At 42.7% G+C, this 72,089-nt stretch overlaps 1 protein-coding gene across 1 annotated transcript; it reads right to left on the reverse strand.

The window, feature by feature from the left end:
• Positions 1-26,367: 26,367 nt before the first annotated feature.
• Positions 26,368-57,304, reverse strand: TRIM42 (tripartite motif containing 42). Its single transcript, XM_059921898.1, has 5 exons — positions 56,964-57,304; positions 51,231-51,928; positions 46,138-46,961; positions 42,852-43,076; positions 26,368-26,454 (listed from the first exon to the last, which is right to left on the reverse strand). The coding sequence occupies exons 1-5, from the start codon at positions 57,302-57,304 to the stop codon at positions 26,368-26,370; spliced, it is 2,175 nt and encodes a 724-aa protein (XP_059777881.1).
• Positions 57,305-72,089: the final 14,785 nt, after the last annotated feature.

Consider the following 72,089-nt stretch of genomic DNA (forward strand, 5'->3'; position numbering starts at 1 on the left):
TGTGGGCAGAAGGAAGGGCCTGGCTCATCCAGGGGCAGAGGTGGCACTGCCCATGCAGGGGGCTTTCACATGGGGAGGGGAGATGAGAGTTGCTACAGAACAACACCAGATGGGGGCAGCATGGTCCAGGCACCACTTCCTTTAATTGTCATAACAACCCTGTAAGGGGAGTATTATTATCTCTGTTTATGGTCAGGAAATTGAGGCTCAGAGATGTTAAGTGTTAAGATTCCCTTCATTCATTCATTCAGTCAGTCAGCAACTCTTTACCACCTCAGTGTGGGTTCCCCTGAAGCAGAGCCTGATGCAGGGGTTTGGGCCTGTGTGATGTCGTGAGGGATGCGCTCAGGAGAATCACAGCAGGAAGTGGGGGAAGCAGGTAGCCCGGGGAAAGGGCTGAACAAGGATGTGGTCTCAGGTGTAGTCTCGCCTTGGCCTGAACCACTGAGGGGGCTCTGGAGCATAAGTAGCGCCACAGAGTTGCCCCACATGAGACAAGGAGGCTGAGATCTTGAACCCTTGTGTCAGCTGGTCACTGCCCCCTGGGGGTGGTGGTGCCACCTCCCAGTGTCCCTGGGTGAGACAGCTCCTGTCATCCTAAGGCCATTCTCTGGGGACGGTCACATGTGCCAGCTCTTGTAGCAGGAGCTGGTATAACTGATGCTGTAGGTTGACCTACAGTGACTCATTTCACGCAAGAGGACCAGGGTCTGTGTAGGGTAACCTCGCTTTGCCCAGGAGTGAAAGGTTCCCAGGTTGCAGGATCTTCAGTGCTAAGACCTGGGCAGTCCTGATGTTTTGCTGAAGGACCTGCTTTCAGCTTCAGGTTCAGAGGATTCACTGGCAAAATAACACTCCACACTTCAATAAGCAAGAAATAAGGAAATTTATTATATTATTAGTAGGTTACAGTATAAGGACAAGCAATCTATCTATCTATCTATCTATCTATCTATCTATCTATCTATCTATATAGATACACATACACATACATCATCAATTTGGGAGCACTTACATCTCTATGCATGTTACTAGTTTGAGAGAACGTTCATCACCAAATTGAAAGAACAAGCAATATCATCAACCTGGGAGAATTTGCATCACCAGTTTGGGAGAACAAGCAATATATAAGGAGATAGAAGTGCATACATCACCAATTTGGGAGAACTTCATCCAGATCCAAGCAACGCTGGGAAGTCCCTGGAACAGCAATCTGGAGTCCCAGTTGGGAAGGTCCCGGGCAATGCATCCACCCCACGGGTGAGACTTCAGAGTGTCATCCCAAGGAGTCCTGCTTTTATCACCAAGCCACAAGCTGATGATCATCAGCTTACGTGCAAATGTGCAGCTCTGGCTATTATGTTAAATGCTTGTATTTCTAATCGTAAGTCTCAGAATGTTCTCTGATCCCCAGGAACTGGCCAGATTCCCAGGGCCTGGGAAGCTTTGCAATTTACTCCCTTTGCTGGTTCTCAAGACCGACTTTCGTGGCTTCTGCTGGTCGGCAGTTTGGCATGAAACTCTTTTCAGGGTCTCTGTTCAGTCAAAGGCTTATTATTGCCTCTGAAGCCTGAACAAGACTATTTTATTCACTTCCCTAACACCTGGGCAGCCTGGCACTAGTAGTGCCCCCTACCTGGCGGCAAAGGACTCTGAGTGGGGCGCCGACCATGTCTCCTGGATTGCCTGAGGGTCGTGACGTGTAAAAACTCTTCTTGGTAATGCGGAGGTAGCGGTCAGTGGTTAAAAAGACATGGTCCCTGCCCTCAGGAGCCCAGAGTCTGCTTGGGGAGACCCACAAAAAAGGACAACGGCTGCACTGAGTGGAAAGAAGCACGGGAGACTCAGGGAAGGAGGGGTGGGGTCTTTGGAGGGGGACAGATAAGGTTTCCCAGAGGTGATAGCCAGTACGAAGCTGAAAGACGGCTTAGCTGGGTGAAGAAGTTGGGCGAGCAAAGGAAAGGGGATATTCTAACAACGAAAATTTCAGATGTAAAGATAGAAACCCAGGGCTTCCCTGGTGGCGCAGTGGTTGGGAGTCTGCCTGCCAATGCAGGGGACACGGGTTCGAGCCCTGGTCTGGGAGGATCCTACATGCCGCGGAGCAGCTGGGCCCGTGAGCCACAACTACTGAGCCTGCGCGTCTAGAGCCTGTGCTCCACAGCGAGAGAGGCCACGGCAATGAGAGGCCCGCGCACCGCGATGAAGAGTGGCCCCTGCTCGCCGCAACTAGAGGAAGCCTGTGCACAGAAACAAAGACCCAACACAGCCAAAAATAAATTAAAAAAAAAAAAAAAAGATAGAAACCCAACTCAACTACAGAAAAAATATGGGATATCCAAGCATGGACTTAGAGATGCTTCATGTATTAGTTACCTAATGCTGAGAAACACATTTGCAACGCTTAGTGACTTGAAGCAACAAACATTTATTATCTTGCAGTTTCTGAGGGTCAGGATTTTGGTAGTGGCTTAGGTGGGTGGTCCTGGTTCCAGGTCTCCTATGGGATTGCAGACAAGATATTGGCTGGGGCATCCAAAGGCTCGACTAGGGCTGAAAGGTCCACTCACATGGCTGTGGGCAAGAGCTCTCTGGCTGTTGGCAGGAGACCTGGGCTCCTCACCTGGGTCTTTCTCTAGGGCTGCTTGAACATCCTCTGACATGGCAGCTGGCTTCTCCCAGATCAAGAGATTCAAAAGAAAAGAAGATGGAAGCCACAATGCCTTTAAGACCTACCTTCAAAAGTCTCACCTTGTAATTTCTATCACATTATATATATTAGAAGCCACTCACCAAATCCAGCCCACCCACAATTCCCCAATTAAGCTCCACCTGTTGAAGGGAGGAGTGCCAAATAATTTGTAGACATATTTTAAATTCATCGCACCAGGTTTGACTGGATTCAGGGATGAAAATGAGGTCTCTCTCTCTCTCTCTCATTCTTTCTCTCCTGCTTCCTTTTCACCAAAACACATGTTAGAAATGCCTTGGCTACTCCTGTTAAACCATTTCCCTCTGTTCCTCATTTACTCAATCAGTGTTTATAAGACACTTACACAAAGCAATGATTAAGCCAAAGGAATGTATTTCTAAAAATAAAATATCAGGCATTGTGGAAGGTTGGTAGGGGAGACATTTTGGGGTAAGAAGCATAACTATCTCCTTGTTCCAGGTAGAAAACTATTTCATTCCATAATAATTAAATGTAAGGGAACACCGCTTTTCATATCTTTTTTTTTCATTTCATCCTTACAGCACTTACTGGCTATGCCATCCTGCATGAGCACCAAGGTCCTGGCTATATGAGTGTGACCATCAATGCACAGGGTTCAACACCAGTTACAGGCTTGCAGAGCTGGGCCAAATAACCACCACCAATAGCAAGAATAGCAGTTTAAAAATTCCAGGCACTTGTCTAAGTGTTCTATCCATATTCTCTTGTGTGATTCTCACAACAGCTCCAAAAGGTAAGTACTGGTATTACTGTCATTTTGCAGCTGAGGAAACTGAGGCTCAAAGAAGTTAAGTCCGTTGTTCACAGTTACATCCTAAAATGTGGTGGTTTTGAACCCAGGTAACGTGATTCCAATTGCTCTGCTCTCTGCATTCTGCTGAACTGACTTTGGTTAACACACCACATTCTAGGTCAACGACATGACCCTCTGGGTGGAGACTCGCTTATGTGGGTCGCATGTGGCATCTCCATGTGTTCTATGGAAATGGCAGATGGATACTACTGTGAACTCCCCACGACCCCTGCGCCCCGCCCGGGAACATTTTGTTCTCCGTGAATCTCCAGGCAAGGTCAGGATTTCAACCACTGTCGCTCCCCTGGGAAATATCTTACAAGAAATAGCAAAGTAAAGCTTAGCAAAAAAAATGCAGCATATCAGAACAGGAGAATATAGCATAACCGCGTGCATTTTCTCTCTGCATCTTCATACAGGTGCACTGAGAAGGGGCTCTGAAAGCATGCTTGAGCAGCATCCTGGGAAAGGCCAACCCAAATGTGGTCATTAGGAATGCGGTTCTCTGATTTTCCTCTTTCTGGGGCATGGCAAGGTCAAAGCTGCACACACCTGCCCCTTTGAGGTCAGGTGTGGCCATGTGGCTTGCGTTGGCTGGTAGAATGTGAGTGCAGGTGACATGTCTCACTTCTGGGTGGAAGCCATGCTCCCTCCCTCTGCTGCAGGGCTGGCCAAGCTGCAGATGACGCATGTTCTGTCAGCCTGAGTCTCAGAGCGGCACAGCCCAGCGGGCAAGTGATAGGCATGCAGTGAGAGAGAGAGTTACACTTTTCTTAAGCCATTGATTTTGGAGTTGTTGGCTACTAGATCATGATCTGGTATGTCATGACTGATGCATCAAGTCTGTCTGTCCCCCTGCTGAAGGAATTACCCTAGGTCTCTAATTGATCTAAGGGACAGATCATGCTTTGGAGACTGCTGTAGCTGGATTTGGGATGGACCCATTGCTTACCTCAAAGTCACACTAACCAAAGTAGATTAAAAATGGAAAATTGAAATGAGGATCGTAATGGCCCTTGATAGATGCATGGACATTTAATTTTTCAAAGACTTTCTGCATTGATCATAATTTTTGCCCAGAATAACAACAAAAACTATATGTGACAGATTCTATTTTTCAATATCTACCATCCCATTTGCTCTTCTGCAATGTGACCTTGCCCTTCCTCCGTCAAGAGATGAGATTGATTTCCCAATCCTTGATTCTAGGCTGGACTTTGAGGACTTCGAGTACTTTGACTGATAGAATCAATCCAGTGGACTTTGTGCTTTGCCTGTTCTGGGAGTAGCTCTTAAATGACTGCATCTTGTCTGCTGTGTTTAAGCTCTGAGATGAGATACCATGTGGAGAGAGAAAGAGAGAGAGAGAGAGAACGAGAGAGGGAAAAGATATATTAAGAGGTACTATAGTGCCAGATATGTGAGTGAAGAAGCTTCGTGGAACTGGATTCTCCAGCCCCAGAGGCCCCAGCTGATGCCACGTAGGGCTAAGATGAACCACCCAGCTGGCTCCTTCCTCAGATGCGTGACCCATATAATCATGAGCAAAACAGATGGTTGTTTTTAGCCACTATGTTTTGTGGTGGTATGTTATGCAGAACTAGACGACCACAACATGAAAACCACAGTAAAACCTGGAGATAGCTAAGGCGTGACTTATTTTCTTCTTTTAAAGGTAAGGAAACTGATGCTAAATGACGCCAACTCCTTTGCTCGGGTAACAGTGCTCCTTGGTGCAGCAAAAAGGGCTAGAACACACATCTTCTGATTATCAGCCTTGTCCAGGGTTTTTCCACAACAAAAGACATCCTGGCACATAGGATGCTTGGAGCATATTTTGCAGAGGATCTACATGAGAGGAAAATGAAGCTCAGAGAGACTGAGGGCCTAGCTCAAGGTCACCTGGGGAGTCTGGGCCACTGACCAGACATAATCCCCCACCTTTTGACTCCAGGGTCCAGTTCTCTGCCCTACAATCTTCTGATTTCTCTATTATCCGAAAGAAGAAGAGCAAATTGCTTGAACAATTAAAATGTGTTTTGTTGCCTTTGTTTCTTGGTAACACCCTGTAAAAGCAAGATCATTCTTGGGGGGGGATGGTAAATAAAAAGCTATGAAAGTATCTCATTGCCACAGGCTGAACATTTGAAGGGAAATTTGCTGAGCTTGAGCCGTACTTGAAGCCAAGGGAAACGAGGAGAGAAGGCAGCAGTCTGTTCCCACAGCCGGAGACCCCAGCCTCGCTCAGACCCATCCTTGCCCATTTGTTTTCTCAAGATAGAAATAAAAATATAAATATCTTGACATGCTTCATATATAATATTTAATAATTATATATATATTATAATTTATAAATTATATAGTTTATATAATGGTGTAACCATTTTATCGAGTGGTTTAAAGCCCCGTTACTGTCTCCAATATGTTCTCTCACATCTTTCTCTCTCCATAATGTTACCTCTAGAAGATTTTATAGCTTTCTGGTCACTTCTTGGTCACAAGAACCCTGTTTTCAGGTGTTAAAAGGTCTAGTCAGATCTAAATAAAAACCTTAATCTCACGTCTCACTTCTCTTCTTCCAGGTTAGAATGAGCCAAACTGAGGGATCTACAGCGGGAAAGGAGGGTACAGTGACCTTGTCATGCTTCCTTGATGTCCTTCCATGGCCCTGCTGCTGGCTCCTGCTCCCACTACTTTTTCCCCCAAAGGTACACCCATAGCATCTTACTCCACCTGGCAGTCACTGCTTTTGAATAAGATTCCATCAGACTGCCTCAAGCCCACTAACTCCTGTGTCCACTGGACACATGGGAATCTCATACATCCTTGCCCCACCAAACGGTGGCAGTGCAGCCACCAACTCTGTCCCATCTCTCCTTGTTCTGACATTATGGGCAGCTATTGTCAGGCTCTGCCCTCATATTTCCAGGCATGAGTCTCTAGGCTCATGTATCACAAATCCCAGAGTAAATTTTCAAGGTGCATCAGTTAGCTAGTGGTGCAGTAATGCTATGTAACAAGCCACCACCAAACTCAGCAACATGTAGCAATAAGCATTTATTCTCACAATAGTGGGACTTCAGTTCAACTGATACAAGTTTTCCTTGTCTGGCAGCTCAGCTTCAAGTGATGGTTCTAGGTGGTCTTGGCTCCTTGCTCCTGGTTGGGCTCAGGTTTGGTTCATGTGTGTTCCTTCAGGGCCAAAACTAAAGGGGGAGCAGCTTCCCTGGGGAAGCTAAACCCGGGAGATGACAGCAGTACAAGAGAACAAACCATGCATACTTCAAATCTCTGCTAATTACCATGTCTGCTAATATCTCGTTGGTCAGAACAAGTTCCATGACTGAATGCAAATCCAGAGGTGAGGAGGTAGGTGTACTCTGCTCACCATGGGGTCAAAACAAGTCACATGACCAAGTCCAAAATCAGTGGGGTAGGAAAGAACACCCCCATGGAGACGGTTGATTGGAAGGAATATTTGCTCAATAGAAATCTAGTTTACCACAGTCACTAAGATGGGATTTCGTTTCTGCAACTCAGCTTCTAGCTGGAGAGCAAACTGCCAGCCCTCCTTCTTGCAAGCACCTTCAGTCTCTCCAAAGAGTTCTCCTCTTCCTGTCTTGAGCGGGGGCACACCTTCCCCTCCACAGCAGAGGAAGGGAGGAGACCAGTTCTCGAATCCTACCTTATGTTCAATGAGCTCTCTTTGAATGACTCATCTTCTCAGTTATAAGCGGGATGGAGTATTGGTTACTGGACTGGTTTTGCTGTCTTTTAACTAGTCCTGCATGGATGTGTCTAGGGATTCTCTTTAGAATGGGTGTATATGTACCACCTTTTGTTCTCAGCTTTGGAGCTTCAGCCAACCAGAAGAGAAGTCCAGTTAGCTGGTCTCTTTCCACAGGATTATCTGTTTCTCCCCCTACTCCCCTGCAACACCAATCAGTGGACACCTTTCCATGCCAACATATAAACTCTCATTCCTTTTAATGACCTTAGAGTATTTCAAAGTATGGAGATATCATTATTTAAATACCCAAGCTCTTAAATGGTAGGAATTTAATTTGTTTTTATTGTTTTGTTATTTTGAACAGCTTTGCAATAAGTATTCCTGACATGCATCTTTATAGCTTGTTTATTTCCATAGAATATATTTCTAATAGTGGGATTGCTGAATTAACAATAAACTCCAAAAAATAATTTGTGTTTTTTCATGGGGAAATTAAAAGCTAACATAATATTTCCATACAACATTTCATTACAACCACTACTGCCGGAGGCATTACTCTTTTACATTTGTGTATACTGGCAATTCTGATGTGAAAGTGGAAAGTCCCAATGGTAAATCTGATTTAGAGTTGAGAAGATACAGGCAAGAAAAACACCTCAGTTGCTCCCTTTTCCTTTCTCTAAATTTTGTTGTATACATGCTTGAAAGAATGTATTGCCAGGTTGTAGTGCCAGGTTGAAAGAATATCTTAAGACCAAAGGAGAGACCAGTCACTGGAGTTTCTGTTTCTTTGCAGGGTCTCCAGATTCTTTGCAGCAGCAGCATTTGGTGTCTTCTGAGCCAGACTGACATGCCAAATGCAGGAGTGACAAGGAGGACTGTTCAGATAATACATAGCCACTTAATGGGATGGACAAGCTATAGATCATGGTTGCATCCAGATTCCCTGAATTCATCATGTACACCATGGAACATAAACTTTTATATTGAATGGTAATAAAAGGTAATATCCCAGCATCTATTCTTCTGTCTTTGTTATTTGACTAATACTATTACATTGTAATAAATTTAAAATATTTTAAACTTATTTCTTTTCTGATTATTAAAGAAATATAGTCTCTTTTGAAAGTAGAAGAAATGTATAAAGATGCAGAGAAAGATTTACTCCATAATCTCACCACTTAGAGGCCTATAGAATAAATTTGGTGTTTTGGCCCTGATTCATACAAATATTATTGCTGAGTCTGCAAAAATGGAGTATCGCCCCCTGATGGGAGCTTCCTGAATTGCAGGTAATGCAGGTGATCGATCATTTACTAAGAAAGAAACAACGGAGAAAAGGAAGTGATAGATTTGTTCACCTTTATTTCAAGACAAATGGCCTTGGAAGATTCAGCAAGAGCTGGGGAGAGGGGATGGAAGAAGCACAGGCTTGGAATCAGAGGAGGAACACAGAGGTGATGGATAAGGTTTCCAAAAACGATTCATTTATTCAACTCTCTTGTCCTAAGGCATCTCTGCTTGTTACTATTATTAAATTTCTTCATATTTCATTGGCTACAGTATAGTAAGTTGAAGACAGTGTAAACCTGATGTTTTGATTGAGTAGCTCTTTTGGAGCAAATTGAAACATAGGCTTCCCACATTTGAAAATCAGGCAAAACTATTTACTCTTTCTAACGTTAGTTTCTATAACTTTAAGAGAGCAAGATGAAAGAAAAAAGTAACAAAGACAAACAAACCAACCTAACCACAACCTTTCTCTTTGGGTATTAGAGAACTGGCAAAGTGGCTGTGAGGAGAATCTGTGACCCGGGGACCCTGGAAATGGGATTTATTTGCAGGAGCTAAATAAAAGGGGCATGATTCTCTTCCATTTAAACCATGCTCTAAAAGGTTTCCACTTTAATTATATTAGTCACCACAGGAGGCCCAATGCTCGGGCATTGCCTAGGCAACCCTCTGTCACAGATGCTGATGCTGCGCTGGGGGCTGGGGAAGGGCAGCTGGACCATAGCAGGGATTTCTGACCTTGTCAAGTTTGAGGGTCTCCCTAAATGTCGAGCTATTTCTGGTACCTCCACAGGCTAGTGCTTGTGCTTTCAGAAGCTCTTTGTATATTGCATTTGTTCATTGCCACAGCAGCATCAAGTTTGAAAAATGCAAGCTCGCGTGTGGAACAGGTGCTGCTACTTTCTTAGGCTGAGCTCACTGCTTGGTGAGCATGCCAATTCCAGGGGCTCTTTGGTTGCTCTGTGGCCCAATACTGGGCCTTTCTAGGCCAGGAGACCTCTGTAAGCCTTTCATGGCAGCGATGGTGACGGGCCTCCCAAGACTGCCCTGGGAAAAACTGCAAAGAGGCCCCCTTACCCTCATCTCAGTGTAAAATTAAAGAGCTCATAGATGGGCAAATTCTCCTGAATGCAGGGTCTTTGATCTTGGAGCCCCTGGACTCCAGCAGGGCAGGGCATGGAGGTTGGATGAGGGGCTTCTGGTCTGCATTGAAATCCTGTACCAGCTCTTGTGTGTGTGTGCTTTTCGCTAGGGTCTGTCATTTCTCCAGATTCTCAAAGAGAGTCTAGGAATTTGGGAAAAATTTGGAACTGCTCTGCCTTAAAAGATGCAGGTCTCATCAAGACACGGCTGAATGGAATGATGGCAATCGCATGGATTATCATTGCAATTGTAGCAACAAATCCCAATTACTGGGCATCTGAGTCAGGCTGGCACTGTGCTTGAAGCTATGGGGACGTATTCTTCTTCTGTAACCCGTGGTCCTCATGAGTGTCCTTCCCGGTGGGCATTACTCTCCCCTTTCACAGAGTGAACTCCTGAGGCTCAGAGTGTCAACACCTCGCCAGGGTCCTGCAGAGACAGAGTGGCAGAGACTGGACAGGGGCCCAGGTCTGGTGCCTTGATGCTGGTGCGTCTCTGGGAAATCACCCCAGGAAGGTGACAATGGCTCAAATGAGGTGTCCTCCTGGGAATCCCTGCAAATGTGTGAGAGAATTTGCCTTCCCATCCTGTCTCTTCCTGGAGAGCTGGGAGGGAGACCTTGTTTTTAGAGTTGGTGTCAATCTCCTGAGAAAATCCACACGTCACAGGCAAAGTCTCAGGTGAGGTCCCTCCAATCAGCAGGTGGGGACTTCCCTGCTGGTGCAGTCGTTAAGAATCTGTCTGCCAATGCAGGGGACACTGGTTCGAGCCCTGGTCCGGGAAGATCCCACATGCCACGGAACAACTAAGCCTGTGTGCCACAACTACTGAGCCTGAGCTCTAGAGGCCGCGAGCCACAACTACTGAGCCCGTGTGCCACAACTTCTGAAGCCCACACGCCTACAGCCCGTGCTCTGCAACAAGAGAAGCCACCACAATGAGAAGCCTGTGCACCGCAGCGAAGAGTAGCCCCCGCTCGCCACAACTAGAGAAAGCCCACGTGCAGCAACGAAGACCCAACACAGCCAAAAATAAATAAAAAATTATAAAAAAAATTAAAAAGAAATCAGCAGGTGGATTCTCACCTGCAAACCCACAGAGTGCTGGGCTGGTCCCAAGAGAAGGTGCCTCATTCATTTCTCTAAAGCTTAGCCATTCAATTTTGCCCACACAAGACCTCAGCTGCTTTTAAAGTGGGAAACAAACACTTGAGTTCAGGGTGCTAATGTCCAACACTGGACATCAGTGGCCCTCTGTCACTGGGGGACAGGTGCCCAAAGCCTCTGCTGAGATGAGACAACAGCACAGGGGAAGAGCCTGTCTGGACCTTGTCACAGGGTCTTGGTGGGTGTCTCTGGGTCCAGGTGAGGACCTGGGCACCTCTTTCAGTGTCTTTGTCCTGCAGGTCACCTGGCAGACTCCACTCACCCTCCATGCCATCCCTTGGGTGTCACCTGCCTCCTCTGGGACCCTTTCCCAACTCCCGGGGTGTCTCAGCCCTCCTCCCAACACGACCCAGCCTGCCCTGCATGTGCTGTGCCCTTTTCACTAGGTTTCTCTCCTGAGGGCGGGACAGTGCCCCCCTCATCTCTGTGTCCCTAGCACCCTCACCATCCCCCTTCCCCCTGCCAACCTCTCACCTTTCAGCTTCATTCTCAGACTAGCTGTTTGTGAGAAAAGGGTGTGGTGTGAAGGCAGAGCCCTCACCTATCACAGCCTCCAGGGCAAGGCTGCGTTCTGTCTCAACCTCTCTGTGCCACTTACAAGTTGTGTGACCTCGGGCAAGTTACTTAACCTCTCTGTGGCTCAGTTTCCTCACCAGTAAAATGGAGATAATAATAGTGCCTACGTCATAGGGTTTTGTGAAGAGTAAATGAGCCCGTACATGTAAAATGCTTGGTACAGTGCCTGGAATAGAGTCATAAATGTTAGCTCTTTTAGTTATAATTACTATTATTATTCATTTTCAGCTCAACAACCTATATATGCTCCTCATTAGCCACAGGATAAACTTAAAATTTGTTTTTCATTGACCCCTCTAATCTGGCCGCATATCCCCATTTAGGCTTATCACTCATTGGAGATGAAAAACACATTCCGTGTATTTTTCCTTCTGACACTTCTGGTCACCAAATGCGTGAGGGTTTTCCCACACCAGGCAATTGTGCATGACACCAGCTGGGTGTCCTTTAATTCACTTCAAATCTGACATTGTCTACCTGGAGTCAGCTTCAGATCCTACCAGGGAAGGGCTTGGTCGCACAAGACTGTCCCCACTTCAAACCTGTCACAATACCCAGGTCTTTACCTGCATTTCTGAGCCACTGGCTACACATCAGCGTTCCCAAAACCCCTCCTTGGATTTGATCATTTGCTAAAACAGCTCACAGAACTCAGGGAAACAATCACCTATGTTTACTAGTTTATTATATAATAAAGGATACAGATGAACAGCCAGATGAAGAGATATAATAGGTGAGGTCTGGGAGGGTCCCCAGTTCAGGAGCTTCTGTCTCCATGGAGATGGGGTGCATCACCCTCCAAGCACACGGATGTATTCACTAGCCCGGAAGCTCCTAGAACCTGTACTATTGGGATTTTTATGGGGCGTCATCATGAAGGCATGATTGATTGTTAACTCCATTTCCAGACGCTCTCCCCTCTCTGGAGGATGGAAGGTGTGGTGCTGAAAAATTGCAAGCTTCCAGTCATGGTTTGGCCTTTCTGGTGATCAACCCCCATCCGAGAGCCACGTAGGAGCCCACCCAGAGTCACCTCAATAGAACAAAAGATGCTCTCATCCCTTAGGAAATTACAAGGGTTTTAGGAGCTCTGCATCAGAAACTGGGGTCAAAGGCTAAATGTTAGAACAAAAGATTCTCCTAGAGCCCCTATTTACAAGGGTTTTAGAAGTTCTGTGTCAGGAACCGAGGGCAGAGACTAATGTATATATTTCTTTTTGTTTTACACTAGTGCATTTGACACACTAGTCCAGCTTCTACCTCCTTCTTTGTGCTGTTCCCCTGCCTACTTCTCGTTTCTCTGCTCCTTTAATTCCCTTCAACTTTTGTGACCCCAGGGATGTTGCATGTCTTCCATGAAAACTGGTCTGGACACAGAGCCCAGTAGGGGTGGCCTTGACTTTCTCCCACTGCTTCAGGTGTGGAAGCCCATGGAGGGCAGAGCCTCTTCTGTCTGCTCCTCTATTTGGCTGGTTCAGTACTTGGTCAATTTTTATGGAGTGAATTTGTGGTCTACTTTGGTGTTCGGAAAGAAACTTCCTATGCTTGGCTTTATTAAGATGAAAGACACCTTTTATCTTGATTTTCTTGGAAGGCAAAAAAAAAAAAAAAAAAAAAATTAAAGAAATAAACCCTGAAACGTCTACAGTTTTATATAGAAGGCATTATTTCTGAGCTAAATGATTTTTTTCCTAAAGGAAAATTTAGAAATTGTAGCTCCTGGTGGAATTAAAGGAATGAAAATGAAGTCATGCATAGATTCACAGCAGCTGAAGAACTCTGTTTGGGACTCTATTTTGCTACCTTCTACATTTTGGTAAAAAATTCAAGCTTCTGGGCTTGGTTCAGCTTTGCAGTAACCCGTGTCCCCTGGGCTTCTCCCTAAATTGCATCTTTTCCTAGATTCAGTCAATTATTTGCCTTGGAGTGTATTAGTTTTTCTGAGAACTTCTACACAATCTGACTCTTCTGGTTGTTCACTGGCAAAGAAATCCTTTGATTTCAAACCAGAAAGTCCTCACAGATCATTTGGAACCCAGGGTGACAGGGAAATGTCTCACCTTATCCCTTCCATCACGTCAGCCCTTCCTTTCCTCCCTGTTCCTTTTCTGTCACAGAGCTGTGCCTCTTTATTTATTTATTTATTTTTATTTATTTTTTTTAAGGAATTCCTTTTTATTTAATTAATTAATTTATTTATTTTTGGCTGTGTTGGGTCTTCGTTTCTGTGCAAGGGCTTTCTCTAGTTGCGGCAAGCGGGGCCCACTCTTCATCGCGGTGCGCGGGCCTCTCACTATCGCGGCCTCTCTTGTTGCGGAGCACAGGCTCCAGACACGCAGGCTCAATAGTTGTGGCTCACGGGCCTAGTTGCTCCGCGGCATGTGGGATCTTCCCAGACCAGGGATCGAACCCGTGTCCCCTGCATTGGCAGGCAGATTCTCAACCACTGCGCCACCAGGGAAGCCCAACCTCTTTATTTTTTATTGGAGTAGAGTTGATTTACAAGGTTGGGCTGGTTTCAGGTGTACAGCAAAATGATTCAGTTCTATATGTATATATTCTTTTTTCAGATTCTTTTCATTATAGGTTATCACAAGATATTGAATACTGTTCCCTGTGCTATACAGTAGGTCCTTGTTGTTTATCTGTTTTATATACAGTAGTGTGTATCTGCTAATCCCAAACTCCTAATTTATCCCCACACCCCGCCAGCTTTCCCCTTTGGTCACCATAAATTTGTTTTCTATGTCTGTGAGTCTGTTTGTTTTGTAAATAAGTTCACTTGTATCATTTTTTAAAAATTTTTTTGAATTTTATTTTATTTATTTTTTTATACAGCAGGTCCTTATTAGTCATCAATTTTATAAACATCAGTGTATACATATCAATCCCAATCACCCAATTCATCACACCACCACACCCCTCCACCCCCGCCGCTTTCCCCCCTTGGTGTCCATATGTTTGTTCTCTACATCTGTGTCTCAATTTCTGCCCTGCAAAACAGTTCATCTGTACCATTTTTCTAGGTTCCACATATATGCGTTAATATACGACATTTGTTTTTCTCTTTCTGACTTACTTCACTCTGTATGACAGTCTCTAGATCCATCCACGTCTCTACAAATGACCCAGTTTCATTCCTTTTTATGGCTGAGTAATATTCCATTGTATATATGTACCACATCTTCTTTATCCATTCGTCTGTCCATGGGCATTTAGGTTGCTTCCATGACCTGGCTATTGTAAATAGTGCTGCAATGAACATTGGGGCGCATGTGTCTTTTTGAATTATGGTTTTCTCTGGGTATATGCCCAGTAGTGGGATTGCTGGGTCATATGGTAATTCTATTTTTAGTTTTTTAAGGAACCTCCATACTGTTCTCCATAGTGGCTGTATCCATTTACATTCCCACCAACAGTGCAAGAGGGTTCCCTTTTCTCCACACCCTCTCCAGCATTTGCTGTTTGTAGATTTTCTGATGATGCCCATTCTAACTGGTGTGAGGTGATACCTCATTGTAGTTTTGATTTGCATTTCTCTAATAATTAGTGATGTTGAGCAGCTTTTCATGTGCTTCTTGGCCGTCTGTATGTCTTCTTTGGAGAAATGACTATTTAGGTCTTCTGCCCATTTTTGGATTGGGTTGTTTGCTTTTTTAATGTGGAGCTGCATGAGCTGTTTATATATTTTGGAGATTAATCCTTTGTCCGTTGATTCATTTGCAAATATTTTCTCCCATTCTGAGGGTTGTCTTTTCGTCCTGTTTATGGTTTCCTTTGCTGTGCAAAAGCTTTGAAGTTTCATTAGGTCCCATTTGTTTATTTTTGTTTTTATTTCTATTACTCTAGGAGGTGGATCAAAAAAGATCTTGTTGTGATTTATGTCAAAGCGTGTTCTTCTTATGTTTTCCTCTAAGAGTTTTAACGTGTCTGGCCTTACATTTAGGTCTTTAATCCATTTTGAGTTTATTTTTGTGTATGGTGTTAGGGAGTGTTCTAATTTCATTCTTTTATATGTAGCTGTCCAGTTTTCCCAGCACCACTTATTGAGGAGACTGTCTTTTCTCCATTGTATATCCTTGCCTCCTTTGTCATAGATTAGTTGACCATAGGTGTGTGGGTTTATCTCTGGGCTTTCTATCTTGTTCCATTGATCCATGTTTCTGTTTTTGTGCCAGTACCATACTCTCTTGATTACTGTAGCTTTGTAGTATAGTCTGAAGTCAGGGAGTCTGGTTCCTCCAGCTCTTTTTTTTCCCCTCAAGACTGCTTTGGCTATTCGGTGTCTTTTGTGTCTCCAAACAAATTTTAAGATTTTTTTGTTCTAGTTCCATAAAATATGCCATTGATAATTTGATAGGGATTGCATTGAATCTGTAGATTGCTTTGTGTTGTATAGTCATTTTCACAATATTGATTCTTCCAATCCAAGAACATGGTATATCTTTCCATCTGTTGGTATCATCTTTAATTTCTTTCACCAGTGTCTTATAGTTTTCTGCATACAGGTCTTTTGTTTCCCTAGGTAGGTTTATTCCTAGGTATTTTATTCTTTTTGTTTCAGTAGTAAATGGGAGTGTTTCCTTAATCTCTCTTTCAGATTTTTCATCATTAATGTATAGGAATGCAAGAGATTTCTGTGCACTAATTTTCTATCCTGCAACTTTACCAAATTCATTGATTAGCTGTAGTAGTTTTCTGATGGCATCTTTAGGATTCTCTATGTATAGTATCATGTCATCTGCAAACAGTGACAGTTTTACTTCTTCTTTTCCAATTTGTACTCCTTTTATTTCTTTTTCTTCTCTGATTGCCATGGCTAGGACTTCCAAAACTATGTTGAATAGTGGTGAGAGTGGACATCGTTGTCTTGTTCCTGATCTTAGAGGAAATGCTTTCCGTTTTTCACCATTGAGAATGATGTTTGCTGTGGGTTTGTCGTATATGGCCTTTATTATGTTGAGGTAGTTTCCCTCTATGCCCACTTTCTGGAGAGTTTTTATCATAAATGGGTGTTGAATTTTGTCAAAAGCTTTTTCTGCATCTATTGAGGTGATTGTATGGTTTTTATTCTTCATTTTGTTAATATGGTTTATCACATTGATTGATCTACGTATATTGAAGAATCCTTGCATCCCTGGGATAAATCCCACTTGATCATGGTGTATGATCCTTTTAATGTGTTGTTGGATTCTGTTTGCTAGTATTTTGTTGAGAATTTTTGCGTCTAAATTAATCAGTGATATTGGTCTGTAATTTTCTTTTTTTGTAGTATCTTTGTTGGGTTTTGGTATCAGGGTGATGGTGGCCTCATAGAATGAGTTTGGGAGTATTCCTTCCTCTGCAATTTTTTGGAAGAGTTTGAGAAGGATGGGTGTTAGCTCTTCTCTAAATGTTTGATAGAATTCACCTGTGAAGCCATCAGGTCCTGGACTTCTGTTTGTTGGGAGAATTTTAAGCACAGTTTCAATTTCATTACTTGTGATTGGCCTGTTCATATTTTCTGTTTCTTCCTGGTTCAGTGTTGGAAGGTTATACCTTTCTAAGAATTTGTCCATTTCTTCCAGGTTGTCCATTTTATTGGCATAGAGTTGCTTGTAGTAGTCTCTTAGGATGCTTTGTATTTCTGTGGTGTCTGTTGTAACTTCTCCTTTTTCATTTCTAATTTTATTGATTTGAGTCCTCTCCCTCTTTTTTCTTGATGAGTCTGGCTAATGGTTTATCAATTTTGTTTATCTTCTCAAAGAACCAGCTTTTAGTATTATTGATCTTTGCTGTTGTTTTCTTTGTTTCTATTTCATTTATTTCTGCTCTGATCTTTATGATTTCTTTCCTTCTGCTAACTTTGGGTTTTGTTTGTTCTTCTTTCTCTAGTTCCTTTAGGTGTAAGGTTAGATTGTTTATTTGAGATTTTTCTTGTTTCTTGAGGTAGGCTTGTATAGCTATAAGCTTCCCTCTTAGAACTGCTTTTGCTGCATCCCACAGGTTTTGGATTGTCATGTTTTCATTGTCATTTGTCTCTAGGCATTTTTTGATTTCCTATTTGATTTCTTCAGTTATCTCTTGGTTATTTAGTAACGTATTGTTTAGCCTCCATGTGTTTGTGTTTTTTACGTTTTTTTCCCTGTAATTCATTTCTAATCTCATAGCGTTGTGGTCAGAAAAGATGCTTGATATGATTTCAATTTTCTTAAATTTACTGTGGCTTGATTTGTGACCCAAGATGTGATCTATCCTGGAGAATGTTCCATGTGCACTTGAGAAGAAAGTGTAATCTGCTCTTTCTGGATGGAACGTCCTAAAAATATCAATTAAATCTATCTGGTCTATTGTGTCATTTAAAGCTTCTGTTTCCTTATTTATTTTCATTTTGGATGATCTGTCCATTGGTGTACGTGAGGTGTTAAAGTCCCCCACTATTATTGTGTTACTGTCGATTTCCTCTTTCATAGCTGTTATCAGTTGCCTTATGTATTGAGGTGCTCCTATGTTGGGTGCATATATAATTATAATTGTCATATCTTCTTCTTGGGTTGATCCCTTGATCATTATGTAGTGTCCTTCCTTGTCTCTTGTAACATTCTTTATTTTAAAGTCTATTTTATCTGATATGAGTATTGCTATTCCAGCTTTCTTTTTTTTTTTTTTTTTTTTAAAATTAATTTATTTATTTATGGCTGTGTTGGGTCTTCGTTTCTGTACGAGGGCTTTCTTCTAGTTGTGGCAAGCGGGGGCCACTCTTCATCGCGGTGCGCGGGCCTCTCACTATCGCGGCCTCTCTTGTTGCAGAGCACAGGCTCCAGACGCGCAGGCTCAGTAATTGTGACTCACGGGCCCAGCTGCTCCGCGGCACGCGGGATCCTCCCAGACCAGGGCTCGAACCCGTGTCCCCTGCATTGGCAGGCAGACTCTCAACCACTGCGCCACCAGGGAAGCCCCCAGCTTTCTTTTGATTTCCATTTGCATGGAATATCTTTTTCCATCCCCTCACTTTCAGTCTGTATGTATCCCTAGGTCTAAAGTGGGTCTCTTGTAGACAGCATATATATGGCTCTTGTTTTTGTATCCATTCAGCAAGCCTGCGTCTTTTGGTTGGAGCATTTAATCCATTCACGTTTAAGGTAATTATCTATTTGTATGTTCCTATGACCATTTTCTTAATTGTTTTGGATTTGTTTTTGTAGGTCCTTTTCTCCTCTTGTGTTTCCCACTTAGAGAAGTTCCTTTAGCATTTGTTATAGAGCTGGTTTGGTGGTGCTGAATTCTCTTAGCTTTTGCTTGACTGTAAAGCTTTTGATTTCTGCATCGAATCTGAATGAGATCCTTGCCAGGTAGAGTAATCTTGGTTGTAGGTTCTTCCCTTTCATCGCTTTAAGTATATCATTCCCTTCCCTTCTGGCTTGTACAGTTTCTGCTGAGAAATCAGCTGTTAACCTTATGGGAGTTCCCTTGTATGTTATTTGTCATTTTTCCCTTATTGCTTTCAATAATTTTTCTTTGTCTTTAATTTTTGCCAGCTTGATTACTATGTGTCTTGGCGTGTTTCTCCTTGGGTTTATCCTGTATGGGACTCGCTGCGCTTCCTGGACTTGGGTGGCTATTTCCTTTCCCATGTTAGGGAAGTGTTTGACTCTAATCTCTTCAAATATTTTCTCGGGTCCTTTCTCTCTCTCTTCTCCTTCTGGGACCCCTATAATGCGAATATTGTTGTGTTTAATGTTGTCCCAGAGGTCTCTTAGGCTGTCTTCATTTCTTTTCATTCTTTTTTCTTTATTCTGTTCCATGGCAGTGAATTCCAACATTCTGTCTTCCAGGTCACTTATCCGTTCTTCTGCCTCAGTTATTCTGCTATTGTTTCCTTCTAGTGTAGTTTTCATTTCAGTTATTGTATTGTTCATCTCTGTTTGTTTGTTCTTTAATTCTTCTAGGTCTTTGTTAAACATTTCTTGCATCTTCTCCATCTTTGCCTCCATTGTTTTTCTGAGGTCCTGGATCATCTTCACTACCATTTTTCTGAATTCTTTTTCTGGAAGGTTGCCTATCTCCACTTCATTTAGTTGTTTTTCTGGGGTTTTATCTTGTTCTTTCATCTGGTACATAGCCCTCTGCCTTTTCATCTTGTCTCTCTTTCTGTGAATGTGGTTTTTGTTCCACAGACTGCAGGATTGTAGTTCTTCTTGCTTCTGCTGTCTGCCCTCTGGGGGATGAGGCTATCTAAGAGGCTTGTGTAAGTTCCCTGATGGGAGGGACTGGTGGTGGGTAGAGCTGACTGTTGCTCTGGTGAGCAGAGCTCCGTAAAACTTTAATCTTCCTGACTGCTGATGGGTGGGGCTGGGTTCCCTCCCTGTTGGTTGTTTGGCCTGAGACAGCCCAACACTGGAGCCTACCTGGGCTCTTTGTTGGGGCTATTGGTGGACTCTGGGAGGGCTCACGTCAAGGAGTACTTCCCAGAACTTCTGCTGCCAGTGTCCTTGTCCTCACGGTGAGCCACAGCCACCCCCTGCCTCTGTAGGAGACCCTCCAACACTAGCAGGTAGGTCTGGTTCAGTCTCCCCTAGGGTCACTGCTCCTTCCCCTGGGTCCCAATGCGCACACTACTTTGTGTCTGCCCTCTAAGAGTGGAGTCTCTGTTTCCCCCAGTCCTGTTGAAGTTCTGCAATCAATTCCCACTAGGCTTCAAAGTCTGATTCTCTAGGAATTCCTCCTCTCGTTGCTGAACCCCCAGGTTGGGAAACCTGACATGGGGTTGAGAACCTTCACTCCAGTGAGTGGACTTCTGTGGTATAAGTGTTCGCCAGTCTGTAAGTCACCCACCCAGCAGTTATGGGATTTGATTTTACTGTGATTGCACCCCTCCTACCATCTCATTGTGGCTTTTCCTTTGTCTTTGGATGTGGGGTATCTTTTTTGGTGAGTTCCAGCGTCTTCCTGTCGATGACTGTCCAGCAGCTAGTTGTGATTCTGGTGTTCTCACAAAACGGAGTGAGAGCACATCCTTCTACTCCGCCATCTTGGTTCCTAATCTCTCACTGATTCTTATTGAGGCCTTTCTTATATATTTTGCCACCAGGTGACTCCTAAACTGCTTGATCCAAATGGAAGGTAGTGTGGGACTGTCAAATGGGGATCACGTGCATGATGCCCTGCTTTTCCAGCTTCTAAGGGATGCTCACATTCTGTGTTCTGTGGCCCCCTTCCAGGCAACGGTTGTGTCACTCCAACCTCTATCTTCACATCCCCTGCCTCTCCATTTGTATCATTTTTAAAGATTTCATATATAAGTGATATCATGATACTTGTCTTTGTCTGTCTTACTTCACTTAGTACAGTATGATAATCTCTAGGTCCACCCATGTTGATGCAAATGGAATTATTTCATTCTTTTATATGGCTGAATAATATTTTATTCCATTAATATTCGATTACATATGCACATATATAGTACATTGTGTGTGTGTGTGTGTGTGTGTATAAATTTCACTGACCTTGGAATGGATGGTGTGGTTCAGATGTGGTGAATGTGGAGCACTTGAGTGCGTGTGTGCGTGTATGTGTGTACCCATATGTGTGTGCATGAGTGTGAGTGTGTGTATATTAGTGTATATGTGTGTGTGCTTGTGACACAGCTGAGTGTGTGGGTCTGGGTGCTGCTGAGATTTTGTACCAGGAAGACATGGCAGTGGGCAGAAACAGGGGTACTTGTGGGTAGCAGTGCTCCTGCCATTTTGGGGTTCATATTATCTCTCTGTTCCCTGCATATACCCCTTTATTTATCTTGGAGCAGAGCAACTGTTGAAATGATATCGATAATTTAAACGATATCAACATTTCCCCACATACCCTGTTTTTCATTATCTCTCAAAGCAAAAAGAGAGATATATAGCACAGGGTAAACTCAGTTTAACAACTCAAATCAATGAGCATTTTCTGAGGACCTGTGGTGCCCAGCTCCCTGTTCATTCCTGTCTCCCTGCCCTTTTGCAAGTTGTCCTTGTGGTGCCCTTCCCTCTGGCCTGTGCCTTGTCCAATTCCTGCCCATTCCTCAAAGGCTAACTCTGGTCCTACTGCAGCCAGGAACCATCTTCCAACAACTCAGGCCACCATCTAGTGGGTCCCAAATGTTTGCTGGTCTGGGAGAGGGCTGCTCCTCACGGTCACCCAGAGGCTTTTAGAAAACACCAATGCCCAGGCCCCTGTGCTATATAGTCTGATCAGTGGCTCTGGGGTGGGCCCTGGGCATCTGTATTTTTAAAAAGCTCCATAGGTGATTCCAATGCTCACTTGGGGTGGGGGTAGCTCCAGAGGCCAAGCAATATGTCCAGTTGCTTTCCAGTTGGCCTGTGGTTAGGAAGCAACCTGAAGATGGGAACTAGCTTTATGTCTCTCTGGTCTCTCCTGAAGAACCTAGCTGAGCTGGGGACAATTGATGTCATTAGCATTCTTGCAAATCACAGAGTCATATTCACTGTTGACTCCAGTTTGTATCCCTAGCCCAGGCCTATCCTTTGGGTCCTAGTCTTACAAAACTGTGCCAATTATTAAACTGGTGTCTCTCAGCCCTTACCCCGACTTTCTGGACTCGGTCTCTGATGCTGAGGCTGGGGCTCTGCAGATAGCATTTTTTTTTTTGCCAGCTGGCTCCATGTGGTTCTGCTACTAGGGGACCACAGAGGAAGACTGGATGCCTTGAAGGGGGTGAAGGAAAGAGCTCCTTTCTGTCTTGTTCCCTCTTCTGGGTGGTATCACTGTCCTTCCCAGTGATGGTCCTTCCCAGGCTGTGGCAGTTTAGCTGTTACTGTCAGTTTCCAGCTCTTTTCCCCACACTCCTAGAACTGGCCTCCTGGAACTCCCCCAGAGACACCAGCACCAATCTGGCAGCGACCCTCTCTCAGAGATCTGGGCCCCAGCTTTGCAGGGCTCCTCCTCTGAGCCTCTCGTTCTGATAACCCCATCCTCTTCCCTTCATTTCCCCAGTCCTAGGGGTGACAGTGGCTCCTAGGGGTGATAGTTGCCACCTCTGTGTTATCCCAGTGTCCCTTTTCTGTCCTGAGTCCTCCAACCTCTATTGAACCAATTCCCATATTCAGTTCTCCCTGTTAAAAGGACTGGTGTGGTTTCTGTTTTCCAGATTGAATCAGGCTGATACAATAACCAGCTGCTGCTACTTGATTCTGCTCACTAGTCCCTCAAGTATCTCCATTCATCCAAGGCAGAACTCTAATGTTTCCCAAAACTGAAACTTGTCCATTCTTTCCTGTTTGCATCCGTCACCCACCCAGTGCTTAATCCAGAATCTTTGACACCATCCTTGATTACTCTCTCCTGCTCACTCATACTCACCCCACTGGTCCGAAAGGGCTCTTGATTCCACCTCGAATCTGTCCCCCCAGCCCAAGTAACCACGCTTGTGCTAACAGTCTTCCTGCCTTTTCTCTTGGCTCCCTGCAACTCACTGCCCATACAGAACCGAAAGTAACACTACTGAAATATAAATAGGGTGGTGACATTGCTTGGCTTACAGCTTCCTGAGATGCATGACCTCTGTGATGGTCCACAAGTTCTGCCAAGACCATTTACCCGTCCTTCTTTCCTCCTTGTTTCTTGCAATCCAGCCTCCGGGGCTGTGTTCCTGTTTTTTTTCCTGCCACAAGACCTTGGCACCTGCTGCAGCTCTATCAAGAATGTTTTTCTCCTCTGCTTGTCACATGACTTGTTCCTCTCCATTCTTAAGGAGACAGGTTTAAATTCACCTCTTGGGAGCCCTTCACTGACAGCCTCTGTCTTAGTCCGTTTGGGTGGCTATAACAAAGTATCATAGACTGGGTGTCTTATAAAAACAGAAATTTATTTCTCACAGTTTTAGGGGCTGGAAGTCCAAGATAGGGTGCCAGCATAATCAGGTTCTGTTGAGGACCCTCTTCTGGGGTGTGGATGGCTGTCTTCTCATTGTGGTGGAAAGAGACTGAGCTAGCTCTCTAGCTTCATCTTATAAAGGCACTAATTGCATTCTTGAGGGCCCCACTCTCATGACCTAATTACCTCCTAAGGTAATTAGGAAACACCACCACATTGGGGTTAGGGTTTCAACACATGAATTTTGGAGGACACAACATTCAGGCCATTGCACCCTCTTTAGAATCGATACCTCCCAGCTCCATGCTCCTTTCCTCCCTAGCACTTTTCATCATTTCTAGTCATCTATATACTTATATCTTTATCTGTCTTCCTCATTAGACTATAAAATATGTGGGGCAGGGACCATGTCTGTTGAATTTCCCACTGTGTTCCTTGCACCCAAGTCTCATTACAGATGTGTTAAATGAATGAATGAATCTAGAGTGAATATAAAAAGAAAAAGAAAAAGAAAAAAAGTAAGAAGAGGAGAGGTGCCAGAAAACTACCATTTTCTTAGCTATCATCTGTACGAATATACTGTAAAATCTTTTCAAGTAGACACTGCCACTAATTATCTGTTCCTATAGCCATACACTGTTCTCTAGAGAAAGACTGATAGGGATGCTGAAATACATAGATATACAGAGAGATTATGGCTGGACACAGTGGTGTATATAGATGAATCTCTTTGTCATATTTGGCACATAAGTATATACATATACACACACAGAAACATATATGTACTACTGTGCACATGCAGAATTACAAATCACTATATTGTATGCCTGTAACTTATATTGTACATTAACTATACTTCAGTTAAAAAACTTTCCTCTTTAACAGTATTTTCCACTTTGTAACATGCTTTCGTGTATATTACTCATTTGAATTTGACAAGAATCCGAAGAAGCAGGGAAAGAAACATTATTCTTATTTAATTAAAGATCAGCTCTAAAATACCTGATCAAACCACATCATCATATAGACAAAGAAACTGACATCCAGGGTGAGAGAGGGACTCACTCAAGGCCACGCAGCTGGTTAATAAAGTGCTGGTATTACACCAGATTCTTGCCTCCCTTTTTATACCACAGGAAGGGTCCTAGGAGGGTGCACTCTGTGTGAATCATAACCTCAGGGAATAAATGATGTGCAAGGGTTTCTGCATCATTAAGAAATTTCATCTTGTATTTGGAAGAACAGCTCAGCTACCGCTTAAATGAGCCTCTCAGAGAATCCCACTAACTTCTTGGTTGCTGAATGCAAGTTTACATGTTCTCCAGAGAGGCAAGATCAGGGTGCTGGTGCTTATTTGATTCTGGCCATCCTACTTGGCTCTGTGAGTAGGTGTGATCATTGTAATGCAAAATTCGTATCATTCTTTTTTTTTTTTAGTTTAATTTCATTTTAGTTTATCAGTAGTAAAATCCCTGCTGGCATGTCATTTAATTTGCTCCCCGTGCTAATGATGATTTTGAAGGCTTTTACAGAAATGATTATATGGTAATACCAAATCTGATGGTGGATTCAAGCCATCATTTATAGTAATAGGATCATAACGAAGCTCCCTCGGGTATTCCTTCTTGTAATGCTGTCGGGAGGCGGGGCAGGAATCTGCTTGGCTTCATCTCACATTATTAGAAGATCATCACTAGGGATCTTTCACAGGGAAAGGGGCTTTTCTGGCTCTGATGCTGAGCCTCTGGGCAAAATAATGGGTTGCAAAGCCATGGTCCTCTTGGTGAAGCCAGATGAGCTGGCCACACCTGCCACGGGACAGCTCATGAAAAGGATGGGATTAGAGGAGGTGGAGACCACTGACCACCGGTCCCTTTCCATGCCCACTCCCACTTCTGTGTGTAGACCCTCATGGTGCAAACTGACGTATCAGGGGTGGGTTCACAGGAGGGTGACTCTGTGTGCCTGCCTTCCAGCAGTAGTTCCTCTGTCCCTGGTATTAATGTGCAATGTGAGTTTCACTGAGCCAGACACTGGGACAGAATGAAGGAGATGCCATCTCTGTCCTAAAGACTGGGGACCAATGAGAGCTCCTGAGCATCACGGGCTGGAAGAGATGTCTCTGTGGGGGATGGGGTGGGGGAGGAGGGCTCGGGGTTTAGTGAGAACCCAGGAGAGGAAGGAGGTATCATCCCCACTTAGACCACCTGGAGAGTCAGCAAAGGCTTCACAGAAGTGGTTGAGCTGGGTCTTGAAAGACTGGTGGTATTTTCTAGGCAGCAGTGGGGTGGGGTTCAGGAGTGGGTCATTCCAGGTAGATGGGTCCTTGTGAAGCTTGGGTACTTCACATGGTCTGAAGGGCCTGGCCAAGTTCAGTGAGGCGGGAGCTGACACACGACTCTGCCATTCTTTCCTGCCTTGCTTCAAAGAACCATAGGGGGGTGCCTCCCACCAGGCATTCTATTGCTCTTCTTTTGCCTGGGGATCAGAAGAAGTGAGAAGAGGGAGTACTCTCATTCTTATGGCTCTGGGGCAGACCTCAGACCACGGGGTTAAAGTTATGGGAAAGCAAGTTCAAGCTCAATAACTAGGAAGTGCATTCTAACAATGTTGGCCTTTTCATATTAAAATAGACCGCATAGTGAGGGAATGAGCTCCCCATCAATCAGTGACTTGACCAAACACCGAGAGCTAGTTAGACCAGGGTCAACATGCATACCCAGGGAGCCTGATTTCAAAGAGAGTGCCTTTTTAATTTTTTTAAACCAACGCTGCCTCATACAAAACACCACAGAATTCTGAGCCTAGGATTAGGTCTGAGCTCATGGAAACGTAGCCACTTGCTGGCTTCTGTATCTTAGTTTCTATTTAATGATTAAACAGCAAGCCATGACATCAGGCATTTCCTTTTATTAGCTCTTAGTAGACTCCTGCTGAAATGGCTTAGACATCCCGGGAACATCGTCTACAACCTCATTGAAGAATGTGGTGAGAAAAATACATATACATATGTGTGTGTGTCTATATATGTCTATTTTGTGGTATGTCTCTGAGGTTGCTGCCTGCTCTGCGGGGGCACTCAGAAGCGTTTCTGGAGGGCAGTCTGGATATTCTTCAGCAGGCCCCACTTAGCTCGGTTCTTCCCACGCCCATCTGGTGTTACCACCTGCAATCAGAAGCAGAGAGCTATGGCACCAGCCACAAGGGAAACAGCAGCTCCCAGGAGCCTGACCCTGGCTGCGGGCCAGGCGCTACACACATCATAGCATTAACTCCTCATGTCAACAAGCACATGAGGCCGGTGCCATTGGCCCCATTTTACAAATGAAAAAACGAAGTCTCAGAAGAACAAGGTAGCTTTCCTGAAGTCCCACAGCTAATACGTGATGGGGTAGGGATTTCACAGACAAGGTCCCACTTCTTTAAGACAGCTCAAGGACTGACTGCTGATTACTGTGTTGTGGTTGTGACCCCAGGTGGGCTTCACCAGAGATTAGCCCCCGGGGTCCTCCCCCAGTCCCTGGAAATTGCTTCTGTCACAGCTCTTATCATTTGTAAATTTCAGTGAGTGTGTTTAATTAATTTTCTTACCAGACTGTGAGCACCTTAAATGGGGTGTGGAGGCAATGACAGTCTTTCATCTCTGTAACCCCAACAGTGGTTATGGTACAGAGAAGTTTCTTAGAAAAGTGAATGAAAGGTGAATAGAACCATTATTTGTACATCTGCCAACTGTTTCTCTTTGAAGCATGATACTATCTCTGATCACAGTGAATAGTCAATGCTCCCTAGAAAAGGCAGCTTACATTGGGTAGCAGAACCCTCCTAGAAGTCTCACCAACTCAGCTTAGATGTGGAACTCCGTGCCTTACCTTGAAGGTGGTGGACTTCTCCACAACTCTGGTCTGGCAGCATTCCTATTCCTTCCTAATACACATTTACTGAGAAGGCATTTAGGGAGTGAGGTCAAGATCCAGGTATGAGAGACAGCCCACAGGATCAATCAGGATTCATGGGGCAGATGGGGCTAGGCGTGCAGTTTGGATGAGGAAGAGCAATGTTTGCACACAGTACAAAGTATATACAAAGGCTTTTATGTTTGTATTCAAAGGGAAAGGGCAAAAAATAGACACTATTATTATTATGCTCTCTAGTTTTACAAAATTTACTTTTAGTTTTAGAGAAAACAGGGCTTCATGCAAGATAAAGATTATGTTATACCTATGATGTTAGATTATTCATTGCTGGATAAAAATGGAAATAACACATAGATATAATCCTGATAAGGGTGGTATAAATGTGTAAGATATACACACAGAACTATCGGGGGCAATGAGGAAGGAATAACAGTGTTATGGTGGGTTGGGAATTGACTCATAAAAATAGGGTATTTATGTTCTGCCTTAAAGTATAGTCAGGATCTCCAGAGATAAAGACTTGAGTGTGACATGTGAATGGGGCAGTGGGGAATGAGGTGTGCCTGTGAATCAGAGGATCAGATGAAACAGGACAGAAGAAACAGAGAACAGAACTTGAGATACTAAAGAAATTGAAATGATAGTTGACATTCCCTCCCTTGCCCAAAAGGCTCAGATGGTTTTCCAAATGAATTCTACCAAACTTTTAAGAAAGAGTTGTTCTAGAAAATAGAAAAAGAGCAATAGTTTCCTAGTTCATTTTTCAAGCTAGTAAAATATTGATTCCAGAACCAGACAAAAGAAATATAAGCAAAATATTATAGGTCTGGCTCACGAATGATGAGAGATGCAGTACTCCAAAACAAAATATGAGCTAACTAAAACCAAGTATATTAAAAAAAATAATACATCATGATCACATAGGGTTTAGTCCATGAATGCAAGTAGAGTTTAACATCAGAAAAATCAATGTAATTAATTTCATTAATGCCTAAAGGAGAAAAATCATATGATTGTCTCAAATAATACAAAAAATTCACAAAGTTGCACAAGCTCTCAGAAATTTAGAAGTAGAAAGAATTTTCCTTAACTTAATAAGGTTTATATGTAAAAAATTACCACTGAATTATACACTTCAAAAGAGTGAACTATTTAGTATGTGAACTATATTTTAATAAAGCTTTTATAAAAAATTAAAAGTCAGAATACTGTTAAAAAAACCATATTAAAAATCATCATAGCTCAATGGAGAAACATTAAGATCAGGAATAAGACAAGGATATTAACTCTCACAGCCACCATTTTCTGTAGGACCAATAGCCCTGGCCAAAGCTATAAGGAAAGAAAAAGAAATAGAGGTTCAAGAATTGTAAGGAAAGAGATAAAACTATCATTATTTATAGGCGATAGGATCATACGCCTGGAAAAACAAGCAGAATCAACAGAGAGACTCTCAGAATAATGAGATATTGTTGATATTGCTGGAATCAAGATTATCCTATAAACACAGTAGTTTTTATTCTAAACCAGCAGTACATTAGAAAATATAATCAGATATAAAAATAACATTAATAATATCAACTAAATCTGTAAAATATCTGGTTTAACCAGGAATATATAATACCTCTATGGGAAGAATTTAAAAGCCCTAGTAGAGCATGTAGAAGATGATCTGAATAAAAATCAAACATATTACAAAAACATTGTCTCCAAATTAGAGACCCAGTGCCTTCCCAATCAAATTCTATCTGGTTATTTTAAAGGAATTCAATTTACTTGAAAATTTTTACAAAATTCATATGAAGGAATGCACTTCTATAATTAGCCATATAAACCTTGAAAAAGAAGGAAGGGTAACAGGTAGGTTTACCTTAGCAGTTCATTTAGACGTAGCATAAAGCTGAGGTTAAACAACAATAAAACTAGTGTGGTATTAATATAAGAACAGACAAATTGACCAATGGAATACAATAGAGAGCTCGGAGACACAATCCTAAATATATGGCAATTTAATGCAAGATTAAAGTGGCACCTTTATTGTATTCTAATGGAGAGGACATTGCTAGGTAGATGGTATTGGGAAAACTGGCCCACTAGATGGCCAAAAAAGTACATCTCTACCTAGTACTACATGCAAAGGTGAACTATGGATGGATTAAAGTCCTAAATTTGAAAGGCGAAACTAAAGTTAATAAAAGAATATGTGGAAGATTACTTTTGTGATCTAAGCCATTTTAAGTATATTTTTTCTTATTTATTTATTTTTTTAACATCTCTATTGGAGTATAATTGCTTTACAATGGTGTGTTAGTTTCTGCTTTATAACAAAGTGAATCAGTTATACATATACATATATCCCCATATCTCTTCTCTCCTGTCTCCCTCCCTCCCACCCTCCCTATTCCACCCATCTAGGTGGTCACAAAGCACCGAGCTGATCTCCCTGTGCTATGCGGCTGCTTCCCACTAGCTATCTATTTTACATGTGGTAGTGTATATATGTCCATGCCACTCTCTCACTTTGTCCCAGCTTACCCTTCCCTCTCCCCATGTCCTCAAGTCCATTCTCTAATAGATCTGTGTCTTTATTCCAGTCTTGCCCCTAGGTTCTTCATGACAATTTTCTTTTTATTTTATTTTTTAAGATTCCATATATATGTATTAGCATATGGTATTTGTTTTTCTCTTTCTGACTTACTTCACTCTGTATGACAGACTCTAGGCCCATCCACCTCACTACAAATAACTCAATTTCGTTTCCTTTTATGGTTGAGTAATATTCCATTGTATATATGTGCCACATCTTTATCCATTCATCTGTTGATGGACACTTAGGTTGCTTCCATGTCCTGGCTATTGTAAATAGAGCTGCAATGAACATTGTGGTACATGACTCTTTTTGAATTATGGTTTTCTCAGGGTATATGCCCAGTAGTGGGATTGCTGGGTCGTATGGTAGCTATATTTTTAGTTTTTTAAGGAACCTCCATACTGTTCTCCATAGTGGCTGTATCAATTTACATTCCCACCAACAGTGCAAGAGGGTTCCCTTTTGTCAACACCCTCTCCAGCATTTATTGTTTGTAGATGTTTTGATGATGTCCATTCTGACCGGTGTGAGATGATATCTCATTGTAGTTTTGATTTGCATTTCTCTAATGATTAATGATGTTGAACATTCTTTCATGTGTTTGTTGGTAATCTGTATATCTTCTTTGGAGAAATGTCTGTTTAGGTCTTCTGCCCATTTTTTGAATTGGGCTGTTTGTTCTATTGATATTGAGCTGCATGAGCTGCTTGTAAATTTTGGAGATTAATCCTTTGTCAGTTGCTTCATTTGCAAATATTTTCTTCCATTCTGAGGGTTGTTTTTTCATCTTGTTTATGGTTTCCTTTGCTGTGCAAAAGCTTTTAAGTTTCATTAGGTCCCATTTGTTTATTTTTGTTTTTATTTCCCTTTCTCTAGGAGGTGGGTCAAAAAGGATCTTGCTGTAATTTATGTCATAGCGTGTTCTGCCTATGTTTTCCTCTAAGAGTTTTATAGTGTTTGGCCTTACATTTAGGTCTTTAATCCATTTTGACTTTATTTTTGTGTATGGTATTAGGCAGTGTTCTAATTTCATTCTTTTACATGTAGCTGTCCAGTTTTCCCAGCACAACTTATTGAAGAGGCTGTCTTTTCTCCATTGTATATTCTTGCTTCCTTTATCAAAGATAAGGTGACCATATGTGTGTGGGTTTATCTCTGGGCTTTCTATCCTGTTCCATTGATCTATATTTCTGTTTTTGTGCCAGTACCATACTGTGTTGATTACTGTAGCTTTGTAGTATAGTCTGAAGTCAGGGAGCCTGAGTCCTCCAGCTCCATTTTTCTTTCTCAAGATTGCTTCGGCTATTCATGGTCTTTTGTGTTTCCGTACAAATTGTGAGACTTTTTGTTCTAGTTCTGTGAAAAATGCCAGTGGTAGTTAGATAGGGATTGCACTGAATCTGCAGATTGCTTTGGGTAGTATAGTCATTTTCACAATGTTGATTCTTCCAAGCCAAGATCATGGTATATCTCTCCATCTATTTGTATCATCTTTAATTTCTTTCATCAGTGTCTTATAATTTTCTGCATACAGGGTTTTTGTCTCCTTAGGTAAGTTTATTCCTAGATATTTTATTCTTTTTGTTGCAATGGTAAATGGGAGTGTTTTCTTAATTTCACTTTCAGATTTTTCATCATTAGTGTATCGGAATGCAAGAGATTTCTGTGCATTAATTTTGTATCCTGCAACTTTACCAGATTCATTGATTAGCTCTAGTAGTTTTCTGGTAGCATCTTTCGGATTCTCTATGTAGAGTATCATGTCATCTACAAACAGTGACAGCTTCACTTCTTCTTTTCCGATTTAGATTCCCTTTATTTCTTTTTCTTCTCTGATTGCTGTGGCTAAAACTTCCAAAAGTATGTTGAATAATAGTGGTGAGAGTGGGCAACCTTGTCTTGTTCCTGATCTTAGTGGAAATGGTTTCAGTTTTTCACCATTGAGGACAATGTTGGCTGTGGGTTTGTCATATATGGTCTTTATTGTGTTGAGGTAAGTTCCCTCTTTCCCTACTTTCTGGGGGATTTTTATCATAAATGGGTTTTGAATTTTGTCAGAAGCTTTCTCTGTATCTATTGAGATGGTCATATGGTTTTTCTCCTTCAATTTGTTAATATGGTGTATCACATTGATTGATTTGAGTATACTGAAGAATCCTTGCATTCCTGGGATAAACCCCACTTGATCATGGTGTATGATCCTTTTAATGTGCTGTTGGATTCTGTTTGCTAGTATTTTGTTGAGGATTTTTGGATCTATGTTCATCAGTGATATTGGCCTGTAGTTTCCTTTCTTTGTGACATCTTTGTCTGGTTTTGGTATCAGGGTGATGGTGGCCTCGTAGAATGAGTTTGGGAATGTTCCTCTCTCTGCTATATTTTGGAAGAGTTTGAGAAGTATAGGTGTTAGTTCTTCTCTCAATATTTGATAGAATTCGCCAGTGAAGCCATCTGGTCCTGGGCCTTTGTTTCTTGGAAGATTTTTAATCACAGTTTCAATTTTAGTGCTTGTGATTGGTCTGTTCATATTTTCTATTTCTTCCTGGTTCAGTCTCAGAGAGTTGTGCATTCCTAAGAATTTGTCTATTTCATTCAGGTTGTCCATTTTATTGGCATATAGTTGCTTGTAGTAATCTCTCATGATCCTTTGTATTTCTACAGTGTCAGTTGTTACTTCTCCTTTTTCACTTCTAATTCCGTTGATTGGAGTCTTCTCCCTTTTTTTCTTCATGAGTCTGGCTAATGGTTTATCAATTTTGTTTATCTTCTCAAAGAACCAGCTTTTAGTTTTATTGATCTTTGCTCTCGTTTCCTTCATTTCTTTTTCATTTATTTCTGATCTGATCTTTATGATTTCTTTCCTTCTGCTAACTTTGGGTTTTTTCTTTGTTCTTCTTTCTCTAATTGCTTTAGCTGTAAGGTTAGGTTGTTTTTTTGAGATGCTTCTTGTTTCTTAAGGTAGGCTTGTATTGCTATAAACTTCCCTCTTAGAACTGCTTTTGCTGCATCCCATAGGTTTTGGGTCATCGTGTTTTCATTGTCATTTGTTTCTAGGTATTTTTTGACTTCCTCTTTGATTTCTTCAGTGATCTCTTGGTTATTAAGTAGTGAATTGTTTAGCTTCTCTGTGTTTGTATTTTTTACAGGTTTTTTCCTGTAATTGATATCTAGTCTCATAGCGTTGTTGTCAGAAAAGATACTTGATATTTCAATTTTCTTAAATTTACCAGGGCTTGATTTGTGACCCAAGATATGATCTATCCTGGAGAATGTTCCATGAGCACTTGAGAAGAAAGTGTATTCTGTTGTTTTTGGATGGAATGTCCTAGAAATATCAATTAAGTCCATCTTGTTTATTGTATCATTTAAAGCTTGTGTTTCCTTATTTATTTTCATTTTGGGTGATTTGTCCATTGGTGGAGTGTTAAAGTGGAGTGTTAAAGTCCCTTACTGTGATTGTGTTACTGTTGATTTCCCCTTTTATGGCTGTTAATATTTGCCTTATGTATTGAGGTGCTCCTATGTTGGGTGCATAAATATTTACAATTGTTATATCTTCTTCTTGGATTGATCCCTTGATCATTATATAGTGTCCTTCTTTGTCTCTTGTAATAGTCTTTTTTTAAAGTCTATTTTGTCTGATATGAGAATTGCTATTCCAGCTTTCTTTTGATTTCCATTTGCATGGAATATCTTTTTCCATCCCCTTACCTTCAGTCTGTATGTGTCCCTAGGTCAGAAGTGGGTCTCTTGTAGACAGCATATATATAGGTCTTGTTTTTTTATCCATTCAGCCAGTCTATGTCTTTTGGTTGGAGCATTTAATCCATTTATATTTAAGGTAATTATCGATATGTATGCTCCTATTACCATTTTCTTAATTGTTTTGGGTTTGTTATTGTAGGTCTTCCCCTTCTCTTGTGTTTCCTGCCTAGAGAAGTTCCTTTAGCATTTGCTGTAAAGGTGATTTGGTGGTGCTGAATTCGCTTAGCTTTTGCTTGCCTGTAAAGGTTTTAATTTCTCTGTCAAATCTGAATGAGATCCTTGCTGGGTAGAATAATCTTGGTTGTAGGTTTTTCTTCTTCATCACTTTAAATATGTCCTGTCACTCCCTTCTGGCTTGCAGAGTTTCTGATGAAAGATCAGCTGTTAAACTTATGGGGATTCCCTTGTATGTTATTTGTTGTTTTTCCCTTGCTGCTTTTAAAATTTTTTCTTTGTATTAGATTTTTGATAGTTTGATTAATATGTGTCTTGCCATGTTTCTCCTTGGATTTATCTTGTATGGGACTCTCTGTGCTTCCTGGACTTGATTAACTATTTCCTTTCCCATATTAGGGAATTTTTCAACTATAATCTCTTCAAATATTTTCTCAGTCCCTTTCTTTTTCTTTTCTTCTTCTGGAACCCTTATAATTCAAATGTTGGTGCATTTAATGTTGTCCCAGAAGTCTTGGAGACTGTCCTCAATTCTTTTCATTTTTTTTTTTTTTTGTTTATTCTGCTCTGCAGTAGTTATTTCCAATATTTTATCTTCCAGGTCACTTATCCGTTCTTCTGCCTCAGTTATTCTGCTATTGATCCCTTCTAGAGAATTTTTAATTTCATTTATTGTGTTGTTCATCACTGTTTGTTTGCTCTTTAGTTCTTCTAGGTCCTTGTTGAACGTTTCTTGTATTTTCTCCATTCTATTTTCAAGATTTTAGATCATCTTTACTATCATTATTCTGAATTCTTTTTCAGGTAAACTGCCTATTTACTCTTCATTTGTTAGGTCTGATGGGTTTTTGCCTTTCTCCTTCATCTGCTGTTTCTCTGTCTTCTCATTTTGCTTAACTTACTGTGTTTGGGGTTTCCTTTTCACAGGCTGCTGGTTTGTAGTTCCCGTTGTTTTTGGTGTCTGTTCCCAGTGGCTAAGGGTTGTTCAGTGGGTTGTGTAGGCTTCCTGGTGGAGGGGACTACTGCCTGTTTTCTGGTGGATGAGGCTGGATCTTGTCTTTCTGTGCGCAGGTCCACGTCTGGTGGTGTGTCTTGGAGTGTTTGTGGCCTTATTATGATTTTAGGCAGCCTCTCTGCTAATGGATGGGTTGTGTTCCTGTCTTGTTAGTTGTTTAGCATAGGGTGTCCCGCACTGGAGCTTGCTGGTCATTGAGTGGAGCTGGGTCTTGGCGTTGAGATGGAGATCTCTGGGAGATTATCACCGTTTGATATTAAGTGGAGCTGGGAGGTCTCTGGTGGACCAGTGTTCTGAACTTGGCTCTCCCACCTCAGAGGCACAGCCCTGACGCCTGGCTGGAGCACCGAGAGCCTGTCATCCACATGGCTCAGAATAAAAGGGAGAAAAAGAAAGAAAGAAGAATATAAAAGAAAATAGAATAAAAAAGTTATTAAATTAAAAATAATTATTAAAAAATTTTTTTAAAATAATAAAAAAAAAAAGAAAGAAAAACGAAAGAAGAGAGCAACCAAACTAAAACACAAATCCACCAATGAGAACAAGCGTTGAAAACTATACTAAAAAAAACCAAAAAACAAACAAACAAACAAAAAAAACGGACAGACAGAACCCTAGGACAAATGGTAAAAGCAAAGCTACACAGACAAAATCACACACAGAAGCATACACATACACACTCACAAAAAGAGAAAAAGGGAAAAAAAAAATATATCGTTGCTCCCAAAGTCCACCTCCTCAATTTGGGATGATTTGTTGTCTGTTCAGGTATTCTACAGATGCAGGTACATCAAATTGACTGTGGAGCTTTAATCCGCTGCGCCTTAGGCTGCTGGGAGAGATTTCCTTCTCTTTGTTCGCACAGCTCCCGGGGTTCAGCTTTGGATTTGGACCCGCCTCTGCGTGTAGGTCACCTAAGGGCATCTGTTCTTCGCTCACACAGAACGGGGTTAAAGGAGCAGCTGTTTCGGGGGCCCTGGCTCACTCAGGCCGGGGGAGGGAGGGTTACAGATGCAGGGTGAGCCTGCAGCAGCAGAGGCCACCGTGACATTGCACCAGCCTGAGGCACGGTGTGTGTTCTCCCGGGGAAGTTGTCCCTGGATCACGGGATGCTGGCAGTGGCGGGCTGCACCGGCTCCCAGGAGGGACGGTGTGGAGAGTGACCTGTGCTCACACACAGGCTTCTTGGTGGCAGCAGCAGCAGCCTTAGCTTCTCGTGCCCATCTCTGGGGTCCGCGCTGATCGCCACAGCTTGTGCCCGTCTCTGGAGCTCGTTTAGGCGGCGCTCTGAATCCCCTCTCCTCGCGCCCCAGGAAACAAAGAGGCAAGAAAAAGTCTCTTGCCTCCTCGGCAGCTCCAGACTTTTTCCCGGACTCCCTCCTGGCTAGCTGTGGTGCACTAGCCCCTTCAGGCTGTGTTCACGCAGCCAACCTCAGTCCTCTCCCTGGGATCCGATCTCCGAAACCAGAGCCTCAGCTCCCAGACCCCGCCCGTCCCGGCGGGTGAGCAGACAAGCCTCTCGGGCTGGTGAGTGCTGGTTGGCACCCTTCCTCTGTGTGGGAATCTCTCCGCTTTGCCCTCTGCACCCCTGTTGCTGTGCTCTCCTCCGTGGCTCCAAAGTTTCCCCCTCCGCCACCCGCAGTCTCCGCCCGCGAAGGGGCTTCCTCGTGTGTGGAAACCTTTCCTCCTTCACAGCTCCCTCCCACTGGTGCAGGTCCCGTCCCCATTCTTTGTCTCTGTTTTTTCTTTTTTCTTTTTTGCCCTACCCAGGTATGTGGGGAGTTTCTTGCCTTTTGGGAGGTCTGAGGTCTTCTGCCAGTGTTCAGTAGGTGTTCTGTAGGAGTTGTTCCACATGTAGATGTATTTCTGATGTATTTGTGGGAAGGTGATCTCCACATCTTACTCTTCGGCCATCTTCAGAAATTATCCATTTTAAGGATTTTTAAAACAAAACTTCAAAAGGTCAAACCATGAAAAAAAATCGATGAATTTGATCACATCAAAATTGAAGATTTCTGCTGTTTCATGACATACACAATGAACAAAGTTATAGACAAATGTCAGAATGGAGAAGATATTAGCAATGTCTAAAACCATTATCTAGACTATATAAGGTCATACTGCAAATCACCTAGGAAAAGAAAAATGCAATAGGAAAATGGGCAAAGGATATTTAGCAGGCTATTTACAGAAGAGGAAATCCTGAAAACAACCATATGAAATGAAATTTTAAACAATAAGGAGATAGCACTTTATACCTATTGGGCTAGCAAAATAGTAAAAGCTGGGTCATGTCCAATGTAGGTGGGGCTTAAGATATGGGGTCCTCATTCATTCCTTATGGAAGTGTACATGCATGCAGTCCAATCAAGTACACACACACTCTACCCTCCAGCAATTTCACTCATGGCGTATGTCTGATAAGAGCTGAATTGTGTCCTCCCAAAATTCATGTGTTGAAGTCCTATTCCCAGTACTTCAGAATGTGACTTATTTAGAGATAGGGCCTTTAAACAGGTGATTAAGTTAAAATGAGGTCATTATGGAGGGTTCTAACCCAATCTGACCATTGTCCTTATAAGAAGAGGAAGTTTGGACACACAGAGACACACCAGAGGGGCACTCACACGAGAAAGGGCCCTGTGAATGCACAGGGAGAAGGCAGATGTCTGCAAGCCAAGGGGAGAAGCCTCAGAAGAAAGCAGACCCACCAAAACCTTGACCTTAGACTCCTGGCCTCCAGAACTGTGAGAAAATACATTTCTGTTGTTTAAGCTACTGAGTCTGTAGCATTTTGATGTGGCAGCCCTAGCAAACTAATACAATGTCTCAGAGAAAGTCCCACGTCCCCATCCCACTCACAAAATGTCATGAATGAGGCTGTTTACTGCAGCATTATTGGAGGTCACCTGGGTGTCCATCCTGGCTGAATAGACAGGTAAAACGTGGTGAACAAATGCACACTGTAAAGGATGAGGCAGCATTAGGAGTTAGGGACTAAATGTGCCCAGCGACATGGATGGATCATTAAAAACACAGTGTTCAGGGGAAAACGGTAAGACACAGTAAGTTATGTAACAATACTAGTATTTGTGCAAATTAATAACACATTCAAAACAATACACGCCATGTAAGAACACATAAAAGCAACAAGATGCACATCAAACATATTAGAATGGATATCTAGAGAGGATCACAAAAGGAAACAAATACATAAACAAGAAAAGGGCCTTGCATGCACCAGTACTGGTAAAGGACCATGAATTGAGGTGTCTGACTAATTCAACCTTCTGTGTATGAGGTTAAAAATGATAGGTCCAGCTTGAGCCTAAATTATAGTCATTCCAGGGTTCTAGCCTATTGGCAGGGCAAGTCGGGAGGGACCAATAGGGTTCTATTTACGTGAAGGATCAAGGGGCCCTTTGGAAAAGAATGAATTCTAAGGAGATGAATGCAAACCACTTTGATTTCATTTCAGGGCATGGAGTCACTGTGAGTATATGGGTGGGTGAGCGGGTAGTTTTGGGGTAGTTATTCTGAATGTGGACTAGTGTTGGTCACTCACATTCCTCTAACCCCAACCCCTGAAGATGTGTGTCTCAGCCTAAGGCAGAGTGTCTGCAGTAGGGACAGAAGAAAAACCAGAGCGAGATTTCATGAAACCACGGCAAGATGCCCAGAAAGGCCAAGCAGCCCTGCTCTGTGGCTGGAGTTCCAGCCTGAGTGCAGCCTGAGCAGGTAGGAAGCAGTACTGCAGCTGCTCAGTTTATCTGGCAGGACCACTTCCTGAGCACACGTGAGGCACTGTTGGGGGGTGGGACCCAGTATAGACTGAGAAGGAATTTGAGAGGATGGGTGGGGGGAAGGGTGGGTGCCTTTCCTGAAGAGCTATAGGGAAAGACCCAGAACAGTACCAGTTTGTGACTATTCTGGGGCCTGAATATTTACCTCCAAGTCTGATGTAACCTGGGACATCTGGTTTACATCAGATTGTGGTAGGCAGAATAATGGCCCCCCCCAAGTCCATGTCCTAATCCCAGGAACGGGTGAACATTTTATGTTACATGGCAAAGGGGGATTAAGGTTGCTAGTCAGCTGGCTTGAAGATAGGGAGATTATCCTGAAACATCAGGTGGATCCAATATGATCCCAAGAGTCCTTCAAAGTCGAAGAGGAGGCAGAATCGAACCAGAGAGATGATGGTGTGAGAAGGACTCAGCCTAACGTTATTGGCTTTGGATATGGAAGGAGAGGCCATGAGCCAAGGAATGTGGGCAGCTGCATGAAGCTGGAAAAGGCAAGGAAATGAACTTTCCCCTAGAGCCTCCGGAAAGCACACAGCCCTGCTCACACCTTAGATTTCTGATCTCCGGAATTGTAAGTTAATAGGTAAAATTGTATTGTGCAAGCTACTAATTTGTTACAGCAGCAACAGGAAACCAGTGAGCATGTGGAAAGTTAGATATTTCATAGGAAGACTTCCTGGAAGTTAGCGGAGATTTGCAGTCAGAGGGAGACATCCAGGTGAGGAGGCTATTTTCAAAAATGGGGGCCGTGGGCTTCCCTGGTGGCGCAGTGGTTGAGAGTCTGCCTGCCAATGCAGGGGACACGGGTTCGAGCCCTGGTCTGGGAAGATCCCACATGCCGCGGAGCAACTAGGCCTGTGAGCCACAACTACTAAGTCTGCGCGTCTGGAGCCTGTGCTCCGCAACAAGAGAGGTCGTGATAGTGACAGGCCAGTGCACCGCGATGAAGAGTGGCCCCCGCTTGCCGCAACTAGAGAAAGCCCTCACACAGAAACGAAGACCCAACACAGCCAAAAATAAATAAATAAATAAATTTTAAAAAAAAATGGGGTCCATCGTCATCAGGTACACTGAGGTTTAGATGAAAAGCAGGAGGAGGAACTGAGGTCACAGGGTATGTGATTTGCCTAAAAACACATGTCTCCATTCCTTCAAAAAATATCAAGAAGGTGCTGGGGCGTTAGAAGCTCTCAGCTGGGGACTGGGAGCCAAGAGATGTGAGTAAGGCCAGCACGATGCCCGTCCTCGCTGAGCTTGCCACCTAGCAGACTTGGGGCTTGGACCCAGGTACACCCGCCCAGGTCCAACGATCTTCCCAATGCATGATCTTGCCTCGCAAGAAAAATAAAAGTGCCTCTCTCACGGCTGTTGCTCTGACAACATTCTCCCAGAGTGTGGTGCCAGGTCCCTAAGGCTGAGCCCACTCTGCCTAGACTTTGCTGCATCTGATTATCTGATTATGGTACAGGGGACGAAGAGCTCCTGCCTTGGATGAGGCCTAGGTTCCCACTCAACTCCTTCGAGTTACACGAGGCCAGACTCTTTTCCTCTCTGAGCCTCAGTTTCCTCATCTGTAAAATGGAGGCAATAACTCCCTGCCTTTCGAGCAGTCGGGATGATCAGTGATAATGAATATACAGTGTCTGACACAGAGTCAGCCTTCAATAAATGAGACCTTTAAAAAGCATTAAAGTTAATTTTCATGCTTTGTCTATTAGACTTCATATAAAATCCCTTAAAAAAATCAAGCCACAGACTATGAAAATCAAATATAAAAGGTGTTATTTCACTTCCTTTACAAAAGGATGTATGGTGGAAATACTGCATTTTGGATAAGAAATGATTCTGCTGCCTTGTTACAGCATTTTAAATGAAACCTTTCAGGAATACCTGCATAGAACTGATGCTGAAGGAAAAATATTTCGATTTTATAGGAAGGAGCTAAAGTCATTACTTTTATGAAGCTTTATAAATGTCATTCAAACACACCATCTTCTTTTCATTTGCTATTGAAGCCTTTACTTATGCAAATCATGACAAATGTGAAGGAAAGCCAAGTTTCCCCTGGAATGCTAATATAATCACAAAGAGGGAGGAAGAATTACTTTTGAAGGAAAAATCTATATTGCAGCTCTGTGAGTCAGATAAAAATGAAACTTCCAGAAAACCTCATTAGTTAGTGCTCTGCTCATTAAGAAATTGTGTTAAAAAGCAAAGAAACTGGAATGAGTTTCCTTCCCTTATAGGGAGTGCAAATTCATCACACAAACACAATTTCAGGGGGATTGTTATTTCTTGATTGATGGTAAAAAACACTTAACAGCTCTCAGGCATCTTATGGTACTTTGTAATTATTAATTTTATTTATTTAGATGTTCGTTCATAGATTCATTTGTTTGGTCACATTTTCACTCATGTATTCATTCAATAAGCATTAAGAACCATTAAGCTATGTGCACAGTGCTGGTAAAGCATTGTGGCAGAAGGGAAGATGAATTAGACGTGAATTTTGTTTTCAAGGGGTTCAAAGTTTAAGAGGGATGACAAAATATCTACCTGAGAAAGGCTGACACAATTCCATCTCTCCACCTCCCGTCCTTGTCCCTAGCATCTAAAAATGACTTAAGATACATGTAAAAAAAAATTAGTAACAGCACTGAGTGCGCCCTTCATGAGGAATTTTAAAAAAATGAGAAAGCAGATGGAATTAGATTGAAGGAAAAATCCATAGTCAAAAGGACCTGCTGTGAAACATGGTAGCAACTGTGGGTGTTCTGTGCTCCGGAGAGAAGAGTATCAACAAGAATTGGGCTATGGGGCACCTGACGGACAGGGTACCTGGCTGGGATCTAACAGGAGGAGCAGCCAGGTGACTTTCTCATCCCACGTCCTTCCCGTGTGAGTGTCTGACCTTCGTGGAGGGGGAGGGGATGCACATGGGTGCCGGGCTCCAGAAGCAGAGCATGGGGATGGGGTAGAGAGCCCCCTCCGCCCCCCTCCAGGAGACTTGCTTCTGGTATAATGACCAAGAGCATAATCCTGCCCCACCCTACCTCCTGCTTCCCTTTATCACCAGAGGTAGCAACCAATCAGATTCTCTTCTGCCAACATGTGACCAGAGCCCGAGGGCGTGAAGCTAGTCAGATTGTGTTGGTCTCACAGAGCATGGGCCAGGAACCTCCAAAACCACATGCAAGCTGAATTTAGGGGAGGAGAAACGATGGGCTAGCTGAAAATGGTGCAGATTTAGAGAGAAGCAGAGATGGAAGGAGGGGGTGTGGGAGAGACAGAGGGAGGGAGTAGAGAGAGAGATACTGATTGAGAGATTGAGAGAAACTAATGACTTTCCAGTTTTTTTGGGTATCAGATGTATGTCCTGGCTGGAAGTGGTCTCATGAGACTCTCCTCTCTCTCGGCTTTTCAATAGCCGAAATGAATGGACTTATTCTCTTTACTTCTAAAGAATCTCTGATTAAGACTTAATCTACTCTGATTCCTAAGAACACGATCATGGCTGTACAGTAAGATAGCTCTCGGCAGTCTTGATATTTTTCTTCCCTTTCTCCTTTGAATATCAATAAAATTATACCCATGAATGTATTTCCCCTGGGGATGTAAAGAAGAATCAACCTTGCGTCACAAAAAAGATAGGAATAATCTTGTCCCTTCCTTTATTTGGAGTCCATCCTGGCTTAGTCACTGGCTATTCCTTAACTTTCAGATAAACAACAAATACATTTTTTTAGTATTATAAGTATATCCTAAATACTGCATGAGACATACTAACAATAAAAATTTATTCATTGCATGTGATATACTAACACTAAAAATTTATTCACTGCATGTGTATAATTATAAATTATAAATTTATAATTAAATTTATATTAATTATAAGTTTAATTTATATTGCTTAAATCTGATACCCTATCCTTGCTTTGATTCACCACTGACGCTAATACTTAACTCTTTTTTTGTCCTTCTCACACCACAATTATTTGTTTACTAGACCCTGAGCTCCTTGAAGGCAAGAATTACGTCTTATTTTCCTCGGAACCTCTACATCCTATCCTAACACAATACCTGGCACAAATGTTTTCTGAATCAAAGTGAACTGACGATTCTCATTTGCAAAGTTGGTTGAGGCCAGGGGCCCTCTCTGTGCCCTTGAGTTAATGAGTTTTCTGGGAGTAGAGGGGGAGGTCATATGGTAGGTTCCATGACCTCACAATCAATCCTAACAGAGCTGCATCCAGAGTGGATGAAGAACATCCGTCTGAGAAATAAAGTGCACGGTACCTTGCAGATGTCACTCCACTGCCCAGGACCATTATCGTTGATGGCTCTCACTTTAAACAGATACTCAGTGTTGGGGGTCAGGTTGTGCAGCTCCAGGTTCTGCTGCATTATGTCCCGAATTTGTCCACAGAGCTCTGTCCGCACATTGTTAGGAGGGGAATTAATGAGTTCGTAGAATTCCATCTCAAAAGAGTCCACGTCTTCTGTTGGGCACGTCCAGTAAACCTAGGAAGAAATGAACATGTCAGTGGGGTACTAGCACACGCCATTCAGCTTTCTTTCCCATGAAGATCTGTGTCGTGGACTCTCTGGGGTGAGTTTAAGCTGACTCATCCCCTCTAGCTGCTGAAGACTTTGAATGAGACCTTGTGCAACAGTCCTGAAAGGCTTCGTGATGAATCCTGACGTGAGGCTTGCAATGCGTTTCAAGAACAGAAGAATGCTCCTCTGGCTTCTGTTCCTGTCAATGTGGAGGTGACCTTGTCCTCCTGACACCACTAAGCAAAGTGGCTACCATTTATTGAACACATATTATGCATCAGATTCTGTGTCAGATATTGCCTGCCTCATTTAGTCCTCACAGTTCCCCAGGAGGGAGATTTCATTATCCCATTTTACAGTGGAGGCTCAGAAGGTTTACATTCAGCAATTCCAATGGAACCACAGACTACTAAAGTTGAACAGTGTATCTATTTCAACTCTCTATTTCATACACAAGGAAGTAGAGTCCCAAAGAGGTGAAGTGACTTATCCAAGTCATGGAGAAGATATGTTCACACTCAAAGTATAAAATGTCAACTCTTGGGAAGAGGTATGTTAACAAGTGTCAATTAGCAGATTGTGCCTGGCATATAAATATTTTATAATAATTGCATATTTAAACAGATATTGCATGCTTTATTTAAATTTTAATAAATTTAAATGTTATTGTGTATAAAGTTAATTTATAATTACTCATAACTATATAAATTTTAAAATCTGTATGAATTTGTATAATTAATTTATAATTTTTTAATGAATTTACACTTTTAAAACTGTACATTTACATGACTTGTTAATAAAAATTAACTTATCTTTTCTGATTATCAAAACATACTCATTTAAAATACATACCTGGAAAATACAGAAAAATTATAAGGAAAGAAAGAAAATAAACATCTCTTTTAATCCCACAATTCAGTTAATAATTCATTATATTTCTTTCCAATTTTGGAATATACACAAGCACACAAATATATATAATTTGGATTATATTGCTCTGATTCCTGCTTTCTTTAACTTATTACGTTTTATGTATGTCCCTATATCATTAAAAATTCAGCAAAGCACCATTTTAATAACTGCCCTATAAGTGATTTACACCTTCTGTAGCTGAACATTTAGGTTGTTTCTAATCTTACACTCTAATAAATAATGATGCATTGAACACTTTGGGACATGAATCTTCATTGAATTTTTAATCACTTCCTTGGGAACAAGTTCTAGAAATAAAGTTGAGTTTTTATGAAAAAACTCTTTAGGATTTTTAAGGTACAGAGTGACAAGTATAAGGCTAACTTAAAGAATATTTCCCATGCCAAAAGAGCACTGTTAGTCAACCATCACTTGAGAGAGATGCCAAAACAGATTTCTTCTCCTGCATTACTGAGCACTATGATTCCTGTGTGAATTACATCCCATGATCCTGAAATAAGGATCAATGATATTTTTACATCAAATACCACTGTTTGGCAGTAGGTTTAGGTGTCCTATCTTGAGAGTCAATAACTTGACTGGATTTTTTCTGTGTAGGGCCCTTTCTTGAGCTCATCAAGGGACCATTTATAGGTGGCATAGGGTGACTGTTCTCCGAGCCCAAGTATAGAGCAGGTATCACCAGTCCTTCCCATCCAGAGCAAGATCCTGCCCACCTCCCAAGGGGTCTGAGTTGCGTGAGATGAGACCTAATGCCATCCCTGATATAATATCACATACACTGCAGGTTTTGCTGATCTAAGATCATTTGGAAATGTAGGTTCAGCTGCTCCATTGCGGGCATCTGCTATGTGAAGGGCAGAGATACTTTTGCTGTGTCTGACAGCCCATGGGAGGATACGTTCTATATGTTCTACCTTGCAACATAAGGTCATTCTTAGGGTCAATTATAAATGACAAAACATAGATTATAATGTCTCAGGAAAATAGAAAAGTAAGGCTTGGTCAGTGTCTGGCTTTCATTTTCTTGTTTTTAGACCCTTGATACTAAATTGTGGTCTGCAGACCAGCAGCAATGCCAACATCTGGAAGTTTGTTAGAAGCGTAAAATCTCAGGCCCCACTGAGACCCACTGAAGCAGAATCTGCATTTTAACAAGATCCCCAGGTGCATATTAATGTTTGAGAACCACTAATTTAGGATTCAAGGATGCTAAAAGTCTTTGTGAGTGTTCTCAGATCATGGAGACAAAAGATGGGCTCTGCCACATGGAAGCAGGCAGTGGGTTGGCTTGGGAGATATCCCTGTAGGACCCCAAGAGGAGGCAAGATATACTCTGATAGAATATCTTTTTTCCTCCCTGGACTTTAATAAAACATTCTATAAACAATTCAATTTAGGTTCAGCTGGATTTGAAAGGCATGTTAAGAGATGTGCCATTTGTTCATGTTAGGCCTAGAAGGTCAAAGAAGAGTCATGTCCCCTGAAGCTGGGTGATGGCAGCTGTAAAGGTCTGTGAGACATCCACACACCTCCAATGCCACCCCCCCTTCCCCGAAAAGCTGAATCTCGGGAGATAAGAATTGGAATTCCATTGGGGATTATCCTTCGAATCTTTCCAAATCATGAAGAGTCTGGATATTTTCTTTAGAAGAAGTAGCAGTTTAGAGGAATCACAGCTGATAGACAATGGAGCCTGCTTTTCTAATTCCAATTTCTGTGCTCCCTCTACTGCTACAGGTTTTCCTCTGGGAAATATTACCCTCTCCAAGAAGTTTCTGCAAATTATTTTGTTTCCCAAATCGTGTTCTCTTTCAATAGAGAAGCTGCCTTTGAAGTGGAGTTGGGGCTTTCAGATGTGCTTCTGGCTATGAGTTAAATACATTGTTTGGTTTAAAACAATCTTGGGCTACTTAAGATTTCGGGAACTTATCCCTTTTGAATGGACTGACCACAAAGAGTCTAGAGGAACAGATTTGAGTGACCAGACCCTAGAGGTCAAACAAGTAAGTGCAACGTTTCCTGACTACCCACCTCCATTCCATAGCCCACACCCTCCTATCTTCCCTACAGGGCCCAGAGCCTTTCTTACCTTGGCAGCTCTCGGATACACCAGAGTCTGGTAGATAACAATTGGGCCTGGAGTCTTCAGGGAAGACTCATTGAACGAGTACCAGTTGTGGAAGCTGCTGCTGTTCTGCACAGGCTGGTTTTCTACCCCTGCGCTCCAGTAGGTGTAGAGGCCGTCTGTGGGCTTGGCAGGTGCAGCTGACTGGGCTCGCCCACAGGCCTCCAGACCCATCTTGGTCTTCTCACAGCCGGGGGCCTTAAAGGACAATAAGGAGGAGCTTCGCTGGTATATCTGCTGGTTGCCGAAGCTGTGGGTGCTGAAAGTGACCTTCCTGGCAACCATCGTTTCTGAGTGCAGGGGATAGGGCAATGGCAGGGAGCCCCCTGAGGAACGCACCTTCTTGGGTCCTGTGGGGAAGAGCTCGTGGATGGCACCGGAGAGCTCAGCAAAGTCCAAGGGCATGCAGTTCAAGGAGTGCAGCCGGAGCTGTGGGTCTGGCCTGTAGGTGCTCTGGATGCCGTCCTCGATCTGGTCCACCAGGATCTTGGCCGACTGCAGAAACGCCACTTGGCCTGTCTCCTTCAGTGCTTCCTTGGAGTAGGCGATCAGGCCATCCATTTCGTTCACTTTCATGGTGGTGACGTACACATATTTCTCAATCTCCTTCTGCCTGGACACTTCCAGGTTCTCTATCTGCTCCATGATGGTTTTCTCTTTCTCCTGGAGAATGCTGCGCAGCTTGAGGAATCCATTTCTGATCTCTTTTCGCTTTACCTCCTTGTCAGCTTTAAAGCTGTTTTTTAAAATGTTGAATTCCATGAGGTCATTATCAATTTCATAGCGGACTGCAAAACAACCAAGTGAGTTACTTCAGTTAAGTTTTTCCTTTCCCCAGATGTCAAAGCCAGTGGCAAACTGGAGCAAACTAATGTGGGCTCCAAAGATGTGGGTGGAAAGGGAGGGAAACCACTTATTGCTGGGCTGAAAGATGCTAGCATAGGTTTATAAAATGAATGTTGCCTCTCTCCATACACCCCTCTCTTTCTCCTTGTGTAGCACTTCCCTTGGGTATGACAGCCATCCTTCCCTGGCATACTTCTATCTAGTAATCCCTGCAGCCTTGGGTCTAAAGTTGGGAGTTCAAGGCCACCTTTGATATTAGTTTTCACCAGACTTCACTTGTCAGCAAGTTGGACTTGAGAAGAGATGATGTCACAAAGTGTTGGATTTTCCCTGTGTGAAAGCTTAAGCTTTTGCAGGGGTGGGAGAAAGAACTAAATTTCTGATGACTACTTCTAAATACTGCCTTGCCTCGTTCACCAAAACCCAGCTCTAGACAATGGTGGCAGATCAGCCAAGTTCCCCTTCACCGTGGCTGCTCTTTGACATGTTCTTTTTCTCTGCTGGGGACTTTGACTCCCTTGGGTTCAGCTGGGCTCCCTGTCTTGCTTACGCCCTACTTCCTTTCCAGAAAGCGTCTGCTGTTACACTTCAAGGAAAACCGAGTTTATCCTGCCGCCTCTCACATGGCATTTGGATTTTAAGTTCACTCAGTCATTCAACAAACATGTGACACCTGTTCCATGTCACATGCTTTTCTAGGCTCTAGGGATACAGATATGAGTGTGAGAGGCCACTGGTGTTCCAGGCACGCATAAGCCCAACGACACTGCAGTGTGGAGGATGCTGGGGCAGAATGAGCATGTGGCCCACCTCTGTCTGTGCAATGGCAACTTCACAGTTGCCATTTATAGGGTCTTAGGCATTACGTAGTGATTTATAGGATCTTTATAGGGTCTTAGGCATTACGCAGTGATTTATAGGATCTTTATAGGGTCTTAGGCATTAGGCAGTGATTTCAAGACATGTCAACCTTCTGTGGCCTATTCTAGAGGTAAGGTCCTACCCATGAAAGGCTGACTCTGCAGTGATTTGATGGGCTATAATCCTCTCCAAATTTTACTCAGCAGTGGGAGTGACCAAGTCATGTTTCTTAACATAGCCCTGGGTCCACAGTAAGTTGGATCTCTGTGGGTGGTGGCACAGAGATGTGCATTACAGTAAGAGAAACCCTCGGGTTCTGGCAGACCATGAGAACAGGACCACAGCTGTCTCAGTTACCACCGTGACTAGGATGTGTAGAGGTGCTAGAATGGTGTTTGTTGAGTGAAAGCCATTCTGTCCTGTTTTCTAACATCTTTGGAGTGAAGGTCAGCAGTGTTGCTCTCTGGCCTACTTTCTGAAGCCCCCATTTCCTCTGCTCACCTCCTCCCTCACACTGGCCCAGAAGGGATGGAGAGGCAATACAGATGGGGGCTGAACAGGAGACTATCAAGATGTGATTGCAGTGGTGCTGAGAAATGCTCCCTGCCCTCTCCACGTGCAAGCCCTGCTGTGACTTAGGGCCCCTGAAATTCCACTTTGCGCATTAATTCCTTTGACTCTTCAATAGTTACTCACTGTTAAAAGAAATCTGAATAGGAAATTCCTTGCTTTATTGGGGATTAGTTAGGCTTCTTAGAGCTGAGTCTGGAGAGGTAGGATAAAAATGTCTTAGATGAGGGGGAAGAGGGAGCACCAGGAGAAGAGGAAAGAGAGAGGAGACCAGAAGCACTACTCCCCGCCAGATGCCCCTTACAAATAAGGCAGTTTTGCAAGAGCTGGTCTTAGAACAAAGTCAAAGCAAGGTCTCTTTCAGGCACTATATTTAAAACTAGCTACTATTTATTAAACGTTTATATAGATCCAATCCATACATTATCATGTATCACACATATGGATCATATCTATATATTATCATACATTACATATAACTTCAGAAGAGGAAGATGTTGTTTCCATTTATAGATGAGGACACTAAGGCTCAGAGAGGTTAAATGACTGCCCAGTGTCACACAGCAAGTAACTAGAAGGACCCAGGGCCTGTCCCTAATTCTATCTGTCTAACTCCAGAGCCTATGTTCTTAATTGCTCCAGTTGCCCTTCTCAGTCCTCTGTGACACCAGAATCACCTGGGGTACTTAAAAAAGAAACCAGCCAAGCTCAGGCCATGGGTCCTGCCTTAAGAAAACCCTCTAGGAACCAATGCGGGCTTCCACTGGCCTGGCAACACGGCTCCTGTAGGCTTTCTTTAATATAGGGGCTTCCTTGGTGCTGTTCCCAAATTGAATAAGTGTCAATTGACAAACAATGTTTCTAAGCATGGAGCAATTGAGAAATCAAGGTATTCCTGAAATATTCATGCTGGTGAGAGGTCCTGGGGGACATATTTAGCAAAGTCTGTCTCTGACCCACTTCTATGTCCAATGGGACCTTCCTGTGCAGCTCAGAGGAAAGCTGCCCCCTTGTCAATCTGTTCAGATCTCTTTGTATGGACACTGAAATTTCTGACAGGGGAGAGGCTGGGTTGGTCTGGAGCACGCTGGTCACTTGACTCTAAGCCACCACGTAGGGAAACAGACCACAGGTGTGGTGGTGGTTCCCATTGTTTTTCAATCTCTTTATCTTTAGATTCTGGTCACTGTTTAGCAGAATAGGTTGTCAAATGAATGTTGTGGAATTAACATGGGCTTTGGAGTCAGAGACCGGCTCTGCCATTTACTAGGGGACTTGTGCCAATTCCTTCTTGGAATCCCAGTTGTCTATCCTGGGGGGGGGGGGGGAATTTTAGTGCCTGTACTGTAGGATTATGGCGAGGATTAGACGTAAGTCTTCTAAAAGGCCCCAGTAAAGTAGGCCTCTGTTCAAGGAAGCTATTCCCAGGGGCAAAGAGCCTAAAAGGATCCCTGAGATCCTCATGTCTAACCTGGTGGATATACACCCAGAAATTATTGGGCTCTTTGCTGAACCCTGTAAAATATCACTGTACTGGGTTCCATCATGAAAATCTGAGTCAGTTTCCCTTATAGAAACTATAACTATATTATATGTAGCCAACATAAAATAACCATGAACAGGCATGCAGAGGAAAAGCAAGCTGTTGACTAGAACATTACTGGCTATTTCTGGGCTTTCCCATTATTATGTATTTGCTACCAGTTCATTTACTGTGCTGCTTGCAACTTCAGGGGAAATTTAAAACTGAGGTAACTCTCAGCATCGACTTTATTCTTTTCCCCTTTAAATTGGGAAGATACTGAAGAAATCCATCTTTAGGGACAAAACACCTTAGAAAGGCTCACAGAACTTCAGGATACTACAGGATCAAGCTCTTCGTTCTCCAAAGGAGGAAATGAGGCCCAAGGTCATGAAAATTATAACCAAGATTATAGAATCTTTATGTACTTATTATGTGCTAGATCGTTTTCTGCATGCTTCAGTTAGAGTATCTCATTTAATCCTCACAATCACCGAATGGGGGAAGAACAAATTGTTCAGGGAAGAACAAATCTGACATCGTATTAGATCTGTTCCTTTTGCTTTAACCTTTGTGCTTTGTTAACATGTGCTTAGTCCTGCAGGCTCTGCACCTTTCGTAAAAGAATGTTGCCTATAGCCTGAAATATACAGGATAGCCTATTCTCAAGGCTCTCATCTTTAAAAGTCCATTCACATAGAGATAAAAAGTTGCAGAACAGAGAATAACATTTGTCTTGTTGGAGGTTTGCAGGAACACTGTGACCTGACCTATGTGGACGGCTGCAAGAACAAAGGATACAGACACCAAGAAGCTTGCAGCAACCAACCTGACCCCTCCCTCACCTTGCTTTTAAAAGTGCTTTGCTGAAACCCCTCCAAGAGCTTGGAGTTTTGGGGGGCAGGAGCCACCTGTCTCCTTGCCTGACTCTGCAATAAATCTTTCTCTGCTCCAAACTCCAACCTATTGTCAGTTTGTTTGGCCTCACTGTGTGCCGGGCACACGAACTTGCATTGGGTAACACCATTATCCCCATTTTATAGATGAGAAAACCAAGGCACAGGGAGGTTAAGTGGCTGGCGGTAGTTGCCAGATGTGGATTCCAGGCCACTGACTTGCAGCCTGGCCCAGTGTCTCTCAGGGCCTGGACTGCCCCACCAGGTGGAGGTAAGGCTCTCTCTAAACAGATCCTCCCAAAGCACCTTCCCCATCAGTTTCCGGAGCTAGGAGTGGTGGAGGGAGAAAAGGGGACCAGGACCTGCTTTGAACTTGGCGATGGCGCTGAAGAGCGCGGCACCCCTCTCGGAGCAGGCATCAATGAGGCTTATGGTGTCGTGGCCATTGTGTAAGGCAGTCTTGCAGAAGCTGCAGAGCAACTCGTCGTCGTTCCGGCAGTACCCAATGATGCGGCTGGACGGGTGGTGGATGCAGATCTTCTCGTCCTGGTCCTCGGTGCTGGTGTCCACGAACACGTGGTCCTGCATGGTCACTTCCGAGTGGAAGGTCTTGAGGCACTCGTTGCACAGGTTGAGGCGGCAGGTGATGCAGCGCTTGTAGGCGATGCGCTGGCTGCGGCAGACCTGGCAGACGATAGGCCCGCTGGAGCGGTCGAAGCGCCACTTGAGGTAGCCATGCTGCTGCATGTAGCGCTTGGTGAGGCGTCCGCGCAGGTAGTTCTCGGGCAGCTGCATCTTGTGGCTGTAGGACATGCAGTGCGAGCGGTCGCACACGGGGCAGATGAGGATGAAGAAGTTCTCGGTGACCTCGGCGTGCTTCTGCAGCTGCCGCAGGCACTTCTCGCACAGGCTGTGGTGGCAGGGTAGCATGAAGGAGTGCAGGCGCAGCCGGCTGCAGATGGGGCACGACAGGTGGCTGACCAGGCTGCTGTTCGCGGGCATCATCTTCACCTCATCCAGCTGCGTGTCGCTGCTCCCGATGCGCAGGGCCGTCTTGGAGCTGCAAGGGGAAGCAAACACGGGACCTCAGGAGGAGAGCTCCGTTTCTCCACCTCGGAAGGAACCGGGGTGTCACTGAGCCGCCTCGTGGTGTGATGGGGAGGGGCATGGCTGTGCCGGGGTGGGGGGGCGGGATCGGAGGGATGGTGCGTGGGTTCTAAACCCGCCTCCACCATCCTTTAGCTGGGCGATGGCAGGTAAGTTAATTAACCTCTCTCCGCCTCTCTCCTCGTTATAAAATTAGTACTCACCTGATAGAGTTTCTTGAGAAAATTAAAATTGAATTGAATACCTGCACGGCCTTAGAGCGGTCCCTGGAACACAGTAAGTGCTATACAACTGCTTGTTATTTTTTGAGCAAGAGAAAAACAGTCCAGAGGGGCCTGTCAGCTGGGTCTTGGGGTTCTGTTGGCCCTGGATAATATCACAGAACACCCACAGCAGACAAGGCCATTCTGGGACTGTGATGGAGCAAAGCAGAAACAAGACCGCTTCTTCATGTTTGAACTCAGACAAAAGCAAGAACACTGTCCAAACCACAAAAATGATCAAACACGCCCTGTCCTGGTTAAGGACAGTGACTGCTGCTTTTTCACCAGTTGCAGCATCAGGCTCAACTCTGTTCTTCCCACCTTCTAGGCAAGATTTATTAAGATACCCAATAGGAGATTTACCCCTGTGTCCTCACCTAACATGAGCCTAAATCCTGTAATAACTTAGTGATGCCTTCTTACGGAGACACCTCACACTTGCTCATGGTGTATCTCTCAGTTTTTGCACTGGGCCAGTAAATCCAGTCTCCTCCAACTACAGGTGTGTTCTTGGTGGGTTTTGCCTAGAGGGCACTGACATCCTTATTATTATTGTGTGTGAGATGGAACATAGAAGAAGATGGGCAAAGTGTTCTTCCCAGGACACCAGGAGGTTAGTTCCCCAGCCAAGCCCAGAACCCGTGTGTTCTGACCAGCAGACCTCAACTATGACTTAAGGGGCTAGGTGCTAGGGGCAGGTTGCACATGGTGAAACACGCTGCTGTAGAGTTGCACTTTTGAGATAAGTTTCTTTACCTCTCTCATCCTCAGTAAATCAAAGCTCACAATACTACTTCCTTCATGAGGATTTTAAAGTCTCCATGAGATAATCCACGATAAGTGCTTAACTGCCTGGACATAGTAAGCATTCAATAAATGGCCACTATAATGACTCCCCTCTGTTCCCAGCCAGCTCATGTCCACAGCAGGGGAAAACAGTGGTCAAGTCTATGAAAAGTATGTGCTTGTACAGTGTGTGTGTGTGTGTTGAATCTTTGTCTAATATCTGAGGCTGATTTCATATACTGTAAGAACTATGGATGAAGTAAGTGCATACTTGTAAAAATTCAAGTGCATGTTCTAAGAAGCTACAATCAGGGCAAAAGCAGTTTATGAAAATAAATGAATTAGCCATGGGGATGGAGGTATAAAACATACTTATTTGGACCTAGAGTCTGTCATACAGAGTGAAGTAAGTCAGAAAGAGAAAAACAAATACCGTATGCTAAAACATATGTATGGATTCTAAAAAAAAAAAAAATGGTTCTGAAGAACCTAGGGGCAAGACAGGAATAAAGATGCAGATGTAGAGAATGGACTTGAGGACACGGGGAGGGGGAAGGGTAAGCTGGGACGAAGTGAGAGAGTGGCATGGACATATATACACTACCAAATGTAAAATAGCTAGCTAGTGGGAAGCAGCCGCATAGCACAGGGAGATCAGCTTGGTGCTTTGTGACCACCTAGAGGGGTGGGATAGGGAGGGTGGGAGGGAGACACAAGAGGGAGGAGATATGGGGATATATGTATATGTATAGCTGATTCACTTTGTTATACAGCAGAAACTAACACACCATTGTAAAGCAATTATACTCCAATAAAGATGTTAAAAAAAAACCATACTGATTTTGTGACTATTCCTATCCCTTCTTCTCTGTTTGTATTAGTAATGTCTAGGGGTTGAGTTTGACATTGTGCCTGTGTTCTCTTTTGCTTTTGCCTCTTGCAGTCCCTATATGCCCCTGGATCCTTTCCCATTCCCTTGGCCAGGGACCCAGGTCTCAGAGCCCAGGCAGTCAAGGGTGATACTCAAACATGTTGGAAGGGAGTGGCACCATGGGGACAGTGCCCGTTCTGGAGACTCAGGCACCTGGAAAAGCTCATCCCTTAGAGATTTGGATGCTGGTGCCCAAGCCTGCCAGACTCAATGTTCTCAGCTTTGTTTCTTCTCTGCTTTCCCAGCCTCTCTGCTTTCTCCTGCTCCAGCTTTGAAGGGATCATCTGGAGGGGGAGGGCAGATGTATACATGATAGCTGGGTGGACTTCTCTAGTTTGATAAGGTGGGACTATGAGAATCAGTGTGTGATATAAAGGGAGACAAGCAGGAGAAGTCAGAAAGAAGGAGGGAGAGAGGAGGGTGCTGGGGAAAGAGAAAGAGAGAACAGGGAGAAGAGACAGGTGTTAATGGCCCAGGGAGTTGGGGTGAAGGTGAAAAAGGAAGTGAGGAAAAGAGATGAGTAAGGCAAAGAGGGATGAATGAGATCAGAGTGAGGCAGGATGAGGAAGATGCTGAGCCGGAAGCAGTGATGGGGAACAGGGGAGGCAGTGGTCCAGGCACCAGGAGAGAGGCCAGGTGGAAGACAAGCCTCAGTGTACCCAGCGCCGACCCCCTGACACTTGCAATAGCATCTCTGACCATCATCAGAAAGCCTCAGGCTTGGACTTGGGCATTCAGTGGTCATGATTCCATGCCAAAACCCTCACCAAGCCCAGCAGCCTTTTTGTCTTTTTGTCGAGATAACTGGCCTCTGCTCCTCTGTAAGGCGGCAGCCTCCTCCCAAATTTAGGCCCGTTCCCCTTGTACTTGGGTTCCCGTATATCACCTGGCCAGTCTCCTGGCTTCCCTTCTTGTTCCCTCCAGGCCATTCTGCACTTTAGCATCACCTGGGGGCAGGAGAGTTTTTAAAAATTCTGATGCCCAGCACATACCTGAAGCCAATGAAATCAGAATGTCTGGGGGTGGGGGCCGGGCATCAGTAGTTTTTAAAGATCCCCAGGTGACTCTAACGCAAAACAAAGTTTGGGAGCTACTGGTCTAAGCATCCCCAAAGCACCAGTGTCATCCTTCCCCTGTTGAAATGGGCTTGGTGACTCTTCATTGCTGATGTGCAGAAAATGGGGCAGTTGAGAGGAGAGAGGGGTGTGAGAGTTACTTTCTGCACCTTAGAACTTCTGCACTTGCATCCAGAACCCCTGGGTTCTCTGTTCAGGCAAACACCACACGAGGTCCATGAGCTGAGAGTAATTTTTATTAACCAGCTACAAAGTGCTGAACTGTGGGAGAGATCATATTCTTCCCCTGAATTCACTGAATCTTTGCTCACAGAATTGTTTTTCCAGCCTTGAAAGGCTTCCAACCTGCCTCTCATCTTTCCGCCTCTCCAAGTGCTGTCATCTTCTGCTACTCCAGACGCCCCTCATGTGTGGCATAAAGAAACCGCCTTGGTCAGGGCAGGAAGAGGCTATGCAGTGCCTGACACAGAGGGTTAATGCCCTAAGTGAGAAACTGAGACCCTCAGTGCCGTGACTTCTGGGTAGGAACAAAGAGAAGGCTGGCAGGAGTTCATGGCCACCTGGGGTACTTACACAGGCCATAGGGGTGGAAAGCGGCCTGTGGAAGTTACTGCTTTTCCAATGAGTGTTGCAGATATCAAGGGTTCAGAGGAGGAAGAGCAATTTATATTTTTATATCACATAACAGATTTCAAAGCAATATTAACCCCCTGAATCATTGCAGGTACCATACTCTCCATTTTGCAGGACAGTGTTCTAATTTAAGCACACAGACTCTGGGTTCAAATTCTGACTGCATCTTACGAGTTGTGTGATCTTGGGCCACTCAACCTCTCAAATGCTCAGTTTCTTCACTGGTGTAATGGGCATGAGGTAGGGGTTACTTGGGGTCGCGCACGTGGTTCCCAGCAAGTTGCTTATGCACTAAGTATTAGCTATTAGTATTTTGTAGAGGTGAGAGTGGTGGGGTTCAGGAGAGCTCAGCGTTCACTCACACAGCTGGGATTTGGAACTCAGGTCTATACTGATTAGTGACTGTTTAGGACACATACACTTGATTGCTACAAAGTGTTTTTTTTTTTTTTTTCTTGCAGCTGAGGTAGATTTTATTGCTACATTTTGAAACACAAAAAATATTTAAAATAATAGCACCATTGAATATATGTTTTTACTGTTACATTAAGTGCAAAACAGACTTTATAGTATTTTTTAGCTCTTTTTTTCTTCCAGTTTTATTGAGATAAAATTGACATATAGCACTGTATAAGTTTAAGGTGTACAACATAATGATTTGATTTACAAATACCATGCAGTGATGATCACAGTAAGTTTAATGAACATCCATCAACTCGTACAGATACAAAATTAAAGAAACAGAAAAAAATAAAAAATTAAAAAAAATTTTCTTGGGCTAAGAACTCAGGATTTACTCTCTTAACTTTCATATGTAACTGACAGCAGTGTTCACTATATATATCCTGTTGTACATTACATCCCTAGTAACCTATCTATCATAACTGGAAGTCTGTACCTTTTAGCTGCCCTCATCCAATGCCCCACCCCTACCCCCTGCCTCTGGTAATCACACATGTGATCTTTTCCTATGAGTTTGTTTGTTTTTGAAGAGTAATTGACCTACAACACTATGTTAGTTCCTGTTACACAACATAGTGAGTTGCTATTTCTATACATTTCAAAATGATCATCACGATGTCTAGTTACCAACTCTCACCACACAATGACTATGTAATATATTTGCACCAAGACATATTGTAACTAGAGTTAATTGCTCCCAAGTCCTTGGCCTCCCTTTTTCAGATAAAGAGGTGGAATTGGGGGCGGGGCTGCTGACCTGCCCCGTCCCCACAGCTGGCAGGGGGCCCCCCAGTTTTCCTGAGCCCCGGGGGCCCGCGTCGGGCGCGCGGCACTTACGAGGTACGTATGCTGTGGAGGCGGCCCCTGCGGAACGTGATGGTGGCGTTGCGGCAGCAGCGGCTCTCGTAGTAGTGGCACTTGAGGTTGCTGCTGGCTGTGCAACAGCACTTACAGTCGGGGTCATTGGCCCAGGAGCAGCAGCACCAGTGGCAGTTGGGGTTCTCGGAGCAGGTGCAGTGGCAGCACTGGCAATCGCGCTCATCCTTGTAAGGGCAGGGAAAGCAGGTGCAGTTCCGCTCCGAGGTGAAGAGGAACTTGCAGCACAGACACGAGCATAAGCGGGGACAACACCTCTGCCATGTACAACATGGAGAGCAAACACACATGGCGGTCTCCATGGCGCCTACATGATGGCCACCCGCTCCCTGGAGCTCTTGGTGCCTCCTCTACCAGGTTCCTGCTGTCACTTCTCCCGCGGAGGGGGTCCCTCCTCCCCCGGATGAGGCAGTCAGCTTGGAGGTTGTAAGAGGTTGGCTGTTGTGAGGTCTTCACAGGCGGTGTCCCTGCTAGGAAGCTCATGAGCTGGCATTTACATAGATCAGCTCCAGGCCCTTTGCTTATGTCACAATCCCTGTCTCCCCACCATATCTCACCATACAGGATAGGAGGGAGGGTGGGATCTGGGGGGTAGTGGCAGGTGGGCTGGCAGATACTCCCTGCTTCCAGAGGACCAGCTCCAGAGGAGTGTCAATGAAAAGAACATCCTGTCCAGTATCACACTTTGGGTTACTGGGTGGATTTCAGAAGCTATTTCTCTTTGCTTGGTCCTTTTCCTGCAGCTTGGGCAAGTTGACTTCAGGGTATGTCTTCCTGGGCTGAAAGGCCTGGGTATGATGCATTGGAAAATACAGACTGACATGATATTCTTCTCCTTGGGCTTTTTTTGTATTGATAGAACTCTTTATTTGATGAACAAAGTGCAGTGTTTCCAAACAATAATGCCATATATAAAGGGAATCACCATTTGGAGAAAGAATTAAAGGAAAAACAGATATAGGTTCTTTAAGGCACTTCTGTCAGTAGTGATTGAGTTTGTCAGTTGCTGCATAGTCACTGCTGATTTTTATGAGGCTTTGGGCGTTAGTCACTGTGAATATTTCTTGGCATTTTTTGCAGCCTCATGGGGTTAGGCTGAGACTCAAGCTCTGTTTCCTACACCCCTGCCCTCTTCCCCAGTCCTATCTCACTGTACCCCTTTTATCAAGAGGCTGGAACTCTACATGAGTCTCTTTATCTCTTCTTTTAGTATATGCTCAGCATCTCTAGAAATGACCTTCTATTTTAGGAGAGAATTTTGCTTTCCACTTTATGCAGCTTGCAAAGATTGAAAGAGCAGAAATTTCATTATCATACCATATATATGATATGAACACTGTCTTATTTTTTTCCAAAAAGAAGCAGAGGTGGGAGCTGAATTTGGCTGTAGGAATTTATTGCATAATATATTATCTCTCCCTATGATTATCACCTTTATAATAAGAAAGAACATTCACTGGGTGCTAACTGTTCCAGCCACACTTTGATTTTAGATTCCTACAGATGAAAATTTTGGATCATAGGCTATGTGCTTTATTTATGTATTTATTTATAATTACTAAATTGCTTACTTAAATGAATATGACAGTTCATACTGACAGCAGTGGTGTATGACAGACACTTTTTCCCTACATGTTTTCTCAAGCAGAATTTTATCAGTATTCCTATCTGTTCTCTAGGCACAGAGGTTTGAGTTTCACTCCTGAATTTATTTTCATCATTGGTCTGTGCAAGACTTCCTCTTTTTAAAAAGAAAAATAAAATTTTTATTAAGATATAATTCACTATTTTAAAAAATTTATTTATTTTAATTAATTTTTGAATTTTTGACTGCGTTGGGTCTTCGTTGCTGCGCGAGGGCTTTTCTCTAGTTGCAGCGAGTGGGGGCTACTCTTTGTTGCGGTGTGCAGGCTTCTCATTGCGGTGGCTTCTCTTGTTGCAGAGCACGGGCTCTAGGCTTGTGGGCTTCAGTAGCTGTGGCTCTCGGGCTCTAGAGCACAGGCTCAGTAGCTGTGGCGCACGGGCTTAGCTGCTTCGCGGTATGTGGGATCTTCCCGGACCAGGGCTCGAACCCGTGTCCCCTGCATTGGCAGGTGGATTCTTAACCATTGCGCCACCAGGGAAGTCCCATAATTCACTGACTATTAAACCCACTGCTTTAAAGTGAACAGTTCAATGGTTTTTAATATATTCACAAGATTGTGTAACTATCACCACGATTTATTTCCAGAACATTTTCATCACCCCAAAAAGACACACTGTACTCATTAGCTATCCTTCTCTATGCCCCATCCCCACAGCCTCTGGCAGATATTAATCTATTTTCTGTGTCTATAGATTTGTCTATTCTGGACATTTCATATAAATGGAACCATATAATACGTGGTCATTTGAATCTGGTGTCTTTCACTTAGCATCATGTTTTCAAGGTTCATGCGTGTATCAATATTTCCCTTTTTTATGACTGAATAATATTGTATGGATATACCTCATTTTGTTTACCCATTATCAATTGTTGGACATTTGGATTGTTTCCACTTTTTGGCCAATATGAATAACGTTACTGTGAACATTTGTGTACAAGTTTTTGTATGAACATGTGTTTTCATTTCTCTTGAGTATATACCTAGCAGTGGAATTGCTGGGTTATATGGTAACGCTATGTTTAACTTTTTGAGGAAATTCCAAACTGTTTCCAAAACAGCTGCACCATCTTACATTTTTACATTCCCACCAACAATATTATGAGGGTTACAATTCCTCTACATCCTTACCAAAACTTGTTATCGTTTTATAAAAATAATAATTATTATAGCCATCATGGTGTGTATGAAGTGGAGTCTCATTGTGGTTTAGACCTGAATTTCCCTGATGACTAATGATGTTGAGAACCTTTTGATGTGCTTATTGGCCATTTGTATATCTTCTCTGGAGAAATGTCTACTCAAATCTTTTGTCCATTTTATTTTATTTAATTAATTAATTAATTAATTAATTTTTGGCTGCATTGGGTCTTTGTTGCTGCACATGGGCTTTCTCTAGTTGCGGTGAGCGGGGGCTACTCTTCATTGCAGTGCACGGGCTTCTCATTGTGGTGGCTTTTCTTGTTGCAGTGCATGGGTTCTAGGTGCAGGGGCTTCAGTAGTTGTGACTTGCGGGCTCTAGGGCACAGGCTCTGTAGTTGTAGCGCATGGGCTTAGTTGCTCTGCGGCATGTGGGATCTTCCCTGACCAGGGCTCAAAACCTGTGTCCCCTGCACTGGCAGGCGGATTCTTAACCACTTTGCCCAGAGGGAAGTCCCCCTTTGCCCATTTTAAAATTGAGTTGTCTTTTTTATTGTTGAGTTGTAACAGAGTTCTTTGAATAATATAGATACTAGACTATTACCAGATATATGATTTGTAAATATTTTTTTCCATTCTGTTTTTAGTATTTTCACTTTTTTTCGCAGTGTCCTTTTTTAAAAAATTTTTTATTGGAGTATAGTTGATTTATAATATTGTGTTAGTTTCAGGTGTACAGCAAGTTCATAGTGTCCTTTGAAGGACAAAAGCTTTAATTTTGATGAAGTCTAATTTATTTATATTTTTGTTGTTATTGCTTGCTCTTTTGGTGTCATTTAAGAAACCTTTGCCTAATGCAAGATCATGAAGATTTACACCTATGTTCTCTCTTAATATTTTATAGTTTGAGCTATTACACTTAGATCTTTGATCCATTTTGAATTAATTTTTTAATTTGATTTGAGAAAATCCATTGACCATAGATGTACAGTTTACTACTGGACTCTATTCTATTCCTTTGATCTATATGTCTATACTTATGTTGACCACACTGTTTTGACATTGCAGCTTTGTAGTAAGTTTTAAAATTGGGAAATGTGAGCTCTCCACATTTCTTTTTCTTGTAAAGATTATCTTGGATATTCTGAACCTCATGTATTTCAGTATAAATTTTAGGATCAGCTCTTCTATTTTTTCACAAAAGGCCATTAGAATCTTGATAGGGGTTGCATTTAATCTTTAGATGACTCTGGGGAGTACTGCCATCTTAACAATATTAAGTTTTCCAATCCTTGAACACAGGATGCTCTTCCTTTATTTAGGTCTTTTAAGATTTCTGTCAACAATGTTTTTTAGTTTTCAGTGTACAAATCTGGCACTTATATGGTTAAGTTTATTCCTAAGTATATTTTTTGGATACTACTGTAAATGAAACTGTTTCTTAATTTTATTTTTGCATCGTTCTTTTTTAGTGTATAGAAATATAACTGATTTTTCTATATTGGTCTTGTATCCTGCAACATTGATGAATTCATTATTAGCTCTAATCTTTAAAAACATTTTTTTTATTTTTTAAACTTCATGCCATCTGTGAATAGAGATACTTTTACATGATGTTTTTGAATATGACACCAAAAGCATAGGCAACAAAAGCAAAAATAGATGAGTGGGACTACATCAAACTAAAAACTTCTGCACAGCAAAGGAAACAATCAATAGCGTGCAGAGGCAACCTATGAAATGGGAGAAAATATTTGCAAACCATATATTTGATAAGGGGTTAATTTCTAAAATATGTGAAGAACTCATACAACTCAAGAACAAAAAAAAGACCCAGATAGTCCAACTAAAAAATGGGCAAAAGACCCGAATGAACATTCTTTTTCCAAAGAAGATATACAGACAGTCAACAGGTACATAAAAAGGTGCTTAACATCACTGATCGTCAGGGAAATGCCAATTAAATCCACAATGAGATATCACCTCAGGAAGTGGAGAAAAGGGAAGCCTTATGCACTGTTGGTGGAACTGTAAAATGATATAGCCACTGTCGAAACAGTATGACAGTTTCTCAAAAAATTAAAAATAGAACTAACATATGATCCAGAAATCCCACTTCTGGTTATATAGCTAAAGGAAAAGAAATCAGTATCTTGAAGAGATGTCTGCACTCCTATGTTCATTGCAGCATTATTCACAATAGTCAAGATATGGAAACAACTTAAGTGTTCACTGACAGGTGAGTGGAAAAAGAAAATGTGATCCACAGACACACACTCGTACTGGAATATTCAGTCATAAAAAAGGAAATCCTGCCATTTGTGCGATAACATGGATGAACCTGCAGGATATTATGCTATGTGAAGTAAGTCAGACAGAGAAAGACAATTATTTATTTTATTTTATTTTTTTTATAATTTTACTTCTTCACCAAGGATACTCTTATTTATTTATTTATTTTTATATTTATTTTTGGCTGTGTTGGGTCCTCGTCTCTGTGAGAGGGCTTTCTCTAGTTGCGGCGAGCGGGGGCCACTCTTCATCGTGGTGCGCGGGCCTCTCACTATCGCGGCCTTTCTTGTTGCGGAGCACAGGCTCCAGACGCGCAGGCTCAGTAGTTGTGGCTCACGGGCCTAGTTGCTCCATGGCATGTGGGATCTTCCCAGACCAGGGCTCAAACCCGTGTCCCCTGCATTGGCAGGCAGATTCTCAACCACTGTGCCACCAGGGAAGCCCGAAAGACAATTATTGTATGATCTCACTTATATGTGGAATCTGAAAAAAAAAGTCAAACTCATAGAAACAGAGAGTAGAATGGTGGTTTCCGGGGGGGTGGGGGGATATGGACAGATGTTGGTTAGGGAGTACAACCTCCATGTATAAGGTGTATAAGTTCTAGGGATCTTATGTACAGCATGGTGAATAGAGTTAATGTTATAGACTTGAAATTCGTTAAGAGAGTAGATCTTAAGCATTTTCATCATACCAAAGGTTATGGATGTATTAATTAACTTGATTGTAGTAATCGTTTCACAGTTTATATGTATATCAAGTCATCAAGTTGTATACTTTAAATATATACAATTTTACCTCTTAATTATTCCTCAGTAAAGCTGGGGAAAAAACAAAATCAACATACAAAAATCAATGACCTTCATATATACAAACAAAAACAGAAGACGTAAAAGGAAAAAATACCTATTTACATTCACAAACAAAACAAAAGCAAAAAACAAAGTGTATAGGTACAAACTTGACCAGAAAAGTTCAAAATCTATATCAGGAAAGCTCTAAAACACCCTTGAAAGACTTAAATGTAGACTTGAGCAAATGGAAATATGTACCATATTTATGGATAGGAAAACTCAACATCATAAAGATGTCAGTCTCCCTAAATTAACACATTCAATGCAATTCTGATAAAAATAGAATTTTTTTCTGAAGCTAGAAATGTTGATTATAATGTTTACTTAAAGAACAGATAAGCAAGAATAGTCAGGAAAATTCTGATGGAGAATAGAAATAAGGGGTGTACTTGTACTAAATATTTTTTTAAAATTTAATGCCTCTATAATTAAACAGCATTGGTGTTGGTGAAGAAATAGACTGACACTGAAAGAGAAATAGAAAAATCCAAATAGAACAAATTGCATATGGAAATTTAATATGTATAAAAAGGCAGCATCTCAGGTCAATGGGGAAAAGACAAGGTATTTAAGCTACATGGTTAGGAGGATTAGATAGTCTTTTGTAAAAAAATAAAATTTACTCCATTCTTCACACCAAGATAAATGCTGAATGGATAAGAGATTTAAATGTGGTGAAAAATTAAATCATACAAATAACAAAAGGAAACATGGATTAATGGCTTTATAACTTGGGAGTGGGGAAAACCTTCCTAATTATGACAAAAATGCAAAAGCAATAAAGGAGAAGATTGATAAATTTGATTACATAAATAAAAATATTTTAAAGGACTGAAACAAAACACAAACAAAAAAGTGAAACAAAACCCTCACAAAAATACCAAACCCACCCACCATTAACAAAGTAGAAAGAAAATGAAAAATTGAAAACAATGTGTATACTATGGGCAAAGATTTGATATCTTTAACATCTAAGGAGTTTCTAAATATTGGAGATGGAAAAGATCAGGTTTCCTTCAGAAAAATGAGCTAAAAATATGAAGTTTATAGAGAAAATGTTATTAGCCTTTAATCAATATAAAGGTTCTTACCTTTGTTCATCATAAGTGAAATGCAAGATAAATCAACACTGAGATACCATTTTCCACCCATGAGATTACCAAAATTCCAAAAAATTGAGAACATACACTCTTGGCAAAGCTCTAGATGGACGGAAGTTCTCATATATTATTGGTGAGAATGTTACAAATGGCACAAACACTAAGGAGGGGAATTTGACATAATTCTCAAAATCTCATCTACCTGTTAACTCAGCAATTCTAGTTCTAAGACTTTCTCCCAAAGATATACTGACAAAAATACAGTAAAGATTCATTCATGGTGTTATTTATTACAGCACTATTTGTAACAGCACAAGACTAGAAACAATCCAAATGTCCATCATCAAGGAATTGATAAACTGAAGTACATCCACACAATGGTATCTAATGCAGCTATATAAAAGAATGAGAAAAGACCTCTGTTGACTGTTTCAAAATGATTTCCAAGATATTTTTCTCAGTGCAAAAAGGTGTAGAAATGTGCGTATAATATCCTACCATTCATCTCAGAAAAGGTCTTAAGTCATTGGTTTATCCTGACATATGAGATAGAAGGATAAACCAAAAATTTAGATTTATGAGGGAGTGCAAGAATAAGGTTGAGGGGAAAATATATCTTAATTTATAGAATTGATTTCGAAGCCACTTAAATATTTTAAATAATTATAACACAAAATTAAACTAAAAAGAGCAATCCTAATACTAAAAGCAAAATGAAAAAATGAGCTTGTGACTTGAGTTGGTGCCATAGCCATACAAAGAGGAATTATCTTAAGTTATTATTTTTTATTAAAAAAAAATTTTTAACATCTTTATTATAGTATAATTGCTTTACAATGGTGTGTTAGTTTCTGCTTTATAACAAAGTGAATCAGTTATACATATACATATATCCCCATATCTCTTCCCTCTTGCGTCTCCCTCCCTCCCACCCTCCCTATCCCACCCCTCTAGGTGGTCACAAAGCACCGAGCTGATCTCCCTGTGCTGCTTTATGCGGATGCTTCCCTGTGCTATACTAGCTATCTGTTTTACATTTGGTAGTATATATAAGTCCATGCCACTCTCTCACTTCGTCCCAGCTTATCCTTCCCCCTCCTCATGTCCTCAAGTCCATTCTCTAAATTAGTTTAAAACACGGTAATTTGACTGTACATTCCCGGTGGGGTTTATCCCTAAGTAGAAGCAAAACAAAAAAAAAAAAAACAAAGAGAAATCTTATGTTCTTTCAGTAATCATATTGTTAATGGTAGTGTTGGTATTGTTATTCTGAAAGGGTTGTGTGTGTATTTTTCAATAAAATAAATGAGAAATTTTGTTGATGTCAATGAGAATCACAATTTTTGGCATGGGAGAAAACATACAGATGGATGACTGCTGAAGTTAAGAAAATCAGTAGTCCTGATTTCAGTTAAAAATACCAATATCAACTCACGATGTATTTTACCTGAAAAAAAAATTTGTTAACTCTGGCCACTGAAAAGGTCCAGAAACCACGACTTACCCACTAATAATGAACTCCCTTATGGTCTCTGAATTTCAGCAAAACGAACCAGGGCTCTTTGGAGAAATGGGTGATCCCAGGTCTGGGGCAGGAAGTGTACAAGACAAATGTGGGTTTAGATCTACATTTTACAAAATTCCACAGGTCCCTTTTGTCACTAGTTCTTTTAGCTTTGCTAGAGGATATAGGACAAGAAGAACAGCATGCCAGCAGGGCAGGGGAAGGTGTGACAGCTCAGGTATAAAGGAATGAGATCAAATGACTGAGTATAGTGATGCTATAGTGCACCATCCAGGGATCCTTGTTAAGTCTGAGATACTCATACCTCTTGTTGTCTGGAGTGTTGGCTGCTCGCAGCGCACACCTGAATCTTTCCCTGTAAATTGCTTTCAGTGGAGGGGAGCTGCCTTGCCAAAGATTACACCCCTATTCAGGGAGCAGTCCTGCCTAAATTGGGACCACTTTAAAGGGCCATCCCAGCTACTGAGGAAGTCCTATTGGAATGGCTGAGGATTCCAGTTGTAACTATATTATAGTTTAGCTCTTCCCGCTGCACAATCCTGTTTTCTTCACTCCCTAAGAACCCTCCCCAATAAACCTCTTGTGCATAAATCTCCATCTAGTAGTTTGTTTCTTGGGGAACCTGGCCCAAGAGATGGGTATGGGAGCCATTCTGGCCTATAAGCCCCACCCCCATATAAGCCAATATGTTTTATTTCCTCCCAGGGGAATAACTTCCAGGGGTCCTAGCAAGGGGCATGCACAGTTACAAGAATGCACTGCATTCAGAGAAGCTCAAACTATGGATTTCCCCTAGGTATTTATTTATAGTTAATTCATAGTCCTCCAGGCAAGGTGTAGTTTACTAACTAGAAGTCATTTTGTAAGCAAGGTTGCCTGGTAACATAGATGACTTCCACCTTTATTATGTTTCCAGGGGAACAGAGCTAGGAAGTTAACTCAAGGTCATTTTTTTCATAGAGAAAGAGAAAGAGTTTGTTAACCCTTCATTCACATTTAAAAACCAATGAATTCATAAAGATAACCAAAATAAAATAAAAATCCCAACAACCCTCACTTAGAGGATACCAGGAAACTAACTTGTTATTTTGAAACCTTGTAATAAAGGGAGAGAATTGATTTAGACTCTGTTGTATGAACTATGCGTCAGGATAATGAGTTGATAAAGGGAATTTTCTCTTTATAGAAGTATAATAAATGAAGAGGGATGGAATTGAAATATCATCCATTGCAACTCCTACTGAAAAGATGAATCTAGACAATATCACCAGGGACTGCTAATAGATGATTATATTAAACAGTAAATGTAGGGATTTCCCTGGTGGCACAGTGGTTAAAAATCCCCCTGCCAATGCAGGGGACACGGGTTCTAGCCCTGGTTTGGGAAGATCCCACATGCCGCGGAGCAACAAAGCCTGTGCACCACAGCTACCGAGCCCGCATGTCACAACTACTGAAACCCACGCGCCTAGAGCCCGTGCTCCGCAACAAAAGGCACCGCAATGAGAAGCCCGCGAACCGCAACGAAGAGTAGCCCCCGCTCGCAGCAAATAGAGAAAGCCCTCGCGCAGCAACAGAGACCCAACAACCCAGGGACTGCTAATAGAGCCAAACAGAGACCACCAGACATTGTTGGGTCGTTGGGTCTCTGTTGCTGCGTGAGGTCTTTCTCTATTTGCAGCGAGCGGGGGCTACACTTTGTTGCGGTGTGCAGGCTTCTCATTGCGGTGGCTTCTCTTGTTGCAGAGCACGGGATCTAGGCGTCTGGGCATCAGTAGTTGTGGTGCGCAGGCTCATTAGTTGTGGCGCACGGGCTTAGTGGCTCCGCGGCATGAGGGATCTTCCCGGATCAGGGACTGAACCCATGTCCCCTGCATTGGCAGGTGGATTCTTAACCACTGCGCCACCAGGGAAGTCCTCTAAGGATGTTTAATGTAGCAACACTAACAAAAAGAAAAAAAAAAATCCCGGAAGTAAATTGAATACCCAACAATGACATATGGTTTAATAAACTGTGATACCACACAGTCATTAAAAAGAATAATTTAGAGCCAAACCAGTTCACCTGGAATTTTCAGGAATATTGCTGAATGAGAAAAACGAGATGCACACATGGATGTATAAGCCCTCATTATATGAAAAAAAAAAGGACAAAAACTCTACCTGTGCATATTTGTGTACTATGTGTATATGAGAGGGAGTCCAGAGGGGTGTTGACATGGGTTCCTTGGGGTCGGGGGAGTGGGAAAGTGTTTTGGGTGGATGGTGGAGAGATGAGGCTGCTGAAAAACGCTGGTAAAAATATGAGGAAGCTATGACGTGGCCCCTGTCACTGGCAGGTGAGCTCTATAGCACAAACATGGGTTGTAGGGTCAGGCTGCGTTCCGGTTCAGCTTTGCCCCTTACCAGTGGTGTCACTGTGGAGAGTTCAACAGTGTTCATGGAGCACTTCCTGTGTGCCTGGCTGGCCTAGGAGCTGGTGATACACCAGTAAAGATGCAGTTCCTGTCCCTTGGAAGCTGCCATGCTACTGAGGGAAGGAGAAAGGTCGACATGTATAAGTTGCACAGGGTGCAATGGGCATATTGCTTAACTTTTATGAACCTCAGTTTCCTTATCCATAAAATGAGATTATGACATCTGCTTCACAGGGTTACTATGAGGTTTAAATATGTGCAACATGAGTCTCACTGCCCTGTCTTGGGCCACAGTCTTCTGCAACCTGCTGGTATTTCCTCCAGGGGCGGGAAGATGGGCACTGAGGGTGGGTAAGTTGGGGCAGGGGCTTCGGTCAGGGAAAGTCAGTCTGAGAGCTAAGACAGAAGAGTGAGGTAGAACTGTATGATGGTTTCTTGAGAACACAGAAAAAAGGAGCCAAATGTGTGCATTTATCCTTCACTTGAAAGCGTTCACTTCATGCTTACTACCTTATACAGCAGTGAACAAAACAGACCAAGATCTGTGCCCCTTTAGAGGTAATAATCCAAAAAGGGGAGACAGACAATAGACATTAAAATGAATAAATGAGTAAATTCTGTGATACATTAAAGTTCTATGGGAAAGAGGAAAAGCAGAGCAGGGGAAGTGTATTAGTTAGCTAGGGCTGCTGTAACAAAATATCACAGACTGGGTGGCATAAACAACAGAAATGTATTGTCTCACAGGTCTGGGGGCTGGAGGTCTGGGATCAAGACCATGCTCCCTGCAGGCTCTAGGGGAGGATTTGTACCAGGCACCTCTCCTAGCTTCTGGTAGTTCCCTGGTAGTTCCTGTGGCATCTTAACTTCAGTCTTCACATGACATTCTCCCTCTCTGCATGTGTGTCTCAATGTCCAAATTTTACCTTTTTATAAGGAGACCAGTCATATTAGACTGGGGGCCACCCTACTCCAGTATGACCTCATCTTGACTAATTACACTGACAATGACCCTATTTCCAAATAAGGTCAGATTTGGAGTTATTGGGGGTTGGGACTTTAACATGGATTTACAGAACAGGAAGGGAGATTGAAGTGTCCAAGGGGTTGGGCAGCCTGCAGTGTTAAATAGGGAAACTTGTGGAGAAGGGGACACTGGAGAGAAGGTTTGAAGGAGGTAGGGAGTGAGCCATGTGGATATCTGGAGAAAAGAAGAGTGTCCCAGGTAGAGGGGACAACCAGTGCAAAGGCACCTTGGCAGGAATGTGCTTGAGATTTTCCAGGAGCAGCAGGAAGGCAGTGTGGCTGCAGCAGAGAGTATGTGGAGTGAACCAGGAGATGAAGTCAGATGGGATCAGGCCCAGATCATGCAGCCCTTGGAGGCCCGTGAAGGACTTTGGCTTTTATCAGAGCATATCTATCGGTGGTTCTGGGCAGAGTGGCTATGTTGATAGGACACTGTGGATGGGTGGGGAAGTGGTTAGGAAGCCGTGGCTGTGACCCAGGTGGGAGATGACTGAGATAAGACTGGCATCCTCTACACCCACCCCACTGTTCTCCATTCCCCATCACTCATCTTAATCTCTATCGGTTCTTTAATCCTTAAAGCATGTGAGCTGGTAGTGGCTTAAAGAAATGTTCTGAATGGTTGTCCGATGAATCCTAGGTTTTGGAGGCAGTGCCTTGGGGCCATGTGAGGGTGCAGGAAATCCTAAATGGAGGAACTCCCAGGTATTCTCACCCATTCCCCCTGCCTCTGCTTCATTGCCCACTTTATCCAGAAAATTCAATATCTATGGTTTGTATAGAGGGGCTCATTAAAGAGTTTTATTTAAAAGCAAGAAGATTTCTGCTTCTTAAAAATAACCCATTGTCTTACAGCATTTCTCCTGTCTGAGATTTTTAAAACCCTCTAACTCCAAAGAAATGAATGTCTAACGGTGGAATTTTAGATCATGGTTCTGCTTGTTTTGCTACAAATAGATTTTTTTACTTCATCAAATAATAATGATGATGACAATGATAACTAATACTAATTGAGGCCTAAACTTGCCAGTGTTTAGGATCCGGCCTAGGAATTGTAAACAATGAAGCTATTCATAGTCATAGATTCGTGAAGTCATTCATGTTGGAACCTGGAGAGCTTGTAACAATATTCTAGCTTCAACACTCTCATTTTATTTACAAATAACTGAGAGAAATGTTGACTTGGTCGAGGTCATCCAAGAACAGCTGGGTCTAGATTCCAAGCGACCTATATCCCAGGTCCCCAATTTTCCCATTACATCCTGCTGGAAGGCAGGTGTCCTCAGACTAGGATAAGGAGTGCCATATCACAGCTGTTGAAACAAAGGGTAGACAGGAAATGAGTGCTGAAGACATTTGATGTGACATTTACCGTCCCTGGGAGTTCAGGTTTATAAGTTCCACTACATTTAAGACCCTTTTAAAGTCTCTAATTGCTCAGTTACCTGATGTTACAAAAACAGTCTCCACAGATACAAACTGGCAGGTAAATAGCTTGTTGAGAATTTATTTGAAGTGATAAACTAACATAATGCATCTTCTCTTGAGAGAATTGTCAAAAGTACAGGATTGTACCACAGTTTGTAGTAATATTTCTTCTGGAGTCATTATTGGCTGTGGTCTCCTAATTTTCTGGGGGAGTATTTCATTTCTTGATCCATGAACTACTGCACTGTAAATAAACCTGCCAGTTCCCATGGGGACAAGTGGACCAGAGTAACCTGGTGAAGGGTAAAGAGGATAATTTGGGGGTTGGCCAGATCTGGGGGTGAGTTCTGTCTCTGCCTCTTAGATCTGTCTTACTTGGGGTAAGCACTTTAGTTCTCGATGCCTCAATTTTCTCTTTGGTTAAATGGGAATTATAATAGCTACCTCATAGGCCGGTTGTGGGAATTAAGGGAGTAAAGGCTATAGGGCATCCTCTGCCATGCCTGGCTCTAGTAGGTGCTAAATAGTGATCCACTCTATTGGGAGGCAGAATAGAGATGTGACTTGAAGGCCAAGTGTAGTCCTTGGACCAGCAGCCTCAGCACACTCCAGTTTGGGGGCTTTGGAGACAGTCTGGTTGGGTTCAAGTTTCAGTGTGGTTACTAATTAGCTATGTGGCTTTGGATAAAATCACTTTCTCAAAGTTGCTGTTTGTTCATCTGTGAAATGGGAAGGATACCATAGGAGGACCCAATTTATGGGTCATTTTTATATATCAGTGAGATGCTGCAGAGTCTCTCGTCATGTCTGGCATGTGAGAAATCACTATTAGGATTTTCTAGAGCCTGCTGTCCATAAGCAGCAAGCCTGTGGTAAATAAAACTAATATGACAGTTTGGGATAAGGAAAGCTATTTCCACGCACCTGCTTCAAACCAAGGTATTAGATGGATCTTTGGTTTCCAGACCACAACCTACCACCTGTTTGTCTCAGTACTAAATCTTAGTGGTTAGCACACTTTGGGAGCAGAAGAGGTGAGGGGAGAAGAGGGCTGGCAGCTGGCTCGAGCATCTGATAAGAGGGTCATACCAGCAGGACTGGAACAGACCTGATGGTCATCTGCTCCAGCCACTGTTGATACAGCAGCACTCCACTAACATCCTCGACTCATGCACCCTCAGCCTCTCCTTGTACTTCTTTGGTGTTGGGAAGCTTTTTCCTTCTGCCTGAGGAAGCCCATTTCAGTTCAATTTGGGAGATCTCTAGTTCTTGGGAAGCTCTTGAGTCAATATGCAGTAAGACTCAAGGAAACAGAGTCAGTTTGGAACTGCTATAGACTGAATATTTGTGTGCCCACCAAAGTTCATGTGTTGAAACCTAATCTCCAGTGGGATGGTATTTGGAAATGGGGTCTTTGGGAGGTGATTAGATCATGAGAGTGGAGCTCTCATGAGTGGAATTAGTGGTCTTAGGGAGGGTGGGAGGGAGGGAGATGCAAGAGGGAAGAGATATGGGAACATATGTATATGTATAACTGATTCACTTTGTTATAAAGCAGAAACTAACACACCATTGTAAAGCAATTATACTCCAATAAAGATGTTTAAAAAAAAAAAAAAAGAAGTGTTACCACCTTCCAGTTTAGCAAGTATTTATTTTACT

The sequence above is a fragment of the Balaenoptera ricei genome, chromosome 4 (assembly GCF_028023285.1).
Source record: "Balaenoptera ricei isolate mBalRic1 chromosome 4, mBalRic1.hap2, whole genome shotgun sequence".
NCBI lineage: Eukaryota > Metazoa > Chordata > Mammalia > Artiodactyla > Balaenopteridae > Balaenoptera > Balaenoptera ricei.

Coding starts and splice junctions, on each gene's coding strand:
- TRIM42 (XM_059921898.1), bottom strand. CDS start 57,304: ATGGAGACCGCCATGTGTGTTTGCTCTCCATGTTGTACATGGCAGAGG. Junction 51,929..56,963: donor CTCCACAGCATACGTACCTC/GTAAGTGCCGCG, acceptor TTCCCCTTGCAG/CTCCAAGACGGCCCTGCGCA. Junction 46,962..51,230: donor CATCGCCAAGTTCAAAGCAG/GTCCTGGTCCCC, acceptor GTTGTTTTGCAG/TCCGCTATGAAATTGATAAT.